The sequence below is a fragment of the Monodelphis domestica genome, chromosome 1 (genome assembly GCF_027887165.1).
Source record: "Monodelphis domestica isolate mMonDom1 chromosome 1, mMonDom1.pri, whole genome shotgun sequence".
Classification (NCBI taxonomy): domain Eukaryota; kingdom Metazoa; phylum Chordata; class Mammalia; order Didelphimorphia; family Didelphidae; genus Monodelphis; species Monodelphis domestica.
Genome location: NC_077227.1, coordinates 282994511 through 283066599, shown reverse-complemented (window position 1 = coordinate 283066599; position 72089 = coordinate 282994511). Strand labels below are relative to the sequence as shown.

Genomic DNA, 72089 nt, shown 5'->3' with positions numbered 1-72089 from the left:
TAGACTGCTTATAAATTAAAGGAGCAAGAGTTACTTGCAAACTATCTCATAAATTAGAGACACACAGGAATGATTGGAAATTCTAAATTAACTAAGGTCACATCTTGAGACTATAGGCTAAATTAGGAGAAATCAGTTAGATTTTACTGGAAGGGCCCCTCACTTCTGCTAACTGCCTGTTGTCAATAAGCCTCAGAGAAGCTCAGGACATGCAGAATAACAGCAAAATGCTATGCTAGTGAACTAACCTAAGGTATAATGAATAACTGAGATAAAATGAATATGTTAATGGACTAACCCTAAAGTGGTAGGGATAAAAATTAGGCTGTTCTCCCCACTCACTAAAATCCTATAAAAATAACATCCCAAATTCCTACCCCAGAGCACTCTTCCATCTGCTAAGGGTCCATTTGGCACTAAAGCTCCCAACTCTGATCCAAAGTTATGTAAGTGACTCTCTGTGCCCCTCCCTATTCTCTTCCCCAAGCTGCCTGCCTCTCCCCACCACCTTATTCCCTGTCCCCATGCCATCTGCCTCTGTACACTTTGCCTTATTAATGTGTAATTGAAATATTATTCCCTGCTTTTTGTCATTGTGGTCTTTCCAGGGAATATCCAAAACCCTGGGGATGTTTACCCTTCACTTAACTCAGGGGTATTCCCTTATTTATAAACTGGAAGCACCAGGATTGAGACCATAAACTATTTACTATTCCTGCACAGGCTGGGTACTAGTAGTAGTAGTCGTCTCTCTGTAACCGAGGGTGACGATTGTCTTTGTGTGTTTTTGTGCACAAAGACACTTGTGCATAAAGATTTAAGTGGAAAAGTCGATGCCCAGAGACAGTCCCACTCTCTCAGCATTGGAAGCCTGGGTCCAGTGGCATGAAAAGTCGTTACACCTGGAGACTTCCTCAGCTGCATTGGATGGCCGTGTTGTCTTTTGTGCTCCAACACGCCCTAAGCACTCCACAGTGCTTTGCTGCGTCACCCTCTCAGCTGTTGAACCTTCTTATTGGTTTCTTCCGTCTGTTCGGCTGAAGCAGTCTTTACATGCTGGGTGAGCAAAGCCCTGGTTCACCAGGGGTTCATGATGACCCAATGACTACCCTCACAAGGTTTAGTCGGCCTGTAAAAGCCGTTGCCCGGGGTGTGGCCACTGCCGCATGCTAGCAGCTACTGGGAGCCACAAGTGAGAGCTGGGTGTCAGGTGAGGGTCTGAGGCTGGAGAGCTGCCCTAGGAGGGCATGACAAGCCCTCCATACCAAAGATATTACTCCTCCCTGAGCACCCCATACACCCCACAGGCTGGGTACCATGAATTCATAGGTAGGAAGTAACAGTGGATAGCTGAATTCCATCCCAGGAGATTTCCCTCTTTTCTCTGGTGTAAGGGTTAAAAATTAAAGGTTGGACTAAATTTGTGAGAAATGTAGACTTTTTATGGTAGTTTATTTACAAAAGGAGAGAGAGTGAAAGTAAGGGAAATGTGAAAGAGGATAGAGTAAGATATTAAGCCTAATACAATAAGTATTTTGCTATGGCCCCTGGCTCAACTCAGGCAGGACTAATTAGTCCTCAGAGGGAGGGCCCTCAGCCAGAGGGCCCAGTGATGAATAAAGCAAGGGCTCCAGCTATGAAGCCTCTTCCAAGACTGGGGGCCTATCTGGATGTTAGTCCCTCCAGAAAGGCAGGAAAGGAGTCAGCCTTTTCATTCACTCACATGGTAGTCCTAAAGGAAGGTCTAAGAGCTGCCTCACCTATGTCAGAATCTCAGGTCCATGAAGGAAATACTTCACCAGCCTCCAACTGGAACTCATACTCTGAAGAACTCCCTCACAGGAAGTTACAACTGCTTTTAAAGATGCTTCTTTGCTTCACTTCCTGTGCCTTCCTCTACTTTCCGTGAACCAATCGCAGTCTTGGGATTTTCTTAGGACTGCCCAGGGGGCAGTTAGTCGTTTCTGATTTGCCACCCACTTTTAGAACATGTGAGTTATAGGCCTCCACTCAAGCATAAAGTGGGGTATATAGGCTTCTGGTGATTAAATCTAAAAGTGGGCAGGGGAGAGTTAATCCCATCTTCACACTGGGTTGCAACACATCAATTAACAGTTGCACAGATTAATTGGAAATTCAGGTTATTATTGTACCACTGTAAAAAAAGTAAATGTGAGGCATTCAGTGAAATAAGAAAAACTTGACTGAGTTGAAAGATACTGAAGAAATCAGTTGAGGAAATAAAATCTATACAAAATAATTTGGGGACCCAGGAATATGAACAATAAGGAGAATCAGGAAAGACTTTTTGTAGGGAACAACACCTAATTGTGCCTTAAAGGGAACTAGGGATCCAAAGAAATGGAGAGAAGAAGAAAGAACATTCCAAGGTACAGGGGACAGACTGGGCAAATTCATGGAGGCAGCTGATAGAAATGTATATACCAAGGAATATCAAGTAAGCCAGTCTGGCCGGAATAAAAAGTACATGGAAGTAAATAAAAGAGAAGAGGAGGTGGTGGTGGTGGGAACATTTATTAAGAGACTACTATGTGCCAGACTGAGTGCTTTACAAATAATATCTCATTTGGGAGAAATATGAAATCAATCTGGAAAGACAGTTTGGAGCCACTTTGTGAAATGACAAATAGAGGATTTTTTTTGCCCCCCTTTTTTTTTAATCTTAAAGGCAATAGAGAGCAATTGAAGCTTTTTTTGAAAAGAGGAGGAAGGCAGTCAGATCCATGCTTCAGGATTATCAATTTGTCAGATGCATAGAAGATGGATTGGAGGGGGAAGAGACTTGAGGTGAATTCTAATTATCAAGTTATTGTATTATGTTCCAGGCAAGAAATGATGATGGGCCAGAAAAGTGGGTGATCATGAGAAGGAATGAAGCTGATGGATGTAAGGGATATTGTGAAGGAAGGTTTGACAAGGCTTAGGAACTTATTGGATACACGGGGAAACTGGAAGGATGGTGATACTTTTAAAGAAATAGGGAGTTTAGGAAGAGGGTGAGGTTTAAGGGAAAAAGATGAATTCTATTTTGGACAAGTTAGTTTGAGATGGCATTCCAACAGGCTCCAACAGTCACTAGAGTTTGGGAGAATTAGAAGGGCTAGATTTGTAGAATTGAGAGTAACATGTATAGGACTAACAAAAGCATCAAATAAGAGAGTATAAAGAGAAGATAGAGCTTTGAGGTTGTGGAAAACTCTGTGCTTGGTGTTTGAAGTATAGACTTGCTAGAAATATTTTAAGAATAAATTTAGATTATTGTAACCTAAGCATGTCTACTTAGAAGCAAAGATAGCTAAAGTTACTTGATGACTGAAAATCTCTCATAAACCACCTTAAGGTTACAACTTATAATATCCTAAAAAACACAGACAAAATTCCAAAATGATATTCTAAGAAATAGTTGCAATCCTGAGTGTAAAGGTCAATTAACCTTTTATTTTATCAAGCAGAATAGTCGGTTTACTTTTGGAATACCTTGGGAATTATTTCCCTAAAACCATTTAATCTTCTTTAATCACTCTCCTTGAAAATTTTCTTGCCCAACTGTTTGAAGGTGAATTTCAGAAATAGTTCCAGTAATAGAAGTAATCAAGGATTTCCTTCTGATCATTCCTCTACTCCCTTAAGGGCTTGGGGATGAACACATGTTTGAATGCTATGAGGTTTCTATGCTGAACCACTGGCTGATACTAAGGAGATGAAGATTTGGCTAGGACTGGGTCCAGGACTATAGGTCCTAGTGGAAGTACTCTTTAGGTTGGAACTTCTAAATTTTGGCACCTTGGGGGAAACGCCCTGATTGCCTCACCCTAGTTACTAATCTTCCACTACCTGTAGGCACAAGGCATTACTTTGTGAGAAGCAGCAGAAAAGGGAACTATATGAACCCTGACCACTCACCAAAACTCTTCCCTGGTATCTGATTATTGCCTTCTCCTTAAGGGTTTTTAATTTTAATTTTAATTTGTTTTTGTTGTTGTTGTTGTTTTCAAGTTTAAGATTTTTATACTTGTTATTTAAATATCCCTGAGTGGAAAACTTTCAGATCCTTTAGACCTTGGTGTGAATAGAAGTTGCTACAGACTCTGTGTGTATAAAAAAAGTAGGGAGTGACCTGATGGTCCAAGGGGCTCTTTGGCCAATGGCAAAACTGCTATAAATCAACAAACTTTATAGTATTATTCATACAGACCAGCATGGACACTTATTGTGATCTTTGTAGGTCAACCAATTAGAAGCTAAAAACACAATAGTATAGGTCACTGATGGCAAATCTTTGGCATGGGTACCAAAGATGGCATGCAGAGTACTCTCTGTGGGCACTCGACTGCCCCCCCCCCAAGTTCATTGCTAGAAAGGCAGAGGGACTAGGGCTGAGATGCTCACTTCTCCCTCTCCACTGTAACTGATGACATTTTTTCACATCACCCCACCTCTTCCCAGCAGCCTAATGGGAGCACACATGGGGTAAGGTGGGTGGCAGAACTGGAGGGGAGCAGAGTGACTTCAGCCACCCTTCCCATCAATAGCCCAATGGGAGTGCTTTCTCTCTCCTCTGTGTAGGATGAGGGTGAGGCTTGGCACTCTGTCTCTAAAAGGTTCTCCATCAGTGATATAGGTTATATTTCTTTATATAACTATGGTGACATTATGTATAGACTACTTAGAATAAATAAAATAGAATCCTTAATACTTAAAATTCTTCTCTTAACATGCCTTATGTTAAGAGGTACACACTACTAATATTCAATTAAATTCAATTCAACAAAGCTGAATTGAGGGTATCTTTGTGTGATCTGGGAAGGGAATAAGGCTTCTCATTTATAATGGCAGAAGAAGAAGAAAAGGAAGATGACTATCTGGTACTCTTTAGTCAATATCAAGTTATTCTGGAAACATCCTCCAAGGGGATAAGTGCTAACACTCAGACTGCTTACTTAGGGACTTGGCCCCAAGGTAGTCATTGCTCCACGGAACATCTATGATATCTGTGGTGGTGGTGAGTCAGATTGGAAACATATCCTCTTCTACCTCATAAAATATACCAAAATATACTTTCCTGTTGCTAAAGTTCCTTCTAGTATACATACAATGCTATTTACATTAACCTTTGGGTTTTTAGGGTGGTGCCTGCAGAGCATTGACAAAGGCCAGACTCTAGAAATGGCCAAATAGACTCTTATTTCTGAGTTTGTCAGTTTGGTGAGTTAGTTTTTTTTTTTTCAACTTGGCACTGGAACTTGCTTGAAGAAGTCAGAAGGTCATTCATCATATATGCAGCTGATTCTTGGATGTCCATTCTCCTGTTCCCTCCCTCCTGGCCTCTGAAGGGCTAACACTGCAGGACAGTGGCACTTGGAACTCTGGGGTGCTTGCTAATGGCTTCACCTTGCTCCATAAGGAAGAAGAGGCAGAAGATGCAGAAGGCTGACCAAAATAGCCAGTATTTATTTATATTGTTTATCTCTCTGTCATATTCCTTCCCACATCTACTTTGTATTATTTGTATACATGCATCTGATTATAAAACAGGGGCTCTTAATCTGGGGTCCATTGATTTAGGGTTTTTTGAAAAATCATTTTGATAATGGTATTGCATTATAATTAGTTTCCTTTATATCTTTGTGCATATAAAAGCAGTATCTGAGATGGGATTCATAGGTTTCCTGGAAAGCCTATGAAAGTCCATGATCTATAAAAGGATAAAAGCTCTTCTGTAAAGGAAAACTTGTCTACATCTCTGTTTCTGTGATTAATGGCAATATGGATTGATATTTGGAAAGGGGTTATGACTCCTTTGAAAAGACAAAAGAGGGGGCAGCTGGGTGGCTCAGTGGATTGAGAGCCAGGCCTGGAGCCGGGAGGTCCTAGGTTCAAATCTGGCCTCAGACACTTCCCAGCTGTGTGACCCTGGGCAAGTCACTTGACCCCCATTGCCTAGTCCTTACCACTCTTCTGCCTTGGAACCAATACACAGTACTGACTCCAAGATGGAAGGTAAGGGTTTAAAAAAAAAATTAAAAAATAAAAATGAAAAGACAAAAGACATTATCCTCTTTTAGTGTGAGCTGAGTTACAGATTTGGAGTTCATACAAATCTCATTTGGATTATGCAAAAACAAAAGAGAGGTATTATAATAATATCTCTTGAACTAATACACAGTTCCCATCAATAGGAGGCTCTACAGGATGTCCTAAAAGTCTTAGTGTAGTTTTAAGTCTTAATGACTACTAATTAGTGGTAACAATACAATAATTTATGAATTCCACGATTAAAAAAAGAGAAATCCTTGAACCATGTGAGAAGTGTAAGCCTCACAAGGGGTATCCTGAGCCAACACTGGAAAATTTCTCACCTCTTACTACTATATATTCCTTCCTACAAATACTACACTCCCCAACTATTACAATTATATGATAAGATTCTGAGAGAAGGTTTTGATAATGGGAGAGAGAGAAAACAGCCTTGTACTGAGAACATGGAAGGGAATGGAGGAACCTGAGAGCACCAGGAATGAAAATAATATAAAAAGGTGGCATCAAATAAACAAGAATTATTTCCAGACTATCCTTACTTAGAAAGTTGAAAAACCTAGAGAAAGAACTGGCTCCTCTCATCTTTGGCTTCTGTTTAAAATCCTCAAATTCATCTAAGAATTTAATGTATATGTGGGGTTTTTGTGGGGAGGGAAAGGTTATATCTATGCCCTAGTTGATGAGCCAGATACCTAGTATCTTAAATCTATTCCCCAAGCTGAGTGTGCTGTGGCTGCTCTGTCTTGGAAGTGGGCCCATCCATAAAGCCAAGATCATAGTAAAGGCATCGAAGACAAAAAAGATACAGGAAACGAGTGAACATTTGAGGACTTTTGGTTCAAGGAGATGAATTGGGAGAGAAGTTGGACTGGTGCAGGTGTCTGTCCTAAACCTACATCCCACTATTGAGGAGAAAACCTCAAGGGTTGATGGAAGGTCTGAAAGCAGTTTGGAAACAGCATCAGTAATACCAACTGGCGAAAGTGGTGAGTGAGGAAAAGCAGATGAAGTAGAAATCAGTGCCCCAGAATCTGAATGGCATATTTACCAGGAGACTGAGCAGAAAGAAGACACTTAGACCATGAATAGAAAAGTAGATGTTCCTCCTGAAGTAGCTGAGCCCAAGCATTTGAACTAGGCCTGAGGTCTCTTTGGTTTGAGGTGTTGCCTGGGCATGGGAGGAACTGAAAACATGTACTTTGTACTAAGAGGACTTCTCATGTTTAGGGCCAGGCCCCTCCTGCACCCTCGTCCCCCTGGTTCCCAGCAAAGACAGAGAAGCCTAGACGGAGAGGGAGCAGCCAAAAGATCCCTGGATCTGCAGCTTTGGGACCAAGGGGAGGAGTGATCTCAGGAAGATGTGGAGAAATCCCCAATTACATATTTCTGGCTATGTGATATTAAACAATTCAGCTTCAGACTCACCTTCTTCATCTGTTAAAATGAAAGAACCGGCATAAATGATCACTGAAGACCCTTCTAAGATCACTTTCAATTCTGACCTTGCTCTAACATTCTTTGAGTCAGTGTGGCAGAATAGATAGAAAGCCAACCTTAAAGTCCAGAAGACCTGAGTTTATGTCCTACTACCAAAACACTGACTATAGTCCCAGGCATCATTTAGTAAGCAAATTAATTAATAGTAAGTTATTAAATTTATACATTATATTATAGTAAATAATAAACTATTAAGCATTTATTAAGTTTAAAAATCCAATTTAAAAAATTAAGCATTTATTAAGTTTAAAAATTATCTATCTGGAAATAATTTTTTATATATTTTCTTCTCAGGTGGTCAAGTACCATGCTCATGTGATTAGGATACATTGAAATGCAGTATTAAAGGAAGGACAGAGTTTCCCTAAGAGAGGTGGGGGAGGTAAGAGCGTAACTGAATAAATAAATATATATAGACCATGGGCCGATAGGTGGTAAAATGAATAGAGTGCCAGTCCTAGAGTCAAGAAGACACATTTTTTTTTTTAGTTCAAATCTAGACTTAGATACTTACTATCTATGTGACCTTGGGCAAGCTACTTAACCACATTTGCCTCTGTTTCCTCATCTGTAAAATGAGCTATAAAAGGAAATGGTAAACCATTCCAGTATGTCCACCAAGAAAACCCCAAATGGGGTCACAAAGAATAGGATAGCCTCAAAAAACAAGTGAACAGCAACAGACCACACCCACAGAGTAATGAGATGAGCATTGTCACCCACAATGTCCCACAAAAAGGGTCAGGATCAGAGGATAAACGGTCAGCAGATTTTGATAACCATAGAAAACTTGGTGTTACTTCTGAATACCTTTTGCTGTTGTGTAGATCGAATAACATCATGGGATTAGCAATCTTTGGCCCTCATCAACAAATAGGGTCAGGTAACTAACTGGAAGCAACATGATGGGTAGTTAAACTAGGTTATTGATTCAAATGCTTTAAGAAAGGGAGCCAACCTCAATGACTAACTTAGCTATTATTATTGTTGTTATTATCATTACTTCATACTTCTCATCCTTATAGTCAATCATGCTGAGATAGAAGTTCTTTCCTGGGACAATTTTATATCTTAACATTGTTTCTTTTCTTAAATCTTTATCCTCTGTCTTAGAATCCATACTAAATATCAGTTCCAAGACAGAAAAATTGTAAGGGGTAGGCAATTGGGATTAAGTGTCTTGACTAGGGTCACACAGCTAAGAAGTATTTAAGGCTATAACCCAGACCTGGCTCTCTATCCCCTGAGCCACCTTTCCTAGAGCAGGCATTGTTTGTTTCTTGATGTTATGTTTAATATTCAGCGGAATATTGATTAGGCAAATAAGATAATTCATTTTTGTAAGATGAAATTCAGCAATATAAGCTCCTCTTCTGTATACTTCTGTAGCAATAAAAACTTCAGAACTATACTAGCTGAGAGGACAATAGGCATGATATATATTTTCTTCCTATTCTTACACTGTTTTGAATTCTTCCACTAGGTCTCTATATTTCAATAGCTTTTTATACCATTTAGTTTAGAGGTTATGAATGTTTGATGTAGCAATAACTATTAAAAACATTATTCTTGAAAAAAAAAGTAGTCAACACACTTAAGTGTTCCAAGGAGTTAAAAACTTCAGATTCAAAGAAAAGCAACACTTTACATCTATAGAACACAGGATATTTAAAGAACACGGTTCTTTAAAATATGATTTCAACTCCAACTTCTTTATCCAAAAATTTATAACAGTGTCTCCTTACAGAATTCTAAATTCTAATCAATCTCTGTCTCTAGTTCTTATCCTTTCCTTTGAACTATCTATATCTGGAATGGTTATAGTTCTCCCTTCACCCCTAGCAATTCTATCCATTTATCTGTCTTCCTTAAAGCCAAAACTTAGATGTTACCCCCTCCACTCTTCCATTAAGTTTTTTCTCCCTTACCCAAGGTGAAAGTGTTGTTCTTTCCCCTTCAAATATCTCTTAGCACTTTGAATTCCTCCTTAATACTCTAAGCACATAGTACTATGTTTGGCACTTACTTAAATCTTATTTATTCATTCACTCCACTTTCCCTTATATGATAGTTAAGTGTATATTCATTCTGTTCCCCTGAGAGTATAATTCATGGCTCAAAATCAAAGCTCTGAACTCTGAGGAATTGGGTTCAATGGTTGGGGGTCTCCTTTTAAAAAAAAATCTTTGGCTGTTCCCCCACCAAAGATTTCCCTTAGAAACATCAGAATTTGGCTCTTTGCTCTCAGGCTTTCCTTTGAGAATACTGGAATTTGACATGTGTCTTAGTTTCTCAGTTCCAATTTGAGTACTCTGGCTAACAAGACATTTAATATCAGATACACTTTATTTAACCTGACAAAAATGCAAAGGACTGGTACTGGAAGCCTATAAATAGTGTGTACCCTCTTCTCTGGTAAGCATCACTTTCCTCAGGAATCTATCTAGTTCTTCATGCTAATGGTGTTACACTAGCCACCCTGAGGGGGAAAACCACTTGAGATTGTTGAGTACAGTTATCTCCTCTGCGGAACCCTACCTTCTTCAGAGACTATAAAGGTTTCACCAGACTTGTAGGACCACCTCTGAGGGGGAACACCAATACTCAAGTAGAGAGTGAACTCAAAGATGGCAGAGACATGAGCTTCCCTATGCCTACCCCAACCCTAAATCCAAACAGTCCACATAACTCACAAGACTAGTGAAAGGCAAAGGCTAGGTTTGTTCCTTCTCAGTATCTTCATATCTCTTTCTATTCAGTTATCATAGTTCTTGGATTAAGATAGATATTTGACTTGGTCCAGGAAATCCTTACTGGTTCAATACTGCCTTTGTCCATTACTATCCCTAGAGTCACTTAGCTTTCTGTAGAATCTTGGATCTTTCCTGGAAGGGCTGTGTGGATATGAGGGCTTCCTTCCAGGGAATCCAGACCTTGTTTGTAGATAACCTCTTTCCTTTCTCTCTGACCTTTTCCCAACACTCCAAATCCTGGAATCCATGTTTAGCCAACTTAAAAAGATACAACCAAAAGTATTTGTACACCATCAACACTATATCAATGGATATTGTTAGTGTGAGCAGGGAATTAGTTCTTAGTCAAGGAGTTAAACTTAGTCCTGGGAAGTTCACATCTTGTTTAGGATGAAATTTGAGGAAGCAGGGTTCCTTCTCCGGCATTTTCTAAGTATATTTTCTGTGAGGTAAACTACTCTAGAGCAAGATTCCCAGTACACAGCCCTTTTTATTGTTTTTATTTATTTATTTTTATCTAAACCTATGATTTCATTTATATAGGAAGCCTATCTGGTGAAGAAATCATTTCTACCAAAGCATTTCATCAATTGTTCTGCAACTTCAAGTTTCCTGGGGGCACAAAGTCTTTGAGTGACTTATGGGGGGAAGCATCACACAGTCAGCATGTGCCAGAGAACAGATTTAAAACTTCAGACCAGTTCTCGATCCACTACAGCCAGGCTACTTTGAACTTTGTAGATGCTTAATAAATATTTGTTGAGTTGAAAGAGTCCAAAGCATATTACAGGTATTATTTCTTGTATTTTGACAAGATCTAGGAAGGGGGGAGAGGAGATGATTACCCTTGATTTTACAGAGGAAGAAACTACAACAGAGATGCTTGGTGAATTATCTTGTCATACAGTAAGCCAGGGTCTCTGTTGATTCCAGCTTGGGTCTGTTAACACTAGACAAAAGGCTATAAAACACCACTTAAATCAATGCCCATAATTCTCTCTCTCTCTCTCTCTCTCTCTCTCTCTCTCTCTCTCTCTCTCTCTCTCTCTCTCTCTCTCTCTCTCTCTTTCTCTCTCTCCAGTTGCAACTTAAAAAGGAAAGGCTGCTTTATCTGAAAATAACACTCTTCATTAAGCAGCATTCCAGAATTTTTATTTTTATAATTTGCAACAATCCTACAGAAAATGTGTTACATTTAACACTCGCCTTTTTGCCACAGCCCACCTGAAGAATAGCTGGGCTGTAAAAATTCTCAATATTTCTTTACTAAAAAAGGTGTGTGTGGGGGGGAAGGGGGGGGTCAGAGAGGAACACAAGGCTTGGTCGGGATCAGTCCCTGGGAAGCAGAGGCTGACAGAAGCTGATACAGCCAACAGGATTTTACTTGACAATTCAGGTAAGAGAGTTCTTTTCCTTCTGGTCAGTGTCAGTGTCATACTGCTCCTGCCAGAATTTGTGGATGATGCTTTTTCCTCTCCTTTTCCCCCTGGAGAAAACCCATGACAGCTCTCCTCTAGGAGGAGCTGGGGGCTGTAGAAAACAGACCTGTGTAGACGTCGGATTTTTTAAAATTTAATTAATTTATTTTTTATTTATTTTTTAGCAAAGGACCAAAAGATGCATTCGAGATGTAGCTGTCCTTCCTTTAAAAAAAGGGTGTGTGTGTGTGTGTGAAAGGATGGGAGGAAAGCATTGTTATTTTAAGGAGGAATTCTTTCACTCCCCCTCCCGCCTGTAGGTCGTGTGTGCGCAGGGTTTGCTGGGAACCATGGAGAGGCTTCTGATGCTATTGCTGCGGCCGCCGCCACCGCTAGTGTTGAGACGGCTGCCTCCGGTAACCTGATCCAGCCATCGAACAGATTGCTGGAAGGGCTGAAGCCAAACAGAAAGAGCACAGGGATAAAGGCCATTGAGGCTACCTCCATCGTCCGGGAAAGTGCTGTAAGTGAACTGTGCCTGGGATCCGGCTGCCCAGGATCCTATCCCCCGGGTACCTTTTGGATTGCTTCCCGTGGAATACTTGGTTGGGGTGCGGGTGGCGAAGGAGGCTGCGTCTGGAGATGTGTGGTGTGGTCTGGTACGGCGACGGTGGGGTGGGTTTCAATTAGGCTGCACCTAGGCTATGTGCGTGTGGAGGGGAGCGAGAGGAAGGTTTCTCAGCTCCCACAGTGACTGAGTGAGATGCCTAGGAGACAGCAGGGCCGCCTGGCTAGGAAGATGCTTTGTGCCGCCTGGTTTGCTGCACCAGCTGCAGTAGGTACGGAGTATCAATAGCCCAGCATCCCCCCTTTCATCCTCGAGGAAGAATCTGAGCTGCCTTGAAAACAGATTTTTGAGACCAATGGGGTTCTTTATGTATTGTCATATCTATTAACTGTTCCCACCCTAGCCCGTTTTCCTTAGGCTCTTCCCAGCCCTAGGAGTCATTTATAAACTTTTTCTTCAGATGGGGCTAGGCAGGGGGATTCTTGCAAAAATGCACTTTATTGGGCTGAAGGGACTATTTCTTTCTTTATTTTGTTGAAGCGGAATTCCCTCTGCATTTTAGGTTGCTGGTTTAAGCCCTAAATAAATACTGTTAATCCTCCGGTGAATCCTCCATCTCGTGGGGGTGGGGGATCGGTTCACCTTCACCCCAGCCATGATTTAGCAACTTGCAATTGGGAAAGAAATTATATTCAGTATACCAGAAGCTTATCCCTCTCTTTGTCTCCCCCCCACCCACCCCCCACACTGCTCCTTGAATTCAGGCATCATTGGACCCCAGGCCCTGAGAGACACAGGTTCTGGATGGAAGGGGGATGGGAACTGCATTCTGCCTCTCTTTTCTCTTTCCTCTCCTCCCTCCATTCTTCCAGCTTGGCTTTCCAGGATACCACTATTATTATTTCCTTTCTGCTAGTCTGCAGTCTAATCCATTAGCAGATTAATAGTAATGGGGGCTGGAAATGGGGTTGATTGAAGGAAAAAAGGAAAGGAATGTATTTAAACACATTTCACTTTCAACAAATACTGAATGTCACTCCAATAAAGTTCTATTCCAAGGGATAGGGGTTTGAGGGAGCACAGTGGCAACAGCAAGAGAGATGATGGTTCCCTTCTACACTGTTCTGATCAGACCACATCTTTAATATTTTGTTCAGTTCTAAGTAGTACACTTTAGAAAGGAGGTCAACAAGCTGGAATAAAGGTCATAGGAGTGTGCATATATGCAACTAAAGTAATCTGGGCTGAATAGTTTAAAGAGATGGCTTAGAGGAAACATTGACTTGATCACAGATTCTGGAGCTGCAAAGAGCCTTAGAGAGCAGCTTGTACAATCTACTGGTCTTAAAAAAAAAAGGTAAAATTATTTGCAGAAGAGGGAAGTAACTTGCATAAGGACACAGTAAGTAGAATTCAGATTTGAACTAGGATTCTATAGTTCCAAATCCTGTGCTTTCTATTATATGGAGTTGTTCCTATTTCTATACCTAGCTTGAAAGGAAATGGAAGCCTTGAATTCTCCATAACTAGAGGTCTTCAAACTGATGCTAGATGCTAGATAGTCCAATGGGTTGTAATCCAGTAGGATTCACGTTTTGGATAGTGATTGGACTAGGTACACTGATATTCCTTCTAGTTCTTCACTTTGTCACACTTTCTGTGAATCTATATGAATTTTTAAAAAGGAATTTCCCCCCTTTTTTCCACAGTTGCTTCACAAACTGGACAGGGCTGAACCATGGTGGACCCTGTGCCTGAGGAGGAGGAGGAAAAGGCAGGAGCTGAACCAAACAGTGTTGGAGAAGATGGGGCAGCCGCAGCTGCATCCTCTGCCCCTACTGGTGCCCAGCAACCTCCCAATGGAACATCTGCCTCTCCAAGCGTTCCCAGCAAAGCCGAGGGCCTGTCGAGCTACAGGGAAGGTCGGCAGCGGGAACAGTCGCCTATGCTTCACCTTGATCTGTTCAATTTTGACTGTCCAGAAGCAGAGGGCAGCCGCTATGTGCTCACCAGCCCCCGCTCATTGGAGGCCTGTGCTAGATGTGCAGTTAAGCCTGTGGAGCTGTTGCCTCGGGCACTGGCTGATTTGGTGCGTGAAGCCCCAGGCCGCTCTATGCGGGTGGCTACAGGGCTTTATGAAGTGTATGAGGCGGAGCGTCTAGCCAAGCTGCAGCAGTGCCGGGCTGAGCGCGAGCGCATCATCAGGGAGGAAAAACGACGTCTCTTCACTCCTCTGGGCTCCACAACAGCAGTTCCGACTACAGGTCCAGTCCTGTCTGCTGGCCCGGGCAGCAGCAGCAGCTGCAGCAGTAGCGCAAGCCTTCCAGCTTCACCTGCTCCCCGCGCTACCCGCAAATCCTCTTCGTCTCCCTCGCAGGGTCGAACCAAGCCTCCTCCAGCTGCCTCCAGATCAGGCAAAAAGAGTCACTCACTTGATTCCCTGTCCCGCCGGCGAGAAGGTGCTCTAAGCTCAGAATCTGGGGCCTCTTCTTCCTCCTACAGTGGTGATAGTCTAAAGGAGCACTGGCTCCCCCGAAGCCCAGCCACTGGAGGACTCCTTGCCGGGTCTGCTGCCTCAGCCCCTAATCCCCAGACTCGGCCGTCCGTCTTGACCCTCACTCCACTATCGGGTCGCAGTTTCAGTTTGAGTGACCTATGCCATTCACCACAGACAACCCGTCATGTGGAGAGAATAGTGCGCCAGGTCCGTGAAGAGAAGGGCCTCCGCGGATTGCCAGAACGTGATCGTAAGATTGCGGCTCTTATGCTAGCCCGGCACCAGGAAGAAGAGCTCCTGCGTGAACAGCAAGCGCTTGCCCACGGCCAGTGGGAGCTGCAGCGGACCGAGGCCATGAAGCAACGAGAGAAAGAGGAGAAGGAGAAGCAAAGGGCTCTTATGAAATGTCACCAGGTTTGGGTAGCACAAGTTGAAGACCGCCTGGACAAGTTGGACCGGGAGGAACGGAGGGCTGCCAGGCGACTGAGGCGCCGGTTTGCTCAAGGCGAGGAGCAGCGGCTTGAACACGTGGAGAGGCAAAGCCAACTTCGGCTTGAGCGGGCTCAGCGGGTGGCCTTGGAAGACAAGATGCGTAAACTGCAACAAGAGCACAATCTCAAACTTTGGGAGGAAGGTCGGCAGAAAGAGCGGGAGAGGGTTAGCCATGCCCGACGGGAGAGGGCAGAGAGGGCAGCCCAAACAAAGCGGAGACAGGACACCTATATACAGAGGGAGAAGCAGCACCTAAGCCGGGCAGAGCGGGCACATCATGAGGCCCTGTTACAGGGGTTGGCCCGAAAAGAGCGGAAGGAAAATGAAGGACTGCGAATGTCCCTGGAAGCAAGCCTGGATCGGGCACAGGAGAACTACGAACTGATGTTGGCACAACGAAGCCGGCATTTGCAAGAGAAAGCACGGAGAGAAGAATTGCAAAGCAGGAGGGCTAAGGAGCTGGCAGAGCGCAAGGACAAAGAACACCAACAGCATTTGGAGGCACTGGCCAGAGTGGGAGAAATGCGGATGCAGCATGCGACTCAGGTGGCGTCAGAGGCCGTGCAGTTGAAAGCCCGTCGAGTAGGGCAGAGCCGGCTGGAGAAGGAGCGAACGCAGCGGGCCAATAAGGAAAAGGTGGACCGGGAAAAGGACAGCCGTCGCAGGGAGCTGCAGCAAGCCATCGAGCGCAAATCTGAGAGGACCGAGCGCCTATCCCGAGAGAGACGGAGCGCATTGGAGAATGCCCGTTCCAGTGCCCGTGCTTCTTTCCACGTACGTGAAAAGGTGCGTGAGGAGACTAAAACGCGCACCTTTGATCGAATGGTGATGGAAGCCAAGCTTCACGCCAGTCTAGGCAGGAAATGAGAGAGCTTTAGATTGAATGGCCCTTCCAGGCTCTATTTTACTCCACCATCAATGCCTCTGGCCAAGTATTTGGTTTCTAAAAAAGATTGGGAGGCGGGAGAATGGCACAAATACTTCTTACCTCTCCCACTATGGAAGAATGCGTGGAACTTTACAGAAAAAGTCCATCTTTACTTTTCAAGGACTACTTTTCTTTGGGACCCAGGGAGCTAAGGCTCAGCACAATTCATGACCACTCTCACCTGAGTTTTACTTTCTCATAACCCCTTACCAAGCCTCCTTTGACCTTCTGGGTGGGATTTCTTGGTAATGAGCAATGAGGAACTGGGGAGAAAGGGTATTCTAGTGATGGATATTCCAAGTTATTCTGTCACTTTCCAGGTAATAGCACAAAAATGATTACAGCACCGTCCTTTTCCTTTTCCCCTTCTGTGGCAGCTACTCTCTGCACCTTTCTAAACAGGGTTTTGTTTTAAGTGCCATGACTGAGTGGAGAGATAGGCTGTCTTGAGATGGACTCTTTCTAGCCCTCTTCCTTGTCTTGAAAAAGAAAAGTATAGGTCCAGTATCTGGGAATACTCAGGAAGGGAAGCACCGTTAGAAATTTTAGTCCTACAGGTTACACAGGAAAACTTATTTTTCCCTTTCTGGTTTTAACATATACTTGCTGGATGTGGGAGAACTCTAGTTCCAGAGGCTGCCTTGTTCTATCCTGATTAAAGTGTTCTAGTGATGGTGGTGGTTAGGAGTCTGTTGACTGACCATCCCAGTGTAGAGTTTGGAAAGAATTTGTAACTAAGTTGCTTTAATACTCACCAGAGAGCAGTCATGCCTTAAATAGCAGTGCTATCCTCATGTGCCTGCCTTCATTTCTTCAATGCTTTGCCCTCAAAACATCAGCTCCAAGGTGGGCCCCCACAGAGATTGGTCATCTATTTCCTCTGTGGTAGAACAATGAAATCCTTACAGCTCTGTTAGCAAAGTTGTGTTTCTGGCAACACTGAGTATTATACAGAATTGCTTGTCTACAAAGTTTGTCACTGGACAACTTTGCTTTTTCTGTCTGTTAATTTTTCTCTTCCTTCCTGTTGTTTACATGAGAAAAAAGAATTGTCTGTCAACCAGACCCTTCTTTACATAGACTCCTTCCCCTTCCCATCCCCCCCAAAGTTGTGTTGTCCTAAATAGGAGTACCCAGAGTCCTATCTTAATGGTCCCTGGTTCTCTTCCCTTCCACTTGAAGTCATTTACCTAGTTTCTCTGCATCTGCCAAGTGAAGAGAGTGATACTTCTTTTCTAGCATTTCTGAGGTTCCAGGATTAAAGGAGAAGCATTAGTATTAATAACTATTTTTGCTTTTTTTTTTCTCCACTTAGGATTGAGAGGAAGGAGAAGCTAAGTAGGAATAGGGATTGGACCTTTGATGCCATTGATGGAGGAAAGTCCCAGATAAAGAAAATCTCTCCACAAATGCCAGTCAGCAACTCAATCTTAGAGAGTTTCCTGAAGCATTAAGAGGATAAATGACTTGCCCTGTATCATACAACTGTGATATGCCAGACTAGAGATTTAAAACCCAAGTCTTAACGTTTATAAGACTTTTATTCATTCTACCAGGGCTGCCTCATACCACTCTAATTCTTTGCTGAAAACAGGGATATCAAAGAACCCTAGAAATGGAAGGGAAGCAATGTCTAATGCAGGAGGTCCCCCTGCAATAGTCAGTTAGTTACCCATACTCTGCTTAAACATTTCCAGGGATAGAAAACACATTGCTTTAAAAATATGTATTTTGTCTTTACATTTAGGAATATGTCACTCATCACAGTCCAATGAGCTGTCACTTGTAGTGAATAAGAAACAAAGAAAAAAACAGCTTAACAAACTAATCAACATTAATTTGACTCTACATGCAACTTTTCATACTCATAGATTGTAGTCTCTACAAAGAAGGGAGAGAGTGCTTATTGTTTTTATAGGTGGATTATTCTGTTGTCATATAGCTCTCATTATTAAAGAAATACTGTATTGAAATTTAATTCCCTCTGAAAAGAATTGGACCTGGTTCTGTCCTCTTTAGAGAAGGAAGATGGGAAAATATTATTCTTTACATTTAAAAAATAAGGGAAGAGACATGAATTAAATACATTTTGTGTAGGGTAGTCATCATGGTAGGAAAAAGAACCTACTGGAACTTAGATTTAGGGAGATCTGGGTGCATTTCTTACACTTTATAGCTGTGTAACTCTGGACAAGTGACATTTCCCCAAGAATTATGTCATGATGAGTTGCTAACTGCCTCTGTGGAGGGAGTTCTTCTGGGGAAGGTAGGGTGCTTCCCATTAATGAAATCACAGATGCTTCAAAGATTCAGTAGGCAGACTTCTTTCTAGAAGTTTTGGTCAGGTGCTGACATCTATTGAGTATAAATGTCAGAGAAAATGATGTTTTTGTATTAAACTTAAGACCCTGATGAAATCAGAAGTATCAACTTTCTCAGCTTTAATCTTGAAAAGGATTTTTTTATCCATGGAATTTTTCTTCATTGCAACCCAAATGTCAGTAACTTGTAATGGCCAGCATTGCGTATTCTTTGAGGGTTTTAAAATAAGAGATTATAATGTAGTTGTGGCTACTTATTTTCTTTTCCGTTATTGAATGTTAAAGGACTTCTCAAACTTTAATGAAAAAAATCAATTCTGAGATTTATTTCTTCTATATGAATGTGTGTATATGTATCTTTATTATGAAACTGAAAATTGAGACAAGGTTTTGTGGGTAGAACAACTGAAAAGTAGTTAGATAATATGATCTAAGTTTAGTCCATGTTTGTGGTTGTTGTTCTTCTTTTACTTACACTGTAACATGTGTACATCACCTCTGTGTGCCTCAGTTTATCCACTTGTGAAACAGGAACAATGATGCCTGTCCCTCACTTATTTCATAGGGACATTGTACAAATGAATGAAAATTTCAGTTTTACTCTATTCTCCCTGTCCCGTATTTATACTTTGGAGAAGTATTTGAAATCACTATTCTCTCTCCACAGGGCAGCTAGGTGGCACAGTGGATGAGGGCCAGGCCTGAAGTCAAGAAGACATATCTTCCTGAGTTCAAATCTAGCCTCAGATGCTTCCTAGCCATGTGGCCCAATGCAAATCACTTAACCCTGTTTGTTTCAGTTTTCTTATCAGTTACATGAACTGGAGAAGGGGCAAACCATTCTAGTATCTTTGCCAAGAAAACTCCAAATGAGGTCAAAAACAGTCAGACTCCACTGAAACAACTGAATAACATTAACTCCTCAATGGGTTGCCTTACAACACTCTATGGAACTTATTTGGTTTATGCAAATATTCTGATATGGAAGTCAGATGTCTCAAAAAGGTTATTCTTCAATTTGAATTACATGTGGCTAATTTAGTCATCACTAAAGTAGATGATGACTCACTTGAGCTTAGAAAAAGGTTGTATATAAAAGCAAAAGTATTGGTTTCTTAAGAATAAAAATAATTGTCCATGGTGGTTATAATGATACAACAGAAGATAGAGCTCAAATTTAGTAACAGTGAAGTTCTGTCAAGGCGAATTTTTGACTAGTACAATTTTGACTAGTACAAAAATGAGCCTTGGCAGAACTTTACTGTTCTTGAACTTGGAGACTGAAGTCCTCAGCTAAAATTCTAGCTTGGATGATTACTATCTGTGTGACGAAAGACAAGTTATTTTACCCTCCCCCCCCAAACCTCAGTTTCTTTATCTGTAAAATCAAGAGTAATAATATTTGTCCTACTTCCCTCATAGGATTTGGTCAACTTTCCAGCAGCTCAGCTTTGGTATCAACCATTGAAATTAGTGTTCAAGTTGCTTTCTAGGTGAGGAGGGCAATATATATCCAAGGAAGTACAATTAATTCACAAGCCCTCTTGTTTTATAGATGAGGGCACAAAGACTCAGATATGGAGGATATAGAAAGATAATGCAAATAGGAGAGAATATTTGTTTTCTCCATTGACGGAGGGAAAATATAAAGGATCGATCTGGAAAAACTAGAGTAAATTTAAAGAATGGGAAAACTTGACTTACTTCTTCTGGTATAAGAATCTACTAGAGGACTCCAAGATTATTCCCATTGCCACTTGGAAGATTTATTCACACAGAATAGAGGTAATGCACAGAAGCAAGAGAAAAAGAAGTTTCAGTTTGTTGGAACTTGAGGCCAGGTCTTTGGTTTCAAAGTTGAGTGTTCTTCCCATGTGAACTTACAGTCTTAGATTAAATTGATGAGTCAAGAAAAACTTACGCCATGCTCAGAATATGACAAAACACTATAGGAGGGCAAAAAGTAGGAAACTTCCTTCTAAATGTTCTGCAGTTATTATAGAATCATAAAATTAGGCATTAAACAAAGGTTCCATATAATAAGGACCAAAAAGAAGAAAGTTAATTTTTATAAATTTGTTTCATATGAAGAGATAAAACATGATATAATGCAGGAAAAAAAAACAAAAACAAAAAACCAAAACACTAGATTCAGAATTATAAGGTCTGAGTTTGTGTCCTGGTTCTCCTATACAAATTATATCGGCCTTGCCTACCTCACAGGGTTGTTGTGAGGATCAAAAGGAGATCATGTATTTGGAAAGGCTTTTTAAGGTATAAAATGTTCTATAAATGTAAGATATAATTACTATTGTAATGTTTGTTTTGCTCCTTCCCCATTCCTTTACCCTCTATTTCTTGAATGACAGTAGAAACTGGGATGAGATTCTATACAACGTATTTACTAAGAAGTTAAAAGCAAGAACCTTGGAAATTAAACCAGTGGGCTGTTTTCTCAGAGCACTTCTTTTGATTTAGAGCTCTGTGGGTCACTTCTGTTGTAATGTCAAGTCAATAATCTTCTAGTTGATGAAAAGGTGACCTTTTACAAAAAAGCATTAGTATTATTGCTTAGCTTGCTTATCACACTCAGGGATGGTAAAGAGAGAGAAAGGAATAGTGAGGACAATGATAGCTGATATTTATGTAGTACTCTAAAGCTTACAAAGTATTCATATATGTATGTGTGCATATATATTCATACATATGTGTACACACATATGTATGTATTTGGTTGTTCAATTACTCCTATTTCCCCTTCATCTTACTACTGACTTGTTTCCTCTATGGATTCATAATTTAAACATTTTGTCTCTGCTCTGGGGAGTACTAGGAAAGGATCTGTAATTCTCTTCATCCTTTTGTTAGCTCTGAGCTCCCAAGTCAGGGACAATACTTTTGGGGGGAAAATCCTAGTATTATATCTATTCTTAACTTTCTTCTCAGGATGCTTCCCCTTTAATTTCCTTTTCCTAACTGTGTTTCCAGTAAATGCAACCAAATTAGCAAAAGCCTATGGTTGATGTTTTTTTATAACAATAAAGATCTAAAACAAAGAAAGGTAAGTAGACTTTTCCCAAGTCCAGAAGGAAAAGGATTACTATTTTTTTTGAGAGAGCCAAAGGAGATAAATACAGGATTACTTTCTTGGAGTCTCTAGTCTTGGGGTTTCAGTAACACATAATCTGTCTCTATCCTCCTTGTGTCTGATTGACCCAAGGAATATTGCTCCCAGAATCCTGGGTATTTTTTTTTAGTGGCATTTGCCGCTGTCTACATTTCTGCTCTCTCTTACATATAATTTCTTATATAGTGATGGTGGTAATAGTGGTGAGGGATTTGCCAATGAAAGCCGAATCCCTATGAATATTTGAGGTCTGTTGGATTGTAGGTAAATATTTAACAACTAGTTCTCTAGGGGAAAAATATACTCACAACATGTTTTTATGTTGTATTTTTATTTATTTTGTCAATTATTTCCCGTTTACATTTTAGTCTATTTCAGGAACACTCAGGAGTTTTGTAGGTCAATACAAGTTTGACATTTCTGATCCTGATGAAGAAATTAAGAAATTTGGTTAAATTAGAAAAGTCAGCAACATGGAAAACAGGAATAGAATCTAAAGTAATCTTGACAGCTAAGAGAAAATGCTTATCAGGGGCAAAGTAAAGTTAACATGGGCAAATAAAAGATAAAAAAATCATAAATATAAAAAGTGAGTAAGAGCCATTAGAGACTCAGTTTCAACAGAACATGTCTGGCTAAAAATGGATCACAAAGTATATAAGAAAAATGAATTCAATTTGCATTATATTCAAGTGAATTAATGATAGTATGATATGTTAGCTTATCAACTAGGATTTAATCCTTTATTTTCTTAATATTAAGTATGCCTCATTAAAAAATCATTCTTTGGTTAGAAAGTATATATAGAAAATGAAGAGACTCTAGGAGAAAGCCACAAAAACGAAGATAAGGATGGGAAACAGGACCTATGGACAAAAGTTAAAAAGATTTAAGGGATTTTTGGAGAAGAGAATATTGATTAATATCCATTTTAATTATATAAAAAGATAATGACCACAATGGGAGTGAGGTTTTTATGAACCTCCAAATACAATAAAACTAAACTAAAAGAAACAGACATAAATGCCAGCAGAAGAAAATTGGGTTATCTATAAAGAATTTTTGGATGATAATGTTATTAGATAGAACAGGCACATTCTTTCTTGAAGGGGGGGGAGCTGGGCTAAATTAGATGCTATCTTACACCTGATTTCTGCTCAGTAAATTAATGATTTATAATTTTCATTTTACTCTTGGGCAGCAGAAGGCAATGAAAAAGTTCCTGAAGAACTGGAGAGAACCCGAGTTATTGTCATACTGGTGAGGCCCCTTATTTCAACATGCCTTTCATAATCTGGATGCCTCCTGAGCAAATATTATCTGATAATCTTCACAAATGAACACTAAGCCAGTTTTAATAATAACGTGCTAACTTCATTTATTGTATTCTTTAAGTATTTCACATTTTCAACCCTTAACCGTCTGTCTTAGAGTCAATACTTTACATTAGTTTCATGGCAGAAGAGCAATAAGGGATAAGCAGTGGGGGTTAAGTGACTTGTCCAGGATCACACAGCTAGGAAGTGTTTGAGGCCAGATTTGAACCTCTCAACCCATTGACCCACCTAGTTGCCCCCAGTACTTCTCTTTAGAGGCCTGAGACCTTCTAAGCACAATGTAGAAATACATTTCCCATATGAGTTTGGAATAATCACTTGAAGTCCTGAGGGCCATTGAAAAGATCCCAGATTGATTCTCATATAAGAAATATCCTATATATACTCACTGCTGCCACTGTAAGCAAAGAAAACCCAAGGGAAGCACATATATTCTCATTTTGTTTCTCTACTACCATCAGTCTCAACCCTTGTTCTTTCATTTTTTGTATGGAGAGTGTGATTCATTCCCCCTTCTTACTCCCTTGGTCTCCTTGGCTCCATTTATAAATTCTTTTTTTTTTTAAGCCCTTATCTTCCATCTTGGAATCAATACTGTGTATTGGTTCTAAGGCAGAAGAATGGTATAGGCAATGAGGGCTACGTGACTTGCCCAGGGTCTCACAGCTGGGAAGTGTCTGAGGCTGGATTTGAACCCAGGACCTCCTGTCTCTAGGCCTGGCTCTCAATCCACTGTGCAACCCAGCTGCTCCCTCCCATTTATAAATTCTACCTGAGCCATTGCTTCCTCTCCTTTGGATGCTATTCTCAAATACGTTTGTATCTCTGGGCAAGATGATCAGGAACTCAAACACCAATAGTTTCAGGATTTGCCTCTTAGTTCAAAGCTCAGACCTAAAACATCTATGGCAGAGCTCTCTGAGTTTGTTATGGTCTTCCCAGGGCTCAGCTGCTTCCTGGGGGTGGAACCATCCAAACGTTCTGCTGAAAACTCTCAGGACCAGTGTCATTCACTGGTAGTGAGGCTTCCTGTCTCCAAAAAGAATCTTCCATGGCCTTTATTGGCAAGAACATTTGAGGACCCTCCTGGGTTGTCAGCACAGGAGAGCATAAGGTTACAACCATAGCAGAGTTCTTTGGATTCTTGGATAATCTCACTCCCATTAAGACTTTGGCTCCAGATCCCCCACTTCTGCCTTTTTCTCCTACGTCTGGGAAGTTAGGCAACTTGGAGAGATGCTCCCCCCCCACCCCAGTGGAATGATGGAGGAGAAAAGAGTAAGGAATAAGTATCCTAACTTAGTAAAATAATGCCTATTCCAATCTTTTTTCCAACATCTGTGCCTATAAGTATAGACCCCTCAACCCCTGCCCCCCCAAATCAAACAAAAATAGGGGAGAAGAAATGGACAATGTTAAATTTAGTAGTGTGGTGGATACATGGAGGGGGCAGCAGTGAAAGGATAAAACCCACCTTGTTTTAGTAAAGTCACAGGAGGTCCAAAGCTGATATTGTGGGACATGGCAGGTTCCTAACTCTTACTAACAGAAAGGAGCTCAGGGGTTTGGAATAGCAGCTTCCTTTCTATAATGTCACAATGATGACCAATGTTGAAGGCCATGGCTGATATCATTTTGGTGCATCTTCTTTTCCTAGGTAATTTTCTCGATTCAGTCTGTAAAAATATGGTATTAGGTGATATAATATTACAAGGTAGTTAATTAGACTTGATGTTATAAATGTAACAAGGTTAAGACACATTTTTTACATGTTATAATGGGTTTGCTGTGTTTTAGTAGTGCTATTATAAAGTGGGATTGACCAAGGCAATCTTATATGGGGTATTCTTATACATAAATGAGAATGAGAAAGGCAAAAGGTATAAGATTAGAACAGGCTCTGAAATATAAGAGTTGCCACACTAACAATAAGAAAAGATTTATCAGGGGTAGATTTGAATCAATAAAAGGAAGCTAAATTGTTGGTTGATTGCAAAGGATAAAATCAGATCTCAGATGCTAGAAGAGAGGGTGGAAATAACCAAATCTCAGTCAATAAAGGGGCTTGTTTCTGGAAACTTTGGTTGGATGGTCTTTAGGCCATGGCAAAAGGAGGATGGGAATCAAGCAGTCTCTCAGACAGGACATCCTTGGACTTGGCACACCCACCTTTGCTAAGCTTTCCATCATTCTTCCTAATCAGTGTGTAGGATACCTAAGTTGCAAGCTTTCATACTAGAGTAGCTCACCAAGACAGCCAAAGACCTTGGATTTTGTCAGGAGAAGGTAGGCTCACAACAAAGTAGCATTTGATTGTTTCTCCTTTTTTGATGTCCCAGGTAAGCAAAGAGTATGAAAATGGCAGAGTCAGTATATAAAAAGATGAGATGGCTAGTGTTCAGAACAGATATAGCTTGCTGAGAACACAAGAGAGCTTTGTAGATCCCAGAGAAGACCATAAACTCCAGAATTTTTGGATATCACACATATGAGTGAATGAAAACGTTTTAAGCCATTGGAACTTAATCTTTTTGTTTTCATGGACATCTTTGGTATTCTGGTATTGAAACCTACAGATCTCCTCTTAGAATGTTTTTAAATGCAAAAAATAAAATATACAGGATTATAGAGGAAATAAATTACATTAAAATGCAGCTATCAAAATATTTTTAAAGATTTATAATAGAGTAATATAATAGAGTAATATAATAGTATAATAATTTCAAAGTAGTAATGGGCACAAATAATATTTGAAGATATCTGTGATAAACTAATTGTAATTTGAAAATATCTTTGATTTTTATTTGTGGCAAAATCACAGATAGTTCTAATACTATTGTGATTTGTTTTCTACATTCAAAAAAGAAGAAAATGCTAAAGTTCAGTTAGAAGTTAGTGAAAATAAAGATGTAATTTTTTTCTCATTCAAATTCATGGATTCCCTGAAATCTATCCACAGGGCTGTCTTCCCCCTACTTTTCTTAAGCCATTAATAAGTGCTTGATAAGCACTATTAAAAGGGCTGGGGGTACAAATACAAACATTTAGAAATTTCTTCCCTTGAGAAGTTCAGGTTCTAATAACAGGAGACTAAACTACTAGGGGAGCAAGTAGCTAGGAAAAGGAGTTTTGGTATTAGGAGTCACAGGGATAGTGAGTTGATCCATAGGGCAGTCATTTGATGTACCTTTTCCAAAAGCAACAATACTGTTGATATGATTTAAATCCAGATCTGATTTCAAATCCAAGAACTTTGAGAGGGAGGGGAGGTGGAACAATGGATAGAGGATGGGGCCCAGGGTTGAGAAGACTTGAGTTAAAATCTGACTTCATGCAATTGCTAAGTTATGACCCTGGGTAAATCATTTAACAACCTCAGTTTTTTTTTTCTTTCTGTAAATTGGAGAAAATAGCAGCTCCTATCTTTGCCTCTTTCAGGGTATGTGGCATTTATTGTTTGAGATGCTCAAGTCATTGCCTGTGTGGCCACATCTCAATGAAATATTTGTAAAGTGCTTAGTGTAGTACCTGGTACATTTGTTCTAGTTGTTTCAAACTCTTTGTGACCCCATTTGGTGGCTTCTTGGCAAAGATACTGGAGTGATTTGCTCATTTTACAGATGAGGAAACTGAGGTAAACAGGGTTAAGTGACTTACTTAAGATCACATAACCAGTAAGTTTCTGAGGCTACATTTGAACTTGAATCTTCTTATTCCAGGACTGGAACTTTATCCATTAGGCTACCTAGCTGCCTAGCACGTAGTTAGTACTTAATAAATGCATAATAATAATAGAGATTTAAAATAAATGCAGGGTTTTTTTTAATAGCTTTGAGACTAAAAAGAGAAATATTTTAAGGGTTTGGGTTGGTGAAATTTGGAGTTCTATTGAAAAAGGATTTGAATCCATGACATGTGAAGACTGGTTGAATGGAAGAGAAAAGCTTACCTTGGAAAAAAGACTCAGAGAAGACAGGATATCTGTTTTCCAGTATTTGAAGGATCATCACATGAAGGAAGGATTCAATTTGCCTTGTTTGATTCCATAAGACAGAACAAGGAGCAATGAATAATGACTGCAAAGAGGCAAATTTAGGCTTGAAATAAGGGAAAACTTGACAGTTGGATCTGAAAAGTGAAATGGACTGCCTTGAGAATTGATGGGCTCCTCTCCTTGGAAGACTTTAAGTGGAGGTGAGATGAATTTGGAGCATGAGTTGACCTCATAACTGTTGGGGTCCTTTCCATTACTCAAATTCTGTGATTTTATGATCAGTGCTCCAAGCAGTACTTCCAGTACTTCCTTATAACCAGGGGCTCTAGAGACTGAAATCTCTTTCTCTAAGGATTTCCTTGGTTACCATCATATTTAATTAAATTATTTAATGTTTCTATGATTTGTTTTTTGACTCATGAATTCTTTTCAGTTGTATCTAACTTTTTGCGACCCCATTTGGTGTTTTCTTGGCAAAGATACTGAAGTGGTTTGCCATTTCTTTCTCTAATTCATTTTAATGAAATGGAAACTGAGGCAAACAGGGTTAAAATGACTTTCCTAGGGTCACACAGCTAGTGTCTGAGACCAGATTTGAACTCCTAAAAACTTCCTGACTTCAAATCCAGCAACCTATCCATTGCCTGATTTAGCTGACCAAAGTAGTTTTGTTTTGTTTATTTTTTTACACTTCTGACCTGGTATCAATTCTAAGACAGAAGAGCATCAAGGGCTAGGGTTTTTATGAGGATCAAATGAGATAATATACATATAGCCCTTTGCACACCTAAAAATGCCATTACACAGCACTGAGAGGCATAAGGAAATAGCAGTTAGTTTCTATAGATACATAGGATTTGGGGAGCTATGCCTTTTTTAGCTTCAAACCCAGTCAATGTTTATGGTTGTATAGATATGGCAGGCCTTACAGGACAGGAAGGTGTGGCCACTGTAAGGATTAAATATGGTTTTTAATAGGCAGTATGATGTGAGCATCTCAAACAATAAATGCTCCATGCTCTGAAAGAAGTCTAAAAATGTTACTAATGTGAATTTTCTCTTCTTCTTTTTAAGCCCTTCCCTTCCATCTTAGAATCAATACTGAGTATTGGTTCAAGGCAGAAGAGTGGTAAGGGCTAGGTGATGGGGGTGGTGGTCAAGTGACTTGCCCAGGGTAACATAGCTAAGAAGCATCTGAAGCCAAATTTGAGCCCAAGACCTCCTGTCTCTAGGCCTGGCTCTCAATCCACTGGGTCAGCTAGGATTGGATCTCTCTCTCTCTCTCTCTCTCTCTCTCTCTCTCTCTCTCTCTCTCTCTCTCTCTCTCTCTCTCTCTCTCTCTCTCTCTTTCTTTCCCTTACCTTATGTTTTTAGAACTAAAATTGATTAAAGACCAAAAATAGAGTTTTCATCTGCATTCTGACTCTAATAGTAAGAAAAAGATTTTTCTTATGTCTGTAATAACCATAGTTGGGGTTATGGTGGGTGCCTAGGTGGGAAGTATAAGAAAAATAGCCAGAAGAGAGAATAAGGATCCAAATTCTATGAGATAGGGAGTATGTGGGTGGTGGTAAGGGAATGAACATAGGACCTCTTTCCCACTATGCCTATTCTGTAAGGCACAGATTTTTTTGTAATTAAAAAAATAAAATTTAAAAGTTTTTTTAAATTAATTAATTTACAATATTTTTACATAGTTACATAAACCATGTTCTTTCCCTCCCCTCCTCCCATCATAGCAGATGAGCAATTCCACTGGTTTTTACACGTGTCCTTGATCAAAACCTATTTTCATGTTGTTGGTGTTTGCATTAGGATGTTCATTTAGTCTACATCCCCAATCATATCCCCTTTGACCCATATAATCAAGCAGTTGTTTTTCTTCGGTATTTCTACTCCCACAGTTCTTTCTCTGGGTGTGGATAGCGTTCTTTCTTATATTTATGAAAAAGTATTGTCCTGGATACTAGCAGTGCTGATAGTAGAGAAGTCTATTATATTCGATTGAAGGCACAGATATTTTAAATAATGAAACACATTGATCAGTAATATCATGGTTAGCTATCTTTATTTATTTATCTAAAAAACCCTTTCTGTCTTATTAACAAATCTGAGACAGAAGGTCAAGGGCTAGGCAAATGAGGTTAAGTGGCTTGTGGGGGGGAGGGTTACTACAGTTAGGATGTGTCTGAAGTCACATTTGAATTCAGCTCTTCCTGACTCCAGGTCTAGTGCGCTATCCACTGTGCAATCTGGCTTCCCCTATTAACTAGCTTTAAAGACAAATTAAACAGAAAGGTAAATAAACTTTAAAGAAATTGAGATAGACATATGCTCTCTCAAGAGAAACTAAAGGAAAAGAAAAGAGGGGGATGAGTCTTCCCTATGGATGTTTTAGCAAAGCAGAATGCTCCCTCAATATGCCTAGTTCTGGATTCTGTCTGGTGACCAACCTCCTAGATACAACCCACTTCCATGGCAACCCTTCTCCCTTGCTCTTCCCGACAGTTTTGCATAGCTTTTCTGTTGGCTACAGCTCCATGTGGCTCCTGGTGTGAGTGCTGTCCCCCTGCTCCCTCTGTGCACTGAGCCTTAGTCTCCCCATGTCATCTGCCTGTGGTTTTTGTTTTGCGTACCTCTTAGAATAAGAATGGCTAATTTCAGTCCAGGGTCCAGAAAACTACATGGGGTTTGAGGAAAAGACTGGGAGAGATTTCTGTTCTATATTAAGTATTTATCCTCAGCTTCCTGTTACACCTTTATTCCTTTATTTGAGTGTGTCTGAGTGGTTAACCACCTGGTGGGGACTTCACCAAAAAAAAGCAGTAGAATTTCCCTGACGTCAACGAACTTTTCTGTAGTTGTTCAGTCATTTCTGATTTGTTGTAATCCCATTTGGAGTTTACTTGGAAAAGACACTAGAGTGGTTTGTCATTTCTTTCTCCAGTTTATTTTATAGTTGAGGAAACTGAGGCAAACAGGGTTAAGTGACTTGCCCAGGGTCACACATATAATGTGACCAGATTTAAACTCAAATCCTCCTGACTCCAGACCTGGAACGCTATCCACTATGCCACTCCTTTGCCCTTTCCTGCAGAGGTTATTGCTTTAGAATGCATACTCATATGAGTACCAAAGGATCTACACTAATCAGCAGGGTCTTTGCTGTTCAGAATACTAAATTTTGGTTCATTCTCCTTAATCCTGATTAACTTTCTAGGGACCTCTGTTTCTCTCCTCTAGTCCTTTCTTCTCCTTCCTCTGTGTGTGTGTGTGTGTGTGTATGTTTCCTATAGACATTTGTTTACATCCTACAACAAAGAAATGAAACAAAACAAAACAAAGAAACACACCACCTCAGAGCCCATCAGTGCTCAAACTTCTCCAAAACAAACAGGGGGTGAGACAGGTCAACAGTTCATGGGACAGCCCACCATACACAAAGATGCCAGGGAACATGTTTTCAGTAAATATGCTGCATTAGAGAGACAATGGATGAAATGCACTCTGATTGATCAGGAAAGAATTATGGACCATGTATATGAGAATGGTTGGTACAAAGAAGAAGACTTGTAAGATTCTGAATGATTATATTTCACATCTTTTCTCACTAAAGAAATGTCTAGTACAATGCAGTTTTGTTTTGATAGCATGGTTCTTTCTTCTTTTAAAGTCACAAATATATAAAACCATATTACTGAAAGACAGGGCCTTAGACAAAATAATTTTGGTGGGGAAAGTCTGCCTATATAACAATTTGATAATAAAATTCATGGGTCCATGTGAGGTATGCTATTGAGGTATTGATGAAGATTTAGACTAATGACCATACATATTTATATATATTACATGTTATATATATATATATATTTTTGTTTATCATTGTCAGTGCATGTAAACATTCTTCTTGGTGTCTAGGTAGGTAGGCAGAGCTTCAAATTACTTAGAGGGGGCCGTTGCAAAAGGATGATAGGTGGTACTTTTTAGGCTGCTGCTTGGTTTTAGGTCTGTCTAAGTGGGTGGGCCCCCAGGTGTAATATTAAAATTTCCTGGGTTGGAGTCTTCAGTTGGGCACATCTACTAGGTTAGTGATGGTGAACCTTTAAGAGACAAAGTGCTGGGACCCGAGGCCACTACACCCTCCAGAATGAGTGCCCCTCCCCCCATCAAGTGCCAGGTGGGCCCCTCCCCTTCCTTACTCCACACTGGGGAGGGAAAAAGTGCTCTCATTGTGCTGCTCGAAGGAATGTCCTTAGCAAGTATAGAGAGGGGGGAGGGGAGTAGCTCCAGTGCTCTGCTCCCCTCCAGCTCTGCCACCTGTGTGCTTCCCACCTCACTTCCTAAGTGCTCCCATTGTGCTGCTGGGCAGAGGGGAGGGGATGTGAAACAATGTCATCAGGAAGGGTGGAGAGGGGGAGGGGAGCAGTTCCACCTGAGTCCCTTTGCCTTTCTAGTAACAAACTCTGGGGGTGGGGGTGGCCACAGCCACTATCACTGTACTAGGCATTCAGAGTACAGGCACTGTCCCACTCAATGCCCCCACCACATTAGGAATCTCAGTAGGGTTTTCTCACAGGAAAAATTAAATCCATCTCCTTAGGTCCAAGCCAAAAGACTCAGGACAGTCAGGGTATCTAGGGTCCAAGATAGGCACCAAGTTCCAGGCTAAATCCAAGAACTGGAACGATTCCAAATTGAGTACTGGTGGTGATGTCCTTGTTTCAGGTTGGGAGGATTTCCCATTGAGTGCAGGTCAGTCACTGGGGCTCTGAAAAACTGTGTTGCTACTGCCTTTTGTCCTCCAAAGGCATCCCTCTTTTGAGTCAGAAAACCTTGCTTGGTTCTAAGGGTGGCATTGCTGAAAGAGATACTAAAACAGGGAAAAGCAACTAGAAGGAATAGGTAAGAGTGATAGACATTTTTTAATGGGCTTGATGTTGCAATGAATAGGCAAAATAATGAATGCATCTGATGGTCCAGATGAAGGATCTATTTCTCTCAGTGCTAATGTTAAAATGGTCCAAAGCTTAATCAATCATTTGATATTGATTAAGGTGGAGGAGAAGGGGAATCAGCATTTATATAGCAGTTCAAATCCAGCTTCAGACATTATGTGACTCTGGGCAAGTCACTTAGCCTCTGTTGGCCTCAGTTTTCTCAACTGTAAGATAGGGATAACAATAGCAATTCCCTCCCAAGATTGTGGTGGGAATTAAATGAGATCATTGTAAAGTGTTTAGCACAGCCCCAGCACATAATAAATAAATTCTATGTAAATGTTAGCTATTATTATCATCACTACATCATGATTATAATACTATAGTGATCATAATACTATAGTATTATATAGTATATAGACTAGCCAGGGACTATGCTAAGTACTTTTTATAACTACTATTTCTTTTGATTCTAACAATAATGCTGGAAAGTGGTGCTCTTCTTGTCCCCATCTTACAGTTGGGGAACCAAGGCAAATAGAGAATAAGCGATTTATCCAGAATCACACAGTAAGCATTGTTGGCTGAATTTGAACTTGGATTTTCTTGATTCCAGACCCCAAAACTAGATGCCTCCAATTTCCTCATGCTAATTCAGCATTTATTTTGCATGAGCTGCTGTGCAAGGTGCTGGGAATATGATGATAAAAAGTAAAATCATCCCTATACTCGAAAACCTTCCATTCTATTTTAAGAAAGTGGGGACAGAGGGTTGCCATGGCAAGAAAAGCAGTGTTATGAAACTTCATAAAACTTGAAGGTTTGGGCATGTACCAAGATCCACACACAGTTTTCTCTGCCTGGCTTGGGAGCCTGCTCAGTGACAAGGACATTACAGGCAGGGATCAATTCTGCCAAGGTGGACTTATGTAAGTGCAGATCTGACTCTATCGGTCCCTTAACCAATAAATTCCAGGGTCCTCTATTGCCTGCAGATCAGAAATTCTTAACCTGGGGTCAGTGGATAGTTTTGCTTCTATGTCAAGGGCATTGATGCAGGTTCCCTGGATAGATTTCAGAGAGTCGGTGAACTTGGATAGAAAAGAACACCAGTAAGAGGTGAGACTTGAATCTAGATCATCTTGATACTGAGGCTGGCCTTCTATCCACTCTTCCACAATACTCTTTTATTATACATTTTATAACTTTACTTCACATGTTACAACACTCAGGATAGCACTGGGCCCAGGGAGGATGAAGCATGCACTCTTATCTCTATCCCACTTAGCTGCTCCTACCTTGGACATGGACTAGGTTCAGTTGTAGAGGAGTCTAGCCTTTGAAGAAAGGATCACACTGTTTTTCTCAAAGTCTGTACCTCTTTACATGCCAACCTTGGAGCTGGCAAGCTTAAGTTGAATTCCTTCCTAGAGTCTCCCCCAAAATGGGATAACATAAAAGTTCTCAATGTGTAATGTAATAGGACAGCTATTTATTCTGCCACCCAAATGAAATGCTTAACACTAAAACTCTTAAGTGAACATTGAAAAAAACTTTAAAAAGGACGAATAATGTATAATTACTATTATGTTCTTCTATAGATTGATATTTCAAAGTCCAAAGCATCTTTAAAAAAAAAATAAAACCCTTAACTTCCATCTTGGAATCAATACTATTTATTGGTTCCAAGGCAGAAAGAAGAGCAATAATGGATAGGCAATGGGGGTTAGGTGACCTGCCTAGAGTACACAGCTAGGAAGTGTCTGAGGCCAAATTTGAACCCAGGACCTCCTGTCTCTGGGCCTGACTCTCAATCCACTGAGCCACGTAGCTGTTCCCAAAGCATAAAACATCTTGTTGGACGGATGAATAGTCACTTCAAACTCTCCTTGATTGTCACTATCTCCCTCAAGGTTTATATACTTTGGCAAGTAAGGCAGAGAATTGAGATTGTTCTCCTTTTGGGGGTCATCTTCTTCAAGAAGAGCTGAAGTATAGGGGCAGCTAGGCAACACAGTAAATAGAGCTGGAGGCCTGGAATTGGGAGGACCAGGGTTCCAATCTGGGGTTAGACTCTTTCTAGCTATATGTAACCCTGGGCAAGTCATTTAACCCTTATTGCCTAGTCCTTGCCCTTCGGAGTTAGAGTTGTCACTAAGACAAAAAGTAAGGTTTTAAGAAAGAAGAAGAGCTATAGTAAATGTAGGGACTACTTCCTATCATGTATCTGGCACTGCTTGAGACAGGTAGGAGCTCTCAACATCACAAGATTGCCTCAGACTAGAAATGAGCATCTCAGAACTGGTGCTAGGTCACCTATACTCAGGAGAGAAATACAGAACAGAAGAGGCAGCTAGAAATCTGAGGTCCAGGGTTAAAAGCTAATCTAGACCAGCACATGTGCTGGCTGCTATGCATATGAATCATCATTTCTGTATATCCTCCATCCCAGAAAGGCTCAAAGAGTTCTTGCATAATTGGCAAATGAGAAGAGTCAACCAAAGTTAACAAGCCTGTTTGATAATTGGAAAAATAAAAATTTATTTTTAAAAATTAGAAAATTAAGAAGTGCTACTATAAATATTTCTGGTCACATGGGGCCAGTTTACTGGAGACTGACTCTTTTTTTGTTTTTTTTTTTGTTTTTTTATTTTTGTTTTTTTAACATTATTTTATTTGGTCGTTTTCATACATTATTCACTGGAAACAAAGATCATTTTCTTTTCCTCCCCCCCCCCCCCTTTCCCTCTCCCATAGCCGACGCATGATTCCACTGGTTATCACATGTGTTCTTGACTCGAACCCATTTCCCTGTTGTTGGAATTTGCATTATAGTGTTCATTTAGAGTCTCTCCTCAGTCTTATCTCCTCCAACCCTGTAGTCAAGCAGTTGCTTTTCATCGGTGTTTTTACTCCCACAGTTTATCCTCTTCTTGTGGATAGTGTTTTTTCTCCTAGATCCCTGCAGATTGTTCAGGGAAATTGCATTGATACTAATGGAGAAGTCCATCACCTTCGATTGTACCACAATGTGTCAGTTGGAGACTGACTCTTTAGGGAGCACCAGTCTCAACTTTAAGACTCCTAGATATGTCTACATCACATTTTCTTTTCTGAGAAGTGGCAGGTTTTTTCTTTTTTGAAGTGGCAGTTTTAAACTGAGGTAAATCCAAGTTGAGTCATTTTTCTCAATTTCTTTCCACCAAAAACTTTTCTTAGAGTGTGAATTCACCTAAAATTAGTTTGTAGTGTATCCATAAAACATATACAGACCCACTGTAATACATATAATTGATATAATAAGATATTATGTATTTCAAGTATATAATGTCACCAATGGAGAGGATAGTAAGGATGCTTCTTTATGATAACTCATTTTAAAATTATTTTTCCCTTTTTTTTATTTTGGCCTATAAAATATTTATGCCAACAGAATATTGTTGGATTTAATATTAAATATTTAATATTATATAATAATATTAAATATTAAAATTAGATTTAATATTAAAATATCAGAATTAGAATATTAGGTCCTATTGTTGAATTTTTGTACCCCTTTTTCCTTTTGGCTAATTCTACTTTTTGGGAAACTGTTTTCTTGAATGGACTTTTATGCCTCTCTCCACTTGGTCAATTATGCTTTTTAAGCTATTATTTTCCTTTTTCATTACTTTCATGTCTCTTCCTCATCTCTTATTTCCTTTTTGAACTCTTCTGGAGTTTGAGACCAATTCCCATTTTTCTATGAAGTTTTGCATGTGGCTGCTTTGATCTCATTGCCCCTTTCTGAGTATGTGTCTTGCTCTTCTTTATCTCCATAATAATTTTCTATGGTTTCTATGGTTAGGGTTTTTATTTTATTTATTTTTGCTGTTTGTTAATTTTCCCAGTCTTTAAAAAAAAAAAAAAACCTTTACCTTCTGTCTTAGAATCAATACTATGTATTTGGTTCCAAGGCAGAAGAGTGGTAAGGGTTAGGCAGTGGGGGTTAAGTGACTTGCCCAGGGTCACCCAGCTAGTAAGTGTCTGAGGCCAGATTTGAACCTAGGACCTCCCATATCAAGACCTGGCTCTTCTTTGATTAAAAAAAACAAACAACCTTTTACTTTTATCTTCTGTTCTCAGGATAGAGAATTCACTCCCATAAACTTAAGTTTTCCCTTACTGCTATCCTCAGCTCTCTTTCTGTGTTTCTGCAAGTTTCAGTTCTTCTAAGGTGACATGATGACCTGTGGGCTGGAAGTCTGAAAGCCACTTTCCACTGCTGATTCAGCTTCCTCCAATGTAAGATACTGTAAAGATGGAGATTTTTGAATCCTAGACTTCAATCCCCATAAGTCCATGATATTTCTCAGAATTCCATATAATCTCACCTGAGTCCCCAGGTTGGCAAGATCACAATTGGTATTTAACTGGCAGTAATGCCTCCTACTCTATCTCCTCTCTTCCATTGCAATGATGTAGCAAGTAGAGTGGTAAGCTAAGTGTGGGGATTTTGAATGGGCCAATCAGCCATGGGCACATGGTTTTTATTTTGTATCTTCTTTATTCCTTGATTTTCTAATGATCCTTAATAAACCTTATAAAATATAATATTTTATTATTAGAGATATAATTAAATTTTAAATAGCAACCACTAGTTGATGAGAACTTCTCAATTTTTTTAAAAAAGATAGCAAAGATAATTTTTTTTAAGCCACATTTCTCCTGCCAAGGCTTTTTGGCCCCCCTTGCAAGCTTCTCTTGATTCAGCTCGCAAGCTGCTTCTGCCTGCTCCTGCCTCCAGCCATCCATTTGACCTTCTTGACTCAGATCGCCCCAGCCCCATCCCAGCAACTCTACTGTTCTCCTCTGAGCCAGATCGCCCCAGGCCCAGCCCCAGGACCCAGGCTGCTGGTAGCTGCCCCTGTGTCTTTGGAATCACAAACCAACTGGTAAAAACTGGGGTGTCCTTTCCTTAGCCTACAATTAGTCTCCACATGGCTGGGGATCTGAGAGGGGGAGGGACAAGAAGGAAGAGACTTTTCCAAACAGGAAGTTGATTACAAGTATGGCGTATTCTATGAGTGAGCAGTGCATTTCCTATTTCAATTCATCTCCCTGCAATTCTTTGCATTTGGGCCTGCCCTATTTGAGATTCCTAAAACCCACCCTCACTATGGGAGATCCCACAGTACTGACAAAAGGAATCTAAATGGATTAAAAAACCCTAACTTTAAAGAGACTGGAGGTTATATTTTTAAGGTTTTTCAGACTCCAATGTTTTATAAAAATTTCTGCATTTTATTGCATTTTGCTGATTGTTTTGTTTAAGATTTATTTTTGTTGGTTTTAAGTTTATATATTAATGTATTCAATACTATTCTGTTACACTGAATCATTTTAATGTACTGGGTTTTAACTACTGTTATATTCTGCTGCTTTTCCCCTATAACTCTACTGAACAAATATTATTGAATAAGCCTTTTTTCCATTTTGACTTTGTAAATTGTCACTTAGAGGATGGAAGGACTTCATCAAAACTGGTTACAATTGTATAACAACCTTTGGAAAATTTAATGAGCTAAATATCTCAAATTGATTTTAAGGGGTCTTTAGACATGATTTTTAGATTTTTTTTCAACAACTCTGATCATTTTGCCTGCCTCTAACAGGAGGTAAGGTCCATTTTAGTAGCTGAAGTGAAATACAATTATAATCCCCACCTCCCACATTTATAAAAATGTGAATAGATGGGACATCACAATCTCATACCAAAGGAGCTGGGAAGTTAATTCCAGGGCATGGTACCTCTGGATGGCTCCCCAAAAGGGAGCATCTCTCATTTATAACTCTTCAGCTCACTTTACTCTTTCACCAGAATGATATCTAGATTTCTTGATGATGTTCTAGACCCAAATAAGTTTTACTTTGTTTAAAAATGTATTTGCCAAGGTCAAAAGATTTGTTATATCTGTAAAACTTGTGACAACTACCCATTTTCTTTAAATGTCATACAGCAACTTGTGTGAAATATGACAGTAGATTTGTTTGCTATTGTAATTAACTGGGCTATTGTGAATTTTGGAGATATTGATACCTTTTGAATGTGCATTACATGTTGTACTACTGTTCTTTATAAAAAACTGTTACTTTGTGAAATTCATTTGCTTGCACTCACAGTGGATCATGGCCAGGTATGAAGAGGAAATGGATCTCATTTTTGGTGAGAAATCTTTGTATTCCATATTTTCTTAGCTGACACAGTGTGTCAGTGATTATGTTATATTTAAAAAATTTTAAAACTTTTCTTATTATATATTTTTTGCATGTGCAATATACTATTTCAGTTTTTTATATATTTTCTCTCCTTTTTATATTTGAAGCACATGTCACCAGTATTAAGATTTTCTTTAACTTTTTTGATTTTGCAGTAATATAAGTTTAAAATATATTTGCTATAATGTCAATGCATGCCCCAAAGCTTGAGACTGTAAAACATGATGCCATTAATTATTTAAAAAAATTATGGGACTTTGCTTAATGATTCTGTATGATTCCAGGACAAGAGAATACAAAAAGAGCCATTGCACAGTGCCAAAGAAGCACAAAGCTAAACTGCATAGTGCCAATTGAGCACAAGGTCAAAGAGACCAACCAATCCCGATGGGATTGATGAAAATTTTGAGCCAAGACAAGAGGACTTGAACATGTTTGGGGTTTCAGGTTGCGACTGTTTAAGATGTGTTAAAGGCAGGTCTTCCTTGTTCCACATTCTACCAAGTATCTCAAATTTGGCTCCTACCTGGCTCCTAAAAATCACTAGATTTTTAGTCTTTCACGATGTGGAAACTTTCTGTAGTCCTGGCTACTAATTGGGTAAATGCTTAATTGTTTATATCATTTTAATTGGGCCCTGATTCAAGGAACTGTTATGGATTTATTTTTCCTTTACTTAGAATTTTTACACATAAGACTTTGACAGTCTATATTTCATCCAGAAATCATCTTTTTTTATTTTTTTTTGATGTTTTTTATTTCTCATCCCAATTAATTCATATACCTCTTAACTCAGCCATGCATCCCTAAGTGATCCCTGTGTTTTTTTCAATCATCCTCTTCAGGGGGGAGGGATGTATAATTATTATTATTTTAAATTGCAAAGTTTAAATTCCTTTTGAGAGTAATTTTAGGATAAGAAACATGCTACCTCTCAGAATCCAGAAAGTGAACTGTTTGGAGAAGACACCATGAAGATGCCTCCACAGACCACAAGCTGCTCCAGAAGATCCAGAGTGAACTTTGGGATGTGGTGATTTGAACTGTGTGGGGTTTGAATGCATTTGTTTTGTATGTATACTCTTATGCCGAAGGGGACTGCCCCCTAACTGGCTTTTTGTCAATGCGCCTAGCAATCATGGGTTTTGTTCTTTTTTCCTCTCATCCTTAAATTATTGTTATTTTGTAGCTGATATGTTTACAAGACCCATCAGAGAGACTAGTCTTCCTTGGGTCTGGGGGTGGGGTGGGGGGGTTGGGGGGTGGGGGTGGGGGTGGGGTGGGGTGGGGTGGATGTAAAAAATGGAGGTTTTGAACCCTAGACTTCAATCCCCATAAGTCCTTGGTATTTCCCAGAATTCCCTATAATCTCACCTGAGTCCCCAGGTTGGCGAGATCACAATTGGTATTTAACTGGCAGTAACTCCCACACTCTCTCCTCTCTTCCATTGCAATGATGTAGCAAGTGTAAGTGGTAAGCTAAGCATGGGGATTTTGAATGGGCTAATTGAGCACAAGGTCAAAGAGACCAACCAATCCCGATGGGATTGATGAAAATTTTGAGCCAAGACAAGAGGACTTGAACATGTTTGGGGTTTCAGGTTGCGACTGTTTAAGATGTGTTAAAGGCAGGTCTTCCTTGTTCCACATTCTACCAAGTATCTCAAATTTGGCTCCTACCTGGCTCCTAAAGGTTTTTATTTTGTGTCTTCTTTATTCCTTGATTTTCTAATGATACTTAATAAACCTCATAAAATATAATATTTTATTATTAGAGATATAATTAAATTTTTACAATACCTTGTTCTGGGGCTCAGGGATTTACCTCAAGCCTGGGCAGGGGATCTGGACCTCATTCTGGGTTGACACAGGCCTTGCCCTGGGGCTTGGGACCTTGGTGTTGGTTTGCACAGGGCTCTGGGCTTCTCCTTAGGCTAGCACCAGCTATGCACAGATTGCCTTGTGCTGGGGTTGCCTTGGGATTTGGGTCTTCACTGTCAGCTTGGGCAGAAGCTCAGAGCATCACTCTGGACTTATATCAGCCCAGTGCACTGTGGACTGTCCTGCAATGGTGTTTGGGGCCTCATCACAGGTTTGGTCAGGGGTTTGGAACTTCAAGAGATGGGAGTGGGGTGCTTTGCCATTGGCTTATGCAGAGTCTTGGGGTATCAAATTTGGCTTGTACTCAGGTTTGGAGCCTGGGGCAGTGTGTGTGGCGTGGACAGCTTGTACTCCCTTGATGTATGGTTTTACTTCTAGCTATGTTCCCCTCTCATCCCAGTGAAATAGACCCTCTCTGGCTACTTTGCTAGTTGTTTTCTACAGGAAAGTTTTTTCACTCCATTCCATTGTGGTTCTGTCACTCCAGTATTCATTATTAGGTGTTGTTTTAAGGTTTATTTGAGAGTATTCTTAGTGCTTTCAGCTCTAAGAATAAGATAATAAATTCCAGTTTTCTGTGCTGCTCCTCTGCCTCTCTTAGGTTCTATCGAAAAGCCTTGTCCAAAGACAAGGCTAGCTAAGTTCCAAGTAGCTCATCATAACAAAGAGTTGACTACTTTTCATCATAGTTCTTAATCAAATATTCAGCTAAGGCATGAAGAGATTGCAACTGGCACTGTCGCCCCTAGTAGTTAGAGTGGATCCCAGTAAAATCAAAGCCATAGCCTAGCTAGAATCAGTCACGTAGTCCCGTGATGTCACCCCTCTCTACTGTACTTTGTAGAAACAGCATGTCCTTCCAAGAAGCTACCTATTCAGGGATTCTATGAGAGTCTGGGTTAGATGTTTACATACTGACAGATTGGTTTTTCAGCCTATAGAAAACTCTGTCTAAGCTTCAGTAAGGTAAACTAAGTCATTTTACTACGATTGTAACTCATCAGTAACCAGTGTCCATGTAAAAAGATTACCTAATCCTTTAGCTTATGTAACATTGCCCTATAAAATACTAGCTGTGATGAAATGCACCATCTGTGCCTCATGCTACCCTCCTGATCCCAAATCCATTCATCTCTCTCATCCCATCTTGGACACACAGTAATGCTATAAGGATGGCCCTTACAGAGTGGACTTAACGTGGATTTTGATGGCACATCCAGGGAATTCAGTGAGAGGGACCCTCCCCCTTCTGTTTGACAGAAGGTCTATTTTTGGGGCAGTGGGGGGGCATCATTGATAGCTAGGAGTAAAACATGGCACAGAATAGCTCAAACGAGTGAAAAATGTTTATACAGGTGTTAAGTTCTATAAAAAATATCTCCTCTCTACTTAATATGACCTTTAGTCCGGGCCCCTATCAGAGGGCTGAGATTCAGAGAGAAGATTTAAAACCATCCACAGATAAGGCAGATTTTTCTCTCTCAGAAATGGCCAATTCAAAATGACCAAACTTTTTACTTAACCCCATCCCACCCAGAAGTGCCTGGCTACTCCACATTTTTTTCTTCCAGCTAGAAAAATCAGTTCTGCCCATATTTTTTTGGAAAGATTCCATTGAGGTACAACCACAGAACAATTTTAAAAAGTCTTAATGACTTTAAAACATTAGTAGGAGATATAGTTGAGAACACCCCTTAATCTTACCACAGGTCAGCCGAAACCTTCCCCTTTCCACTGCTGCTGCCGCCTCAAAAACCTCTTAATTTCTCAGAAGAAAAGTGTGTATGTTGCTTAGGAAATAAACTCAGAGAACTTTCAAGCTCTGAATACCATCAGAGTATGAAAAGAATCAATTTGTCAATGTCAGCCTTAAACTCCTTGTCAAAATTAAACCTTTTTCTGACCAACCAGCTCCTGAAATGTAAAAAGCCCCAGAAAAAGTGCAAATAGTTTCTAGGCAGCAAATACCCTTCAGGATAGTGCTTCTAATGTTATTAACACAATACACCTCCAGCACTGTCCATTCCCCAGAAATCCATTACTTGTGTTTTATGTTTGTCTTATAAATTTGTTGTCTGTATGCCATCTGCACGTGATCAGTCTATGTTCTATGTTCTGTGTTCTGTGTTGTGAGAGTGTATGAAATACCTGGGATATGTATGTGTTGTCTGTCTGTGCACATTGGGGAGGGTTACATTTTGGGAAAAACAGACTTCAGATAAAAGTGATGACCCTCTCTCTACCTTCTTCATATGATTTGGAGAAAATGGAGGAGACAGACAGAGATCATTTGGGAAATTAAAAAAACAACATTTTTGTGAATTTTATGGAGTTTTGAATCTCCTAAACTTTGAGATAATTTAATAAAGGACAAAAATATAAAATCGTCAGACATCTCTCCCGTCTTTGATGGCCATGAGGAGGGAAGGGTAGAAATAATAAAGACAAGAAAGGGATCATTTTATCACACAATGACAGAATATTAACAGAGAACAAAGGCAAAAATATATGTTCAGCATTTTTTCTTCTCCTTTTCTCAGATGGGCCCCCTGAAGAAGGGAAGGAGAAAAGATCCTAACAAAACAAACAAACAAACAGAGATTTGAGCCCACAATTGGCTCACAATTTGATCTGATTTTCAATTAGATTTAATACTAAAGATTGATCTATATCTTTGAAATTTTACTAATGATTTGAATATGTATTGATGGTATAGTGTGAATTCATTCATTGTGAGAATTGCCTACCAGTTAAAAATAAAATTTTAGCAAAATTTAAGAATGTACAAAACTTACAGTGAAAAAAATTATTTATTGGGACTTACAATATATAATGATTATAGATCTTAATGATTAGACTTACTAAAAATGCTTGTTAAATTGAATCTGAGGATTGACTAAATATATTTAGTAGCCAGTCTGATGCAAAAATTTTTTTTCTTTTTGTCTAAAAGAAGCAGATGAACAACAAAACTCCTGATAAGTGCTGTACTGGCTGTTAAATATTAGTTTCAAAAACTGAAATTGGGCAATTGAATACAACTTAAATACTCAATGGAAAGATCAGAAAGATCCCATAATAAAAAATTATGGGATCAAAATCTAGAATGTGTTTTTACACCAATTGCAAATTGTACAGTAAGTAAAATATTTTAAACAAAGTAGATTCAAGAACTATTTCAACAATGACTTTTAGACCACACAGACAGATTAATCTTCAATTAACACATCACAAATATTGAATTTTTTACTAAATTGCTATATATGGAGCGTTACCAAAATATCAAATTCTGAAAAAACAAAAACATGTGTATAAAGGCAAACCTATGTTTAAAAAAGCAATTTGTTAGAATTTGATCATGTTTACTTGCAATGATATATGATTTGTATTGTAAACCAAATGTTTAAGATAAATTGATTATGACAAATTACAAATGTTATGTATTAGGATAATGTTTACCCTTTTCCAAGTCACTGACCAGCCCCTGTACCAGCTGTCATTAATCAAGATAATGTTAGTGGAAATTTAACTCCCAGGAAAACTGTTAACCTATTTTCTGTATAAATTGGGAAGAATTACAAAATAGTTTAAGCACTGCCAATGGGTATTGAAACTCAGAAAAGCCTGGAAATCATTGGGGAAAAAATTGGTTATAATGACTTATAAAATCAAATCTTTTCATTGTATATGTTGGTGAAATTTGCTGTTTAAGGTAAAAGCTTTTGGGATTGTAACTAATATTATTTTTGAGTTTTGAATTCAGGTGTAGTTGTCTGATTAATAACCCTGACTCTTACCTAAAGTCAAACAGTGTTATAATTCGTTCCCTGCCTTTTCCTTTCAAAGCAAATTATTATAATCAAAGCAAAATGAAATAATAATCGAAGCCCCAGAAATTTGAATGTACATAGCAATCAAATATGTTCCACTACTTACTTAAGAAACATACCCCACTCCGAGTTTTTGTTTCAATTGGAGTTATGAATTTTATGTAAGTTAATTCATTTGGATAATCACTGTACATGAATTGGAGAAACCTATCTACAAAAAGAGTAACAACCCAGAATTATAATATGGGGGTCGAGGTTTTGTTTGTATTTACACAGGAAATGAACACCAGTAGCAGAGAACCTTTTGGGAATAGCCAAATATGAAAAACCCAGATGACCACTCTGAAGACCCGAGTCACTGAAGCCCATGACTTAGAAACAAGCCAAAAGAACAGCTCATCTTAATACTATCCCCAGCCCAACTATTACTATTGTTGTTGCTCAGCTACCTTGAAAAATGCAATTTATAATGATGTATAGCCTTGTATTTTGATATTAGCTATAATTTTTTTTTTAAACCCTTACCTTCTGTCTTGGAGTCAATACTGTGTATTGGCAGAAGAGTGGTAAGGGCTAGGCAATGGGGGTCAAGTGACTTGCCCAGGGTCACACATCTGGGAAGCGTCTGAGGTCAGATTTGAACCTAGGATCTCCCATCTCTAGGCCTGACTCTCAATCCACTGAGCTGCCCAGCTGCCCCCAGCTATTATTTTTTCTGTATCAGATGTAAAGTCTCAAAGTGTATTTTCCCTCTTAAGAGCTCAATTTCATTTTGCCCTTGTTTCACTGGAAGATGGTGCAGCATAATCAACTCACACTTAATTTACAATTTAAAAGTCTTAACACAAACAACTTATACCAAACAGTTATTGCAGATTTGATTAGGAAGAAAAGATTCATACCAGACCCTAGTATATGTAAGAAAGGAAAGTGATCACCTCCAACAAATCTTCTCTTGCCTTTTTTAGAAATGTCGTATTTAATGGTCTGGAAAAATCCAAGTCCTCATAATATTCTGGCCAGCTTGTCAGGTTAATGTCTTGGAAATTAGAGTCATATAATTTGAATGCTCTTTTTAACTTCCTCAAACATCTGAGTGGTTTGGAACAAAATTTTGGCATTCTCTGTTTCAGAGAATCCAAGTCCTGGATGCTGAAAGAATTATACACCTTCATATGGAGAACGCCAGAGTCTGGGGAACTTTGGCATAATCCCTGAGAGGCATGATCTTTTGTGCCCCTGGGACTTCCTCAGGTTCAGTGTTTGTCTGTTTTTCCACCATTATTTTCTTGGTGCACGCCCCCACTGTTAGAGTTGTTGTAATAGGTGTCTCCTTGCATTTGTCTTTGTCATTATCAGTATTCTTAGTGTCCTTCCCTGTCAGGAGCTCCTTTCCCTTCCCTAGTTTCTCATTCTTCCTGATACTGAATTCCTGGCACATCTCAATGATTGTTGTAATTTGGGAGAGCAATAGCTCTAGTCTGTTATCTATGTTGTTGTTGATTATCTTTTTGCTCATAATTATCTTCATTCTCTTCTTGATGGTGCTATATAATTGCCAGAGAACTACCATGGTACCATAGCCAGCTGGGAAGGTTGGCCATTTTATAGATATTTCTAGTGATATCTGATCCCAGTATTTTGTAATGCTGACTGCTGCCCCTATCATATCATTGATTATGTTAGCGATGGTGCTAAATATAGAGTAGTACCACCAGTGTATTAAAATGGCTACTGCCAGTAGAGTCCATATCACTTTTTGGAACATATTGTCTCTTTCCTATATTTATCCTTCACTCAGTTGTTTGCCTTTCTGTTATATAGGAATCAAGATGCCTGCCTTGGTCCTGTATGTAGTTGTTTTAGAATCTGTACCCCCAAGATGTCTGTTCTACGCAGTCACTTCCAACTGCCAGTCAGTGACTGTTGATGATGGATTCTTTTGTATTCTGGGGTGCCACTGTAATAGAGGGGGAAAAAGGAATGGAGTCTCCCACCACTGAATTCAGGACCAGAATGTTGTCGAGATGGAATGGAGCCAAAAGGTAGAGAGAGGGGATGGATTGGTTTCCCTCTCTCTTTCCCTGGTAAACCCCACTCTGGTTGCCTTTAGAATCACAGGTTACTGTTCCCTCAGAGACTTGGTTGAAATAAAGTACAAGACAGACAGCTTCTCCCTCTCTGAGGAGAGAAGTGTAATTTTCTTCCCCCCCAAACTCCAATTCTCCTTTCTTGGATACTATGAAGCAGGCACTTGACCTGGTAAATAGCAATTTGTTCTAAAGGCAAGTGAGTTTGTGGGGATAAGGTGATGGGAAGGTGGAAAGTAGGAAATCCCTAAAGATAACAATTGAATCCCTTTTCCCCAAGTCCTGCAGGGTCAGGCTTTGCCTGCCTGACCCCTGGGAGTCAATTGTGAGATTTGTCCTGATTCCTAGCTATCCTAGCTATGGTATCAAAATCAAGGCTGTCTAGAGGGATTGAGAGGAAATCTTTGCGTGGTGAATAGCTTTCTGGCAAAGTCCTATTCACTCAGGTTTGTCTTCACTGGATACTGGGGTCAGGCTTCACCGGAAGATGCTCCAGGCTTAGAGGTTCACTCAGATCAACATCCCTGGTGGGCTTCCCAAAGAGAAGTGAGTTCAACTGTTTGGATCTTCTCAGTTCCTCTGTTCCTTCTCCAGAATTCTCTCTCCTTCCTGCCCTTCCCCAGCTTGAGTTGGTCTTCCAGCATGATGAGTTGGCTTTCCTCTCTTACAAATATTACCCCATAACAGTACATAATCTAGCAGCATAAAAGCATGGACACTTAGAAAATCAAACAATTTGACTGACAAGTAAAGGAGAAGTTAATAGTTGCTTGGCTTATGGAACAAAGAATTGGATACTAACAGAATCAGGCTAATAAGAGTAACTCTCTTTGATAGATGATATTTGTCATAAAGGTAAAAGGACCTTGAGTCTCAATGGAAGCCACAGCAAGCCTAAAAATCCAACTAAGGCTATGCAAAAAGCTCAGAGGGAAAGCCTTGTCAGGGAGGCAGTCTTAATAACCCTAGGATTGGACCATCTGATTTGAAGCCAAAAATTCCCTGAGTAAAAGTCATCTCAGCTTCTATGCTAAAGCCATGGAGAAATGTCTGCCTATGACAAATCACTCTGGTCAGAACAGCATACCCTGAGACACACTCTGAAAAAAGCCCTAGTAAAAAATGAAATTTCAAAAGCTCCTTTTCCAAGTAAATAGATTGGAATTTAACTAGACATACACAATTCATATAAATCATACTCATGTACCTTGCTTTCATTTGTTTAATTTATATGTTACCAAAGGAAAAAAATACCCACAAATATTCCAGGAGATGGGTATGAATCTATGAATCTGTGATTCTTCATATAACATTATAGACGAAATTAACCTTTGTAACATGCAAGGTCCCAGAAGATTGTAGCTGGGACCTAGATCCTATACCTACACTTGGTATTTTCTTCTTTCAAGAGGATCTGCCTCATTCTTTTGGGGCTAGTGGATATAGTATCTTTGCTAGGAGCAAATTCAAATATGATCCTGTTCAAACAGGTCTCCCCTTAAGGATGTGTCTGGGTTCCCATCCTCTTGTCGTTGGTTAGTCATTTTCAGTCATGTCTGATTTTTCCTAACACCTTTGGGAGTTTTTGTTGGCAAAGATAAGGAGTAGTTTTCCATTTCCTTCTTTAGTTCATTGTTTATTTTTTGGATGAAGAAACTGAAGCAAACAGGAAGAAGAGTCTGTCTTCACCAGAAGTCTGAGAGGTCAACTGTCAGAACTTGATCTGCTTCTCTCCTTCCAAGTTCTCAGCTCATGCCCAGAACTCTTTTGCCTGCAGCCTCAGAGACACTTTCCTAAAGTTCTTATCAATACTTAATCAATATATTTCCTATTCCATTTCTACATGACCTCTCTGGCTTTCTTTAAGCCCCAGCTAAAATTCCACCTTCTGTACGAAGCTTTTCCCAACTGATCTTAATTTCAGTGTTTTCCCTCTGTTAGTCATTCCCTCTTTCTCCTGTATCCCATTCTTTGTATGAATGTTTCCATGTTGTCTCCTCCACTAGATTGTGAATTTCTTGAGGGCAGAGATTGTCTTTTGCCTCTTTTTTTCTATCCCCAGCACTTAGCATAGTGCCTGGCACATAGTCCTTAATAAATGTTTATTAATTGATTGGTATCCTGGAAAATGTTTTAACACATGACTTTCTAAAAAACAAGAGGAAGTCAAGACAAACTCTTAAGTTTAATCTGCATTACTAAATATTTTTTTCCACTATTTTCTTGTCTAGATAATCAAGAAAACATCAAGTCCTGATTTTCCAATGTTTGGCAATTTTCAGGCTGTAAATACAATAACAATTTAACAATTGGTTCTTTTTTATATTTTTTTTTTTACCAATTACAGGTAGTAACAAATTTCCACACAAGTTTTCCTAAATTATATGATTGAATTTATCTCCCTCCCTTCCCTTCCTACTCCCTGTATTGGCAGGCAATTTGATCTAGATTATACAAGAATTATCATGAAAAACACATTTTCATATTGTTTATTTTTGTGAGTAATCTTATAAAACCAAAACCCCAAAACAACCCCCCCAAGGTATTGAAAATTGTTTTCACCTGCAATTTGACTCCAATAGTTCTTTCTATGGAGATGGAGAACATTCTTTGTCATAAGTCCCTCAGAATTGTCCTGGATCAAACAAAGAGTTGAGAGTTCTAGCTGGCTCCAGCATAGTCCTGGGACTCACTACTTCCTTTTGTGTGCTCAATCATTTCCATGGGCTTAGTTTTGGAGAATTCTGACTTCTAGTTAGGGGATATAAGTCCCTCTAATCTCAAGTTCATTGGTTCATAAATTGTCCCCATCATAGTTCCTTGGGGGCAGTGTTATTTTTGGTTCAATTTTTGGACCTCCCCCAAAAGGAGCAGCATAGGAAAATGGATATTTAACATACAAAGTTAATCTTATATTGGACTGTCAGTGTATCTCACAGAAAGAGATATGCTAAACTAAAAAGGGCACAGAGCACAGTAGCAAACAGAATAGAAATGACTATTACAATTAAAATTATCTTAAGAGACTGATTTTGGGGTAAGAATATAAGTTTATTGAATACATCAGGCTCATTGGTTAGGTCAGCGTCTTAAATGATGAAGTGATATAGGTCTCCATGGCTCTCCTATGACCAGGGACAATCCAAGATGGGTCAGACAGCTTAATAAATATTTTAGGAGTCCCTCCATTGACCATCCCAAGACATCTTTAATTGGTAATAGAGTGGTTTATCAACCTATCGACTCCTCCCCCTACCTATATCATGGGGAACACGTATACAGGAAAAGAACCCTTATTATTTTCATTTATTAATCAAATTCTGTTTAAAAGGAAGAAATACCAGAGGATGTGAACAAGCAATTTTTAGATGAAGAAACCAAAACTATCAATGATCATATGAAAAATATTTTAAATCACTCTTGATTAGAGGAACACAAATTAAAACAACTCTGAGATATACTATACTATAAGGTTGGCCAATATGACAGTAAAATAAAGTGATAAATGTTGGAGAGAATGTGGTAAAATCGGGACACTAATGTATTTGTTAGTGGAGTTGGGAACTCATCCAACTATTCTGGAGAATTTGGAACTGTGCCCAAAGGGCTATAAAACTGTGCATACCCTTCAATCCTATAATACCACTATTGGGTTTGTACTCCAAAGAGACAATAAAAAGGGGGAAAGGATCTGTTTGTACAAAAATGTTTATAGCAGCTCTTTTTGTAGTGGCAAAGAATTGGAAATTGAGGAGCTATCCATTATTTGGGAAATGGCTGAAGAAATTGTGGTACATGTTGATGATGGAATGCTATTGTACTGTAAGAAATGATATGCAAGATGATTTCAGAAAAAGATAGAAAGATTTGCAGGAATTGATGCAGAGAGAAATAAGCAGAACTGAAAGAACACTGTACACAGTAACAGCAATATTGTACCATGATCAGCTGTGAAAACTTAGCTGCTGTCAGTAGTGTAATGATCTGGGACAATCCTGAAAGACTTATGATGGGGAATGCTATTCACTGCTGGAGAAAGAACTGTTGGAGTCGCATGGATATCAAAAGCATACTATCTTTCACATCAGTGTATTTATCGTTTTATTTTGGGGGTTTTAGTTATGTGTGTGCTCTTACAACAATGACCAATATGGAAGTGTGTTTTGCATGAAATAAAAAATAATAAAAGGGAAACATTCTTTGGCATGCAAAAAACAAAATAAAACAAAAACAGCAGACTGGATGGTATCTCTGACACAGATCCTAGGAAGAGAAATACATTGTAATTCTCTAATATTATTATTATATTATTAATATTATAGATGAAAAATAAATTCTTACAGGGCACTTTTCCAATGGGTTGGGAAACCAATATTTTAAGTATCAGCAGAAGAGAATGCAATTATTCAATTCAGCTAATTAAGAATTTCCTTTTTCACCTCTGCCCTGGATATTTTCTGATCAATAAAATTTGATTTTTCCAGCTGATATCTTTCTCTTACTAAGACAGTAGGCCCCTGCTGTCAGCCATTGCTGCTCCAATGGGTACCACTGACACCAGTACTTAGCTCTGACTGGAAGGTATCTCTGAACTTCTGGTACTAGCTCATCAGTGGTATCATCCTCACACTGGGATGGATAAAGGACACTGTCCTTTCCCAGCAGTGCATACTGATGTGAATCTTGCCATCTTGAGAACTGGTTTTCCATTTTCTTTTTAAACTCATTTTATAGATGAGGAAACTGAGGCAAATAATGCTGAGTGATTTGCCCATGGTGCCACTGAAGTGGTGGCAAGGAAATATCTGAGGTCATATTTGAACTCAGGTCTTCCTGACTCTAGGTCTGTTGCTCTATGCCACCTAGCTGCCCATCAGTAGCCAATTAGGGAACTGAGTCACCGTTGGCAAAAGGCCAGACTGCCAGAGCTCCCACGTGTTTCCACCAGAAGCAAGCAGAAAATTACCTCCATATGCTCTGTACAAAACTCCCATTCTGCCAGTGTTCTGCTTAACTGAAGATAGCTGAGCAGACAACTCAGTTTCTGCTAAGGGCTGGATCAAGGATCCATTAAAGGTGTTTCCAGTTTTTCTTGCTCAAATGTAAATTTGTTTGGAACTTGACCTTTGGTCAGTTCATGACTGAGTGTAAATGGAGCTTTGAGTTCAGTGCCAAGAGCCCAGTCTTGAAGGGTAGAAATGCAAGGAGGTAACAAGATTGCTCTCGTATCTTGGAACATACAGTAGTGTCCACTTCCTATAGAGATAATTTCTTTGAGAGTATGGGAAAGACAGAAGGTAATGCTAATGAAAAGAAGCATATAGCTATTACCAAGACTGATGCTCTTGGGAAGAGAATTCACAAGAAGGCTGGATGCCAGCCAGAATCCTTTCTATGGCTGCTGCCAGAGCCCTGGTCCACTAGATAGTACCCAGGCTGTTCTTCCCATCCAGGAATTACTCTGATTCACTCAGATTATGTCTAAAATTATTAACTAAATTCAAAGCAATGCAAATAAAAGAAAAGAAATTATAGTTTGTATGACCTTTTTTCAATTAAATCTGGTCTGTATTATTTTTATTCATTAATATTTCTGAATTCTGTCTAAACTTTGAAAATGACACCTGCCCTCCCTATATTCTTATAGTTTTTCTTATTTATTAATTAATTCAACAAGCATTTATTAAGTACCTAGCATGTACCTATCATTGGGTGTGGTGTTTGGGAAAGAAGGAACAAAACAGCAATCACTAGTGTCAAAGAAGTAACTTATTACTCAGATTTTCTTGACAGTGAGTTCATTTTTATTAATAATGGACACAGGGGGGGAGAACCTTAGATATAGAAGTGGGTCTCACCGTCACATTCTCCAACCAAGCATAGTATAACTATTCTTACAACTAGATTAAGAAGACAAGGAAAAATGTGTGGTGTATGAAGTAATATATTTAGGGGACCTCCCATCTCAGCTTTGATCCCACATACCTCAGGGATTCAACACAGGAGTCAGCCACATGTTTGATACCCTGACACTGTGTCTCAGTACAGCCAGTATCCTCAGCATCCCCCAGCACAGCCATCATGAGTGCCTGCATCTCCAAGGAGGGAGGAGAGGACTGTTTGAAAAGCTAGTGGGGGAAACAACTGCTTGATCACATGGGTTGATGGGGACATGATTGGGGATGTAGACTCTAAATGATCTCCCTAGTGCAATTATCAATAATATGGAAATAGGTCTTGATCAATGACACAAGTAAAATCCAGTGGACTTGTCCATTGGCTAAGAGAGGGGGGTTAGGGCAGGGGAGGAAAAGAACATGAATCTTGTAACCCTAGAAAAAATTCTAAATTAATTAATTAAGTAAAATTTTACAAAAGCGAAAAAAAAAAAGAAAAGCTAGTGGGAGAAGCAGAGGAGCTCCCTTTGCTTTTGGACTCAAAGTAACTGATTCTCTGGGCTGGTGCTCAGAGTGCTGGATGCAATGAAAGATCAGATTTTTGCCTGAAGTTAGAAAGGCTGAAATCGATTTCTCTCTCTTTACTAATAAATGCACATAAATCTAGTAATAAGCCTACAGATTAATTTTTATGTATAATAGCGGTAATATGAAACTGAAGGGTAAGTAAATGGCAACAGGATAAGGAAATATAAAAAAGATAAATGGCTGAGACTGGAAAATACAAAGTAAGGAGAATGACAATTCCTGAGACATAGCAACTTAGATTAGAAGAGTATATGAATTAGTGTTACATGTTGATCAGGTGGGGCCAGCTTGATGGCTCAGTGGAGAGAAGACCAGGCCTAAAGATGGAAGGTCCTGGGTTCAAATTTGGCTTCAGATACTTCCTACTTGTGTGACCCTAGGCAAGTCACTTAACCCCAATTACCTAGTTCTTATTGCTCTTTTGCCTTGGAATTGATAGTAAAAGTCAAGGGTTGTTTTTTTTTTTAATCCTTATCTTCCATCTTAGAATCAATACTGGGTATTAGTTCTAAGGCAGAAGAGCGGTAAGGACTAGGCAATGGAAGTTAAGTGACTTGCCCAGGGTCACACAGAAGCTAGGAAGTGTCTGAGGCCAGATTTGGACTCAGGACCTCCCATCTCTGGGCCTGACTCTCAATCCACTGAGCCACCCAGCTGCCCCCAAAAGTAAAGGTTTAAAGAGGAAAGTTGATCAGGTACTTGATGTCCTGCCTAAGGATGCCATTTTTTTTTTCTTAAAAGAACACTTCCCTAATAAACTGGAGGAATTCCATGTGAACTGGAACAACCTCCAGGAATTGATGCAGAGTGAGAGGAGCAGAGCCAGGAGAACATTGTACACAGAGACTGATACACTGTGGTACAATCATACATAATGGACTTCTCCATTAGTGGCAATGCAATGTTCCTGAACAACCCAGAGGGATCTATGAGAAAGAACACTATCCACATTCAGAGGAAAAAGTGTGGGAGTAGAAACACTGAAGAAAAACAACTGCTCTATTGCATTGGTCGAGGGGGATATTGTTGGGGATGTAGACTCTAGATGAACATACTAGTGCAAACAACAACATGGAAATAGGTTCTGATCAAAGACACATGTAATACCCAATGAAATTGTGCATCAGCTGGGGGAAGTGGGGGGGGGAGGGACGGAAATAATGTGATTCTTGTAACCATGGAATAATGTTCAAAATTGACTAAATAAAATAAAAAAAGAAGAATACTTCCCTATAGTTTCTTCATGTTAGTCTTTCCTAGTATGTCCATAGATTACAGTGATGCCAATCACCCATGATGGCATCATCCACAGTGATGCCAAATTCTTTAAAAATACTACTAAGAGGTGTTCCCACACTGCCCTCCAGAAGCATGCATTCCATTCTGGGGAAGTCAAGCCAAGTTGTGCCAAGTCAACAAATATTTATTATATACCTACTATGTGTGAAGCACTATGTGAAGTGCTGGAGACACAACCAAAGACAAAAGAAAGACCTTGTTTTCAAGAAGCTCACAGTGTGGTAAGGGAAATAACATGCAAACATGTATGCACAAACAAGATATATACAGGATAAACTGGTGATAATCTTAGAAAATGAGCACTAAGATTAAGGAAGACGGAACAAGACTTCCTGTAGAAAGTAGGACCTGAAGGAATTCTCGAGTTGGAGGTAGGGAATATGAGTGTTCCAGGTAGAGGGGGCTATCAGTGAAAATGCTTAGAACTGAGGAAAGAGGAGTCTTGTGAGAGGAACAGCAAGGAGGCCAGTGCCACTGGACCTCACTCAGAGTATGTGGAGGGAAGTAAGGTGTAAGAAAGCTGGAAAAGTAGACAGGGACCAGGTTCTGAAAGGTTTTTTAAAGCTGGAAACACGAGATTTTATAGTTGATCATGGAAGAGGTATGGAGTTACTGGAGTTTATTGAATGGAGGAGGGAGGAAGTGACATGATCTGATCAATTTGATAGCAGAGTGGAGGATAAACTGGAAGAAACTTATGGCGGGAAGACCAGATGTGAGTTATTGTAATCGTTTCCCCAGAGGGGTAGGAGAGAGAAGGAAAATAAGCATTTATGTAGCATCTGTTATATGACAGTCACTGTGCTAAACACTTTATATATATTATCCCACTTGATCCTCACAGCAATCTTAGGCTGTAGGTACTGTTACTATCTCCATTTTACAGTTGAGGAAAATGAGGTAAATAGAATTTAAATGACTTGCCTAGGTTCATATAGCTAGTAAGTATCTCTGGCCAGATCTGAACTCAGATCTTCCTGACTCCAAGTCCAGGATTCTTTTTTTTTAAATCCTTACCTTCCGTCTTGGAATCAATACTGTGTATTGGTTCCAAAGCAGAAGAGTGGTAAGGGCTAGGCAGTGGGGGGTCAAGTGACTTGCCCAGGGTCACATAGCTGGGAAGTATCTGAGGTCAAATTTGAACCCAGAACTTCCCATTTCTAGGTCTGGCTCTCAATCCACTGAGCTACCTAGCTGCCCCCCCCCCCCCATCAAGTCCAGCATTCTATGCATTGTGCCACCTCACTGCCTCCATGTGTGATGGCATAGTGACTAAGATCTAAACCTGGGTAGGAGCAGTGTCAGAAAAGAGAAGGAGATGTATACAAGAGATGCTAAAAAGTTAGAAGTGACAGGAGTTGGCAACTGATGGATATAAGGTTGAGAGAGAGTGGGGAGTTGAAGATGGCACCTAGTTTGCAAGCCTGTGTGACCAGAAGGATTATGGTAGCAACAGTGGTAATGGAGAATTTAGGAAGGGAGGAGAATTTTTTTTGGTTACCATTTATTTTTATTTTTTTGCATATGATATAATAAAATTTATAACAACAATAATATATATGATTTGATATAAGTATGTAATAAATAATAATAAGTACTTATCCAAGAAAAACAAATTATTGCATTAATAATATGACATTTTCTCCCATACCTCCCACTCCTCCCCAGAAAGTCAACTAATATGATATAGCATGTACACATATTAACAAAATGTTTTTTAAAATTTAAATTAATTTATTTAGTCAATTTAGGACATTATTCCTTGGTTACAAGAATCATATTATTTCTCTCTCTCTCCTCCCCCCAACCTTCCCATAGCTGACACGCAATTTCAATGCATATTACATGAGTCCTTGATCAAAACCCATTTCCATGTTGTTGGTGTTTGCATTAGGATGTTCATTTAGAATCTACATCCCCAGTCATATCCTTTCGACCCATGTATTCAAGCAATTGTTTTTCTTCTGTGTTTCTACTCCCACAGTTTTTCTTCTGAATGTGGATAGTGGTTTTTCTCCTAGATTCCTCCAAGTTGTTCAGGATCACTGCATTGCCACTAATGGAGGAATTCATTACGTTCTCTCGTACCACAATGTGTCAGTCTCTGTGTACAATGTTCTCCTGGTTCTGCTCCTCTCACTCTGCATCACTTCCTGGAGGTTGTTCCAGTTTCCATGGAATTCCTCCACTTTATTATTCCTTTGAGCACAATAGTATTCCATCACCAACATATACCACAGTTTGTTCAGTCATTCCTCAATTGAAGGGCATCCCCTCATTTTCCAATTTTTTTTTTGCCACCACAAAGAGCACGGCTATAAATATTTTTGTACAAGTCTTTTTCCAAATGATCTCTTTGGGGTACAAACCCAGCAGTGCTATGGCTGGATCAAAGGGTAGACATTCTTTTATCGCCCTTTGGGCATAGTTCCAAATTGCCCTCCAGAATAGTTGGATAAATTTACAACTAAACCAGCAATGAATTAGTGTCCCAACTTTGCCACATCCCTTCCAGAATTCATTACTTTCCTTTGCTGTCATGTTAGCCAATCTGCTAGGTGTGAGGTGATACCTCAGAGTTCTTTTGATTTGCATCTGAGAGGAGAATTTTTTTAAAACTTGCATCAAAATATTTTTATTTTATTTTTGTTATCATGCAAAAAACATTCCCAGATTGGTCACTGTTGTAAGAGCACATTCATGCATCATCAAAGTCCCCAAATAAAACCATAAACATACTGATATGAAAGATAGTATGCTTTGATGCATATTCATCCAACTCCAACAATTCTTTCTCTGGGGGTGGATAGCATTCCCCATCATAAGTCTTTCAGAATTGTCCCAGATCATTGCATTGCTGAGAGAAGTCAAGTTTTCAGAGTTGATCTTCATACAATATTGGTATAACTGTGTATAATATTCTTCTAGTTCTGCTTATTTTGCTCTGCATCAGTTCTTGCAGATCTTTCCATTTTTTGCTGAAATCATTTTGTACATTTTATTAGTTATTTTAAAATAATTATCAAATAATTATTTTATTATAATATATTATTGAATTATAATAATATAATTATTAAATTATAGCACAATTTATAGTATTCCATCACCAACATGTACCACAATTTTGTCAGTCATTCCCCAATTGATCAACAAGAGAGAAAGATTTTAAGAGGGAAGAAATTTTGGGCCATATTGAGTTTAAGATGTTCAATACTCAGTAGGAAATTTGAGACTGGAGGTTAGGAGAGAGGTTAGAGCTGGTTCTGACCTGGGACCCAATAGATCTGGGAATCTGAGAATTACCATCAGTGTAGAGATGATTATTAAATCCATGGTAGCTGACATGATCACCAAGCAAAATAATATATATAGAGAAAAGAATGGGGCCCAGAATAGAGATTTGGGGGACATGGTGAGCAGAAATGACCTAGCTGGAGATCCAGCAAAAGAGAATGAGGAATGATGGTCAGAACCTGAGGAGAGCAGTATTATGAAACTTTAAAAAGAAGAGAGTATCAAAAGAGGGTGATTGATGGGGTCATAGGCTGCATGAGGATTGAGAAAAAGCCATTAGATTTGTCAATGAAGAGATTATTGGAAATTTGAAAACATAAGATTCAGTTGAATGACAAAGTTGGAAGCTGGATTGTAGAAAATTAAGAAAGCGAGAGTAAAGGAAATGGAGGCATTGATTGTAGACAAACCTTTCAAGGAATTTAGTCATGAAAGGGAAAAGTAATGTAGAATGATAGGGAGGATAGACAGTAAGGGTAAGTTTTTTTTTTAAAGATGGGGAGACATAGATATGTTTGAAGGGAATAGGGGAAATGGCAAATATATAGGGAGAGAGTGAAGATTAGGGATAGAGTGGGGACAATAAAGGAGACAATCTACTGATATAGATGTGATGGATTAGGATCAATGACACATATAGAGTAGTTTGTCTTGATAAGAAGGGCCACTAGGGTGATAGTTTAGAGTCTACATCCCCAATCATATCCCCATCAAACCACGTGATCAAGGAGTTGTTTTTCTTCTGTGTTTCTACTCCCACAGCTCTTCCTCTGAATGTGGATAGCATTCTTTCTCATAAGTCCCTCAGAATTGTCCTGGCTCACTGCACTGCTGCTAGTAGAGAAGTCCATTACATTCAATTGTGCCACAGTGTATCAGTCTCAATGTTCCCCTGGTTCTGCTCTTTTCACTCTGCATCAATTCCTGGAGGTCATTCCAGTTCCCATGGAATTCCTCCAGTTCATTATTCCTTTAAGCACAATAGTATTCCATCACCAACATATACCACAGTTTGTTCAGTCATTCCTCAATTGAAGGGCATCCCCTCATTTTCCAATTTTTTTTTTGCCACCACAAAGAGCACGGCTATAAATATTTTTGTACAAGTCTTTTCCCTATGATCTCTTTTGGGGTATAAACCCAGCAGTGCTATGGCTGGATCAAAGGGCAGACAGTCTTTTATCGTCCTTTGTGCATAGTTCCAAATTGCCATCCAGAATGGTTGGATCAATTCACAACTCCACCAGCAATGAATTAATGTCCCAATTTTGCCACATCCCCTCCAGCATTCATTACTTTCCTTTGCTGTCAAGTTAGCCAGTCTGCTAGGTGTGAGGTGGTACCTCAGAGTTGTTTTGATTTGCATTTCTCTAATTGTAAATGATTTAGAGCACTTTTTGATGTGCTTATTAATAGTTTTGATTTATTTATCTGAAAATTGCCCATTCATGTTTGATTTTTTGTACAATTGATTTAGCTCCTTATATCAAATGAGATATTTGTGTTTAGTACAGTGTTTGGCACATAGTAGGTGCTATATAAATGCTTATTTTCTTTCCCTTCCTTTAACTTCTTAAAGTAAGAATCCTTCTTTGTGTAGCTTACAACAGCGTTCCTTATTTTGATGAGGCCTGTCCTACCCCCTTCCTCTTTCTTTCTCTGACCTCAAACTACAACCTTTCAGAAAATTACTCTAAAATATTAAATAGATTTGGTCCATGAATGATTAATTCAGCATGGCTGAGGCCTCGGGGGAACTCTTGGGTTTCTGATATTCTGAAACCTTCAGGGGGCAATGGATTTCACTCCATATGCCTACATCTGCTTCATCAAAAATAAATAAATAAATAAAGAAATCCCTTCATTTAACCCTAGATTCCCCAGTTAGTCATAGAGAATGCTTTTTGTTGTTTTTTTTTTAATTAGATTTTATTTTATTTTGAAAATAAGATTCCCTTTCTTCCCCCTTTTCTCTCCCATTGCCCCTCCAATTAAGAAAGCAAGAATGACAAAACTCCTTTTATAAACATGTACAACAAAACATGGTACATTAAACACGAGCAAAAAACATGTCTCAATCTTCACTCTAGTCCAAGTCTTCTCTATTATCCTATTTAATCATGATTCTCTGGAATCATGTTTGGTCATTGTGTTGATCAGAATTCCCAGGTCTTTCAAAGTCATTTGTTTTTACAATATTGTTGTTATTGTATAAATTGTAGTGCACCATTTTTGGATGGTTCTTGCCTATGAACTCTCATAGAACCTTGTTTGTCATCCTTGTTTTCCCTCCCTCTCATCTTGTATTACAGGTATAATATTTGTGATTTCTTGTCTCCCTTCAATAGGTTATAAATTCCTAAAAGGAAGACTTTAATTTAAATTGATCTCTACACCAAAATACAAAGTTTGTGCATGCTATGGGTTTAATAAATATCTTTTGACCAGGCCAAATTATTGATTAGATCTTCAACTCCTACAGGAGAGGAGGTTTATTTCCCTTTAGGAACCATGACTATTATTAGACCATGGAAGCTGCTGCTGCTGTTGCTACACACTGGAGAGATTCTAGTCAGGGACTCCAAGTGTAGAAGCAGAAGTTTAGCAGTTAAGTACCTTACTCATTCACTACCTCAAAAGATTAATGATCCAAAGGGCAGCTAGGTGGCTCAATGGATAGAGAACCAGGCCTAGAAATGGGAGGTCCTGGGTTCAAATTTGATCTCAGGCACTTAGCTGTGTGACCCTGGGCAAGTTACTTAACCCCTACTGCCTCTCTTCTGCTTTGGAACCAATACACAATATTGAGAGTAAGACAGAAGGTAAAGGTTGTTGTTTTTTAAGGATTTATGATAGAAAATAGTAGTCTCTAAACTTTTTTGATTTTGCATCCCCATCAAGAAAATATTTTGAACATGTGTCTTGAATATGTCTACATTTACTTATAAATCATATAATATACCATTGTGCTCATTATAAAACTGAGACAAAAAAGAAATTTAAAAAGAATAAAGTAAAAATACTGAGGGAAGAGCAATGACTCTGGGGGCAGAGGTCCTAGGTTCAAATCAAACCTCTGACAATTATTACCTATGTCACCTCAGGAAAGTCACTTATCCTCCCTAGGACTCAGTTGTCTCCTTTGTAAAATGAAAGAGTTGGATTAGATGGCTTTTGAGGTCTCCTCAATAAATCAATAAGCATTTATTAAGTTTCTTGTGGTTGTTTAGCCATCACTTAAAAAAATTTTTTTTAAAAACCCTTACCTTCCACCTTGGAGTCAGCACTATGTATTGGCTCCAAGGCAGAAGAGTGGTAAGGGGTAGGCAATGGAGGTTAAGTGACTTGTTCAGGGTCACACAGCTGGGAAGTATCTGAGGCCACATTTGAACCTAGGACCTCCCATCTCTAGGCCTGACTCTCAATCCACTGAGCCACCCAGCTGCCCCTAGCCATCACTTTTTGAAGGGGAACAATGACACCATCTTGACTTACATGTGAATTTGATTTATTTATTTTTTATTTTTTCCATTTGAATAAGTTTATTTAGTCAATTTAGAACATTATTCCTTGGTTACAATAATCACATTATTTCCCTCCTTCCCCTCCACCCACTCTTCCAGCAGCCAACATGCAATTTCATTGGATATTACATGTGTCCTTGATCAGAACCCATTTCTTGTTGATGTTTACACTAGGATATTCATTTAGAGCCTACATCCCCAACCATATCCCTTTGACCCATGTATTCAAGCAGTTGTTTTTCTTTGGTGTTTTTACTCCCACAGTGTTTTCTCTGGATGTGGAGAGTGGTTTTTCTTGTAGGTTCCTCCGAGTAGTTCAGGGTCATTGCATTGCCACTAATGGAAAAGTCCATTACATTTGATTGTACCACAGTGTATCAGTCTCTGTGTACAATGTTCTCCTGGCTCTGCTCCTCTCACTCTGCATCACTTCCTGGAGGCTGTTCCAGTCTCCATGGAATTCCTCCACTTTATTATTCCTTTGAGCACAATAGTATTCCATCACCAACATATACCACAGTTTGTTCAGCCATTCCCCAATTGAAGGGCATCCCCTTATTTTCCAATTTTTGGCCACCACAAAGCGTGCAGCTATGAATATTCTTGTACATGTTTTTTTCCTTATTATCTCTTTGGGGTACAAACCCAGCAGTGCTATGGCTGGATCAAAGGGCAGATAGCCTTTTATCGCTCTTTGGGCATAGTTCCAAATTGCCCTCCAGAATGGTTGGATCAATTCACAACTCCACCAGCAATGCATTAATGTCACAACTTTGCCACATCCCCTCCAGCATTCATTACTTTCCATAACTGTCATGTTAGCCAATCTGCTAGGTGTGAGGTGATACCTCAGAGTTGTTTTGATTTGCATCTCTCTGATTATAAGATATTTAGAACACTTCTTCATGTGCTTATTAATAGTTTTGATTTCTTTATCTGAAAACTACTTATCCATGTCCCTTGCCCATTTATCAATTGGGGAATGGCTTGATTTTTTGTACAATTGATTTAGCTCTTTATAAATTTGAGTAATTAAACCTTTGTCAGAGTTTTTTAAAATAATATTTTATTTGATCATTTCCAAGCATTATTCATTAAAGACAAAGATCATTTTCTTTTCCTTCCCCCCACCCCCCATAGCCGATGCGTGATTCCACTGGGAATCACATGTGTTCTTGATTCGAATCCATTGCCATGTTGTTAATATTTGCATTAGAGTGTTCGTTTAGAGTCTCTCCTCTGTCATGTCCCCTCAACCGCTGTAGTCAGGCAGTTGCTTTTCATCGGTGTTTCTACTCCCACAGTTTGTCCTCTGCTTATGGATAGTGTTTTTTCTCCTAGATCCCTGCAGATTGTTCAGGGACATTACACTGCCACTAATGGAGAAGTCCATTACCTTAGATTATACCACAGTGTATTAGTCTCTGTGTACAATGTTTTCCTGGTTCTGCTCCTCTCGCTCTGCATCACTTCCTGGAGGTCGTTCCAGTCTCCATGGAATTCCTCCACTTTATTATTCCTTTTTGCACAATAGTATTCCATCACCAACATATACCACAATTTGTTCAGCCATTCCCCGATTGATGGGCATCCCCTCGTTTTCCAGTTTTTGGCCACTACAAAGAGTGCAACTATGAATATTCTTGTACAAGTCTTTTCCCCCATTATCTCTTTGGGGTACAGACCCAGCAGTGCTATGGCTGGATCAAAGGGTAGACATTCTTTTATTGCCCTTTGGGCATAGTTCCAAATTGCCCTCCAGAATGGTTGGATCAGTTCACAACTCCACCAGCAATGAATTAATGTCCCTACTTTGCCACATCCCCTCTAGCATTCATTACTTTCCTTTGCTGTCATGTTAGCCAGGTTATGTTAGCCAGCCATGTTAGCTAGGTGTGAGGTGATACCTCAGAGTTGTTTTGATTTGCATTTCTCTGATTATAAGAGATTTAGAACACTTCTTCATGTGCTTATTAACAGTTTTGATTTCTTTATCTGAGAACTGCCTATCCATGTCCCTTGCCCATTTATCAATTGGAGAATGGCTTGATTTTTTTTGTACAATTGATTTAGCTCTTTATAAATTTGAGTAATTAAACCTTTGTCAGAGGTTTCTATGAAGATTTTTTCCCAATTTGTTGTTTCCCTTCTGATTTTAGTTACATTGGTTTTGTTTGTACAAAAACTTTTAAATTTGATGTAATCAAAATTATTGATTTTATATTTTGTGATTTTTTCTAGTTCTTGCTTTGTTTTAAAGTCTTTCCTTTCCCAAAGATCTGACAAGTATACTATTCTGTGTTCGCCTAATTTGCTTATAGTTTCTTTATATTCAGGTCATTCACCCATTCTGAGTTTATCTTGGTGTAGGGTGTGAGATGTTGATCCAAACCTAATCTCTCCCATTCTGTCTTCCAATTTTCCCAGCAGTTTTTATCAAAAAGTGGGTTTTGGTCCCCAAAACTGGGATCTTTGGGTTTATCATAGAGTCATTTACCCCAAGTCTATTCCACTGATCCTCGTTTCTTTCTCTTAGCCAGTACCAAATTGTTTTGATAACCACTGCTTTATAGTATAGTTTGAGATCTGGGACTGCAAGTCCTCCTTCCTTTGCATTTTTTTTCATGATTTCCCTGAATATCCTTGATCTTTTGCTCTTCCAAATGAACTTTGTTATGTTTTTTTTCTAATTCCGTAAAGAAGTTTTTTGGTAGTTCAATGGGTATGGCACTAAATAAGTAAATTAATTTGGGTAGGATTGTCATTTTTATTTTGTTTGCTTGTCCCACCCATGAGCAATCAATGTTTTTCCAATTGTTTGGATCTAGTTTTAATTGTGTGGAGAGTGTTTTGTACTTGTGTTCATATAGTTCCTGTGTTTGTCTCTGCAGATAGATTCCTAAGTATTTTATATTGTTTCCGGTGACTTTAAATGGAATTTCTCTTTCTAATTCTTGCTGCTGCGATGTGTTGGAGATATATAGAAATGCTGATGACTTATGCGGGTTTATTTTGTATCCTGCAACTTTGCTAAAATTGTTGATTATTTTGACTAGCATTTTGGTTGATTCTCTAGGATTCCTTAAGTATACCATCATATCATCCACAAAGAGTGAGAGCTTGGTCTCATTGCCAATTTTAATACCTTCAATTACTTTTCCTTCTCTAATTGCTACTGCTAATGTTTCTAGTACAATGTTAAATAATAGGGATGATAATGGGCATCCTTATTTCACTCCTGATCTTATTGGGAAGGCTTCTAGTTTATCCCCATTGCAGATGATGTTTGCTGATGGTTTTATATATGTACTGTTTATTATTTTTAGGAAAAGCCCTCCTATTCCTATAATTTCTAGTGTTTTCAGTAGGAATGGGTGTTGTATTTTATCAAAGGCTTTTTCTGCATCTATTGAGATAATAATGTGATTTTTGTCAGTTTGTTTGTTAATATGGTCAATTATATGGATGGCTTTCCTAATATTGAACCATCCTTGCATTCCTGGTATGAATCCTACCTGGTCTTAGTGAATTACACTCGTGATCACTTGCTGGAGTCTTTTTGCTAGTATCCTATTTAAGATTTTTGCATCTATATTCATTAAGGAGATTAGTCTATAGTTTTCTTTCTCTGTTTTTTGACCTGCCTGGCTTTGGGATCAGTACCATATTTGTGTCATAAAATAAATTTGGTAGACCTCCTTCTTTGCTTATTCTGTCAAATAGTTTGTATAATATTGGGATTAGTTGTTTTTTGAATGTTTGATAGAATTCATTTGTGAATCCATCTGGACCTGGGGATTTTTTCTTAGGGAGTTTTTTGATGGCTTGTTCAATTTCTTTTTCTGATATGGGGTTGTTTAGGTAAATTATTTCTCCCTCTGTTAGTCTAGGCAATTTATATTTTTGTAAGTATTCATACCTAGATTGCCATATTTTTTGCCATATAATTGAGCATAGTAGTTTTTTAATGATTGCCTTAATTTCCTCTTCATTTGAGGTGAGGTCTTCCTTTTCATCTAGGATACTGTCAATTTGTTTTTTTCTTTCCTTTTTTAAATTAGACTGACTAGTACTTTGTCTATTTTATTTGTTTTTTTTTTCCCAAAGTACGAGTTTCTAGTCTTATTTATTAACTCAATAGTTCTTTAACTTTCACTTTTATTAATTTCTCCTTTGATTTTTAGGATCTCTAATTTAGTCTTCATCTGAGGATTTTTAATTTGTTCGCTTTCTAGTTTTTTAATTTGCATGCCCAATTCATTGACTGCTGCCCTTCTTAATTTGTTAATATGTGAACTCAAGGAAATAAATTTGCCCCTGAGTACTGCTTTGGCTGCATACCATAGGTTTTGAAAGGGTGTCTCATCATTGTCATTTTCTTCAATGAAGTTATTGTTTCTACGATTTGTTCTTTAACAGGTTTTGGAGAATCATATTGTTTACTTTCCAATTAATTTTTGATTTACCTCTCCATGTACCCTTACTAATTATTATTTTAATTGCATTGTGATCTGAGGTGGTTGCATTTATTATTTCTGCTCTTTTGCACTTGTTTGCAATGTTTTGTGCCCTAATACATGGTCACTTTTTGCGAATGTACCATGTGCTGCTGAAAAAAAGGTATATTCCTTTTTGTCCCTATTTATTTTTCTCCACATGTCTACTAACTCTAATTTTTCTAAGATTTCATTCACTTCTCTTACCTATTTCTTGTTTATTTTTTGGTTTGATTTATCTAGTTCAGATAGAGGAAGGTTCAGGTCTCCCACTAGTATAGTTTTTCTATCTATTTCATCCTTGAACTCCACTAGTTTCTCCTTTAGAAATTTGGATTGTATGCCATTTGGTGCATACATGTTGAGTACAGATATTTCCTCATTGTCTATACTGCCTTTTATCTTGTATTACCTTCCCTATCTCTTTTAACTAAATTTATTTTTACTTTGGCTTTGTCAGATATCATGATTGTGACTCCGGCCTTCTTTTTATCAGTTGATGTCCAATAGATTTGGCTCCCTCCTCTTACTTTCACCCTATGCATATCTACCTTCCTCATGTGTGTTTCTTGTAGACAGCATATGGTAGGGTTTTGGATTCTAATCTACTCTGCTATTCGCTTGCATTTTGTGGGTGAGTTCATTCCATTCACATTCAGAGTTATGATTACTAGCTGTGTATTTCCCAGCATTTTGATTTCTACTCCTGGTCCTGCCTTTTCTTCTTTCACTATTTCCTTCTACACCAATGTTTGTTTTTAATCAGTCCCCCTAGTTCCCACCCTTATTTTACTTCCCTTTCTACCCCCTCCCTTCTTATTCCCCCCCTTATTTTCCCTGTAGTCTTTCTAAAATTACTCCCCCACCATCTCCCTCCCTTGTACTGCTTCCCTCCCCACCAGTCCATTTTTTGCCCTTCTACTCCCCTATAGGGTGCAAATCTATTCTCTGCCCCAATGGATTGGATTGTTCTTCCCTCTTTGGGTCAGTTTTAAAGCATGTAGGAGTTGAATATTTCCTATCTCCATCCTCTTTACCCTTACAGTGTATTGATGTTCTCTCCCCTCCCTCCATGAGCTTCTTTGTGACACATAAATTTACCTCTATTTGTTTCTTTTCCCATTTCTTTTAGTATTAACCTTTTTTTAAGCTCCAATTGTATATATATTTATATATATACACATGTCTATGTATTTGTGCATGCATATATCTATATACCTATTTATGTCTTGTCCTTTCATCCTATACAGTTTGTCAGTGTTTCCTCTAAGTGTAATTTTTCCAGCTGCCCAGGTGATAGCAATAGTTTTTAAGAGTTACCAATGACCTCTTTTCTTATAGGGATACATATCATTTTAACTTATTGAGTCTCTTAAAATTTTTTTTGTTGTTTTGTTTTGTTTTTCTTTCCCCCCTCTTTTTAATTACCTTTTGACGATTTTCTTGAGTTCTGTGCTTGGACATCAAATTTTCTCTTCAGGTATGATCTTTTCTTTACAAATGCTTAGAATTCTTCTATTGTGTTGAATGATCATACTTTCTCCTCTAAGAATATAGTCAGTTATGCTGGGTAGTTGATTCTTGGTTGTAGACCTAGTTCCTTTGCTTTCCAGAATATCGTATTCCATGCCTTTCAGTCCTTCAGTATGAATGCAGCCAGATCCTGCGTTATCCTCACTGTGATTCCATGGTATCTGAATGACTTCTTCTTGGCAGCTTGTAATATCTTTTCTTTGGTCTGATAGTTTTTGAATTTGGCTATAACATTCCTGGGTGTTGTAAGTTGGGGATTAAATACAGAAGGTGATCTGTGGATTCTTTCAATCTCCACTTTTCCCTTTTGTTCTAGGATATCGGGGTAGTTTTCCTGAATAATTTCCTGTAGTATTATGTCCAGGCCTTTTCTTTTGTCATGGTCTTCTGCTAGACCAATGATTCTTTAATTGTCTCTTCTTGAACGATTTTCTAAATCGTCTGTTTTGTGAATGAGCTGCTTCATATTTTCCTCAATTTTTTCATTCTTTTGGTTTTGTTTTATAGTGTCCTGCTGCCTTGTGAGGTCACTTAATTCCAGTTTTTATTCTGGTCCTTAAAGACTGAATTTCATCCCTGTCTTCTTGGTCATCCTTTTCCTTCTGGTCTGATTTTCTTTGAAGGTCATCTTTCATCCTCTTTACCTCATCATTCATCTCCTTTGTCTCATCTTTCATCTTCTTTGCCTCATCTTTCATCTCCTTTGCCTCATTTTCCAGCTGGTTGATTTTGGCTTTCAAGACACTATTTTCTCATTTTAGTTCAATTGCCTCTGTTTCTAGATGACTCATCTTAGTTTTTAAGTTCTTTTCCCAGTTGTCTTCTGCCTCTCTTATTTGTGTTTTGAATTTCATTTTGAGTTCTTCCACAGCCTGTATCCAGTTCACTAGGATTTCTGATTTATCGTTTGCTGATCTTTCCCTCTCTGTTCCGTTTGTTGTATAAAAGCTATCTATTGTAATTTCTTTCTTCTTTTTCTGTTGTTTGCTCATATTCACCCCTTCTTTGCTCCCTGTATTTGTCCGTGCTCTTGCTCCTCTCATATTTTTGGTTTTGTGGGCTTCTGTCAGTCTCTCCTCTTGGAGCTTTGACAGATCTCTCAGTGCAGTCTCTGGGGGAGGGTTGTTGGGGGGTTTGAGCTTTCTTGTCCTCTGGAGGCTTTTGTTTGAATTAAAGTCCAGCAGTCAATGAGGGAGGGGTGTGGAGCTTGGGCTTCCCTGAGTTCTGAAGACTTTTGATGGGATTAATTTCAGCTTGGTTAGGCTGGTTGTGCTCTGAGGCCCAAACCTCCTGGAAAACTGGAGCAAATATGGAGGATCTCCATAGCTCTGGCCAGGCTTCCAGCTCTATGTTCCCTCTCTAGCTCCTTTCCCGCCATCTGTGTTCAACGCTCTGAGTTTGGCATAGTCCTGCCTGCTAGGTACACCCTCCAGACCAGCACCTTTGACTGCCCAGAAGTTCCTGCTGCTGCTGGAGTCTCAGAGATCTAGGTGGGCGGGGGGAGGGGTCCTGGAATCTTCCTTCTGCCTTCCCCTTAAACCCGTGTGTTCTTGGATTCCGGCTTTTGGGGGGTGCATAACTTTTGAATTGAGTCCAGCAGGAGGGTTCCTTGGCTCTGTCTTGTTGTTAGGTTTGATTTTCAGTCCCTTATGAGCATTCAGTTTGTGAATTTTTCAGTTTGTAATTCAGTTTGTAAGGAAGGGTATTCAGAGGTCTGAACTTCTGCTCCTTCTAGGCCGCCATCTTGACTCCGCCTTCCAAAGGTAAGTTTTTAAAAATGGCTTGGATTATGAATCAGATCTGGAGATCTACAGCCAATTTGCAGTGGAAAGCATGAATCCAGAAGGTAGTTTCTTCTACTTTAGCGTATATTTTAGTATTGTCAACAGAATCTGGCATGGTATTCTCCATTGAGGCAAATGGGTGTTTTTCTATTGCCATCTCTTAATCATTACTCATCCATTACATTGTGAACATGATCTTCTTGTGGCATCAGTGAGGTTTCTTTGACCTTTTTGGAGATAGAACTTGTAAAGTTGATTATAGTACTGTAAGATTCCCAGAGGGAGGTGTCCTGTGACAAGAAGATGCTTATATCCTTGTGCAGGAGGCAATCAGAGAAGTCTATTTTGGATATGGGAGTATTGCCTGCTACCCATGGGTATAAAATATATTTCAAAAGGAACTTGGGATTGAATTACTAACTTGTAGCAGCCGTAAGCATCTTCCCTTTGGTGGTATATTTGAATCAGAGCTTAAAGCAACCACTAGACATAGTATGAGAGAATGAAGGGCAAGGAAGGCATAGGGAGATTTTCAAAGGGAATCAGTACAAGATTGCTTCCATCCTGATGTAGAAATTAACTTATATATCTAATACTAAACATGTTATATTTTATGAGGTTTATTAAGGATTATTAGAAATCAAGGATACAAAATTAAAACCACATGCCCATGGCTGATTAGCCCATTCATAATCCCCACGCTTAGCTTACCACTACATTTGCTACATCATTGCAATGGAAGAGAGGAGAGAGCGTGGGAGGCATTACTGCCAGTTAAATACCAATTGTGATCTCACCGGCCTGGGAACTCAGGTGAGATTATAGGGAATTCTGGGAAATACCAAGGACTTCTGGGGATTGAAGTCTGGGATTCAAAATCTCCATTTTTATACTGGACCATAGTAACTTCTGTCCCTTAAGTATATCATGCTAGAGCAGGAACAGGGAAGAAAGAGAAGGGGATGAGAGGAAGGAAAGAGGGAAGAAGAGACACCAGTATGGAAGGATACTAAAGGAGAAAGCCATTTTGGCATTGGCATCAGGCTTTACATGATCCTGCTACTTTGTCAGTCAGTGGCAAAGAAATAGAAGAATCTTGTGTTCTTCACCTGTCTATTATACTTCAAATATGTCCTCTGGAGACATGGTCATTGCATTGATCAGAATTCTTAATCTTTCAAAGTTATTTTTCTTTACAATTTATATTATTCTCTTAGTTCTGCTCACTTCACTCTACTTTAGGATTTTCTGAAATCATGTCTTTCATCATTTCTTATGATGAAACAATATTCGATGACATTCATATGCTCTATCAGCCACTTTCCCAATTGTCTATGAGATAATCTAAGGTAACCTCCTAAATTTTGGTTCTTATGAAAACAGCAAATCAAAGATTGGGTTTATCATTAGTCTGGATGCTGTGGGTTTGTAATGCTTTGGGTCAGTGGGCATAGAACAATATGACATTCTTAACTAAGGATGTAGCAACTTCTGATTAAGGAAACTCTTTGTGTTTCTGTGCAATCACCATATCATGATCCCACATGATTCCTCTTTTATTATTATTTTTTCCAGATTACATGCTGATACAATTTTTAATATTTCTTTTCTGACATTCTATAATCCATGTTCTCTCCCTTCTTCTCACTTCTCCCTCTTCCCAAGAAGGCAAAAAATATGACATAGATCGTACATATATTATCCTTTTTTTGGCTATTTAATCAGGAGGCTTTATTAATCTATCATCTCTCAAAAGTACTAAGAAACAATAATGGTTGCGACTGCAAGGATAATTTTAGGGTTGTGACCTAATCTAAATTAATTTTGGTAGGCAGGGAATATCCCAAATAAAATACCTAAGTCAGTTTGGTTTAATTGATATAGAGGGAAGGATTTAAGGAGAAGGAGAGGGAAAAGGTGTAGGATTTCTCCCGCCTGGCTTGTGCCAGGGGAAGTTCAAAGTCCTCCACCATGAGGTCTCTGAAAAAGATTAGTGGCTTTCTAAGAGGATAGTGTTTGGAAGGTGAAGGAGAAAGAATCAGCCTAAACTCCGAGAGGACTCAGTAAAGATGCCTCACCTGGACTAGGCTACTCAGCTTCGTCCAGTATGGTATCAAGGAAAACTCACCGCTAAACCCCGACAATAGCAGCCGCCACCCAAGATGCCGAAATGCTTAGCATGCTCCGCCAGCCACCTCTCTGCCGCCAAAGAGGCCGAAGAGAGGAAGTGACAGGAAATATATAGACGGTTTTTACATCACTTTCATGCATCTCACATGTACCAATGGTAGCTTAAACTTGACTTAGGACAGCCCAGGGGTCTGTCAGTTGTTTCTGATTTGTCATTTGCTAGCACATGTCTGTCATAGGCCATCCTCCTAAATATTTAATCCTTAAGTATGGGTGTAGATATTCCTGTTTTTGTTAGACTAAGTAAGGTGGAGTAATCTAAAGTTCACACTACTAAATACATTTCATATGTAATCATGTAAAACATTTTTCCATATTATCCATTTAGTGGAAGAAATCTAAAAGAAAAAAAAAGAAAAAAATGAAATATAGTATGTTTCAGTTTGCATTCAGACTCCATCAGTTCTGTCTCAGAGGCAAATGGCATTTTTCATCATGAGTCTCTGAGATTGTCTTGGATTACTGCGTTGCTGAAAACAACTAGGTTATTTACAGTTGTTCATCAAGAAATATTGCTATTATCATGTACAATGTTCTTCTGGTTCTGCTCACTTTACTTTGCATCAGTTCATGTAAGTCTTTCCAAGTTTTTCTGAAATTATCCTGCTTGTCATATCTTATAGTATTCTATTCCATTGCTATCATATACCACACTTTATCCAATTATTTCCCTACAAAAAGGCTGCAATAAATATTTTTGTATGGGTAGGTCCTTTCCCCTTCTTTAATCTCTTTGGGATACAGATAGAGTAGGTCAGATATTTCTAGGTCAAAGGTTACATACAGCTTTATGGCCCTTTGGATGGGGTTCCAAATTGCTCTCCAGAATGGTTGTATCAGTCCATAGTTCCATCAATAGTTTATTAGTGTTTCCTCATTTTTCCCCATCCCTTCCAACATTTTTTTTTGTCACTTTAGCCAGTTTAACACATGTGAAGTGGACCTGAGTTGTTTCAATTTTCATTTCTCTAGTTAATAGTGATTTGGAGCATTTTCCATATGACTAAAGATCATTTTAATTTTATCTTTTTTTGCTTCTTCACATGGTTCTTGAACTGCTTCAGATTGACAAAATGATCATATACATTCTGTTCCCACATTTCAAGTTAAGAACTTTGCCTTTACTGTACTTGATACTTGGATAGATGGAATAAACATTTGTTTAGTTATTACTCTTTGCCAGGCACTGTGTACCTTACAAATATTATCTCATTTAATACCAACAACTCTATGAATAGATGTCATTATTATCCTGATTTTTATAGTTGAGGAAACTGAGACAGGTAAAATGACTTGCTTAGAGTCATGTAAATAGTGTCCAAGGTAAAATTTGAACCCAGGTCTCCCTAACTCCAGGCCATTGCTCACATGCTCCTGATGCCTGAAATATCCTTTCCTTCCACATTTTGCCTATTGGATTGTTATCTAACCTCTAAAGCCAATTCTTCTGTTAAAAAAAAAAGAGTCACAGGGCATGTAGGTGGTTCAGTAGATAA

The 72089-nt window shown here is 39.0% G+C and overlaps 1 protein-coding gene across 3 annotated transcripts; it reads left to right on the top strand.

The window, feature by feature from the left end:
- The first annotated feature begins 11621 nt into the window (after positions 1 to 11621).
- CCDC177 (coiled-coil domain containing 177) lies at positions 11622 to 23038 on the top strand. 3 transcript variants are annotated; one of them, XM_007473112.3, is made up of 3 exons: positions 11622 to 11706; positions 12049 to 12251; positions 14006 to 20851. In XM_007473112.3, the coding sequence occupies exon 3, from the start codon at positions 14035 to 14037 to the stop codon at positions 16150 to 16152; it is 2118 nt and encodes a 705-aa protein (XP_007473174.2). In that variant the 5' UTR covers positions 11622 to 11706; positions 12049 to 12251; positions 14006 to 14034; the 3' UTR covers positions 16153 to 20851. The 3 variants fall into 3 exon arrangements, with proteins under 3 accessions (XP_007473174.2, XP_056666933.1, XP_056666932.1); XM_056810955.1 differs by lacking the exon at positions 11622 to 11706 and adding an exon at positions 22866 to 23038 and having other exon boundaries at positions 11723 to 12251; positions 14006 to 16071; XM_056810954.1 differs by lacking the exon at positions 11622 to 11706 and adding an exon at positions 22863 to 23038 and having other exon boundaries at positions 11723 to 12251; positions 14006 to 16071.
- The last annotated feature ends 49051 nt before the right edge of the window (positions 23039 to 72089 follow it).

Bases quoted from the DNA above. Each gene is read 5' to 3' on its own strand.
- CCDC177 (XM_007473112.3), top strand. From the start codon at position 14,035: ATGGTGGACCCTGTGCCTGAGGAGGAGGAGGAAAAGGCAGGAGCTGAA.